The following is a 56956-nucleotide window of genomic DNA, read 5'->3' as shown; positions in this document are numbered from 1 at the left end:
ATTTCTTTCTTTGATCCCACTGGGAGCCGTGAAACTAATGGAGTTATTTGTGCAAGGGGAGGGAGGGAGGGTGGTGTGGGGGGTGATGAGTGCAGTGGTGGGAACAGAGCTTTGCTGACTGATACCTCCATGTTAACCCTGGAAAGACTTGAGAACATTTCCCAGCTTTCATTTTCATCTTCGTTCCCATTTGTGAAGCCTAAGATTCACTCTGTAATTTTAACTTTCTTCACCAGATGCAGAGGGTTTTTGTTTTTTGAAATTAGTTTTGTCATGCCGCTCTCTCCCTTTAAAAAAAAAAAAACATTCGAAAAACAAAAAGAAGCACCACGAGATTCAGAGGTTCGGTAGACCTTGTACCGAGACATACTCAGTATGTGGGTTAGGAGAACAACGGATAAAAATTGGGGGAAATTGGATAAAAAGGATAAAAAAAATAACACTCACATACTGAAAATGCACAACATAGTGGTAAAAGTCTCAGACAAATAGGGTTTAAAATGACATCTTCCGCCAACACCTCAGATTATTGTTGTCATATATTATAGTAAGTGATTTGCAAGCTTGTGAGGAATTTACAATAAACAAAAAAATACCTTAAAAAGGATTGCATCACTTAAGAGTTTTTCCATAAATATAAGACTACCTGCTGAAAAGTGCAGGCTCAAACAAGCCCTCTAATGTGAAAAAAGTAATGCTGGATTCATGTCAAAGACGCAGGGAACATTGCTGAGTTCTAGCCAAATGCCCCAGGGTAACTACTGAATGGGAAACTTGTCATTTTCTCTTCCCCCCTTCTTTTTTCCCATTCCTTTCTTGGCTTGGTGTGTCACTTAACACTGCTGTGGTCAAATTTATTTTGCCATCATCACACTTGGTACTGTGCAGCCACCCTTGCAAGACATTTAAACGCATTAACTTTGGAAACAAGGCTTAGCTCGGCACTTCTAGCTTACGGGTGGTGATATTTTATGCCTGTCTGTCAGCAAGACAAACTACCAAGTCAAGCTTGGTGGACAGGTGAAGCGAATCCAGATCACTTTTATTTTAAATTCAAAAACAGATCGTTGGCTTTAGTGGAGAATGGAGTCTCTGGCCAACTTTCTAGTTTACTTATTACCTAGTTGAATCAGTTTTTAAAAAATGGTCATCCAGCCTTTATTTTAATAATATTACTTATAAAAATTCTCATTTTGGAGCATATTCCCTTTTAAACCTGTCTGACTGAACTCACGGACCAAAGTTTCAGCATTCTGGTACTTCATCTGCTTTATTGTCCCAGCTGGTTACTGCTCTATCTGCCAGCCACCGGTGAACAACAGAACACCATGACTACTGCAGTAAACAAGCTTTAAGAAGCTCTTTGTATAAGCGGGCACACAAACACTCACAGTGCAGAGAAATATAGGAAGTAGAGGGTAACACGGCAGAAAGCTTATGTGTTTTTTTAAAGGAAGGTAAGCATTACAGTCACAATGCCCTCCATTTTAAATTTCATAGTTATTATTCTTGGATTTGGTAGTTTTTTTTTAAATTAAATTCTGATAGTTTTTTTGTCTTACTTTTTAATGCATCTTTTCTAAAACTTTTTTAGGAGCAGACACCAAAGATTTAGAACATCGGGTGATGCCAGTGATCCAGGAACCAGCAGACAAAATGTTCTTTGAAAATGCCAGCCTGCAGCAACCACGTTGCCACCACGAATTCTTTCTGCGCAGTAGGCCCTACAGGGGCGAACCACCAACAGTGGCAGGTAAAGTCCTGCTGCTCCTTCATACCAGCAACAGATAAAGTTACTTATGCTCTCAAATCCTCCACTGTCAGCTTTAATCATCTAAATTAGTGTTTGCAAAAAAAGCTCAGTGGCAAAGGAAAAAAAGAAAGAAAGTTCAAACACTGAAAAGAGTAAAACAGAAATAGAAACAATGTCCTAGTCAAGAAATAACAAAAGGATTCAAAATTACCGTCATTATTTCTGATCTCGCTTTAATCTCGGTGCACATCACTAAATAAACAGACAGAAATAAAACTTTGTTTTGTTGTCACAAAAATCAGGTCTGTGTGAATGATTAATTGTCACTGTCATTAAGCATATTTTATAGAATTTATATGCAAAGTAAACAAGCTGTGAAAAAGAGACCTAACTGGAAAGATTTCAGAAACTGTGAAACTTATAAAATATGTGTACACACACACACACACACACACACACACACACACACACACACACACACACACACACACACACACACACACACACACGTAGGAAAATATTTAGTATACACATCCAGAAATGCATATACTATTATATATTGTACATATATTTATTAGTTTCAGATGTAGCCATTCTTGTGTTTTGCTTGTTTACATTATTGTATTTTGCACAACTCTGTTGCTTGTGAAGCTCGCACACAAGAATTTCACTCACATGTGCTGTACCAATGTACCTGCACATGTGATGTGACAATAAAAGTGATTTGATTTGATTTGATTTGATTTAACTGGAATCACTCCAAAGTAGTGGGTTAAAAAAGGGGAACAAGAGTCAACAGTCTACGTTTCACCCTTTTTAGGATTCCTCCTCTACCCGGACACACCTGCTAAGATGGAGACCACATCACGTGAGGCTTTCTGCTTCAGGCCTATCCCAGACCAAGATCCAGGCAAAGGTCAACAGACTTGGCTCACCCTAGAGAGTAAACTCATCATGTCTGTATAAAGATAAGACTCATTTATGATGGCACGCAAGGCTGTGGCTTTCTGTTCAGTGCATGTGTGTGTCTTGGAAATGGTTTGGGCAGTGTGCTATGAGTGAGAAGGCAGAGATGGTAGAGATTATAAAGGTGATTTTGTGATTAAAGCTTAGATTTAAAAAAACCCTACACTGCCATTAAACTGAAAAACACTGTAATAAAGTATTTAATACCTCAAATAGAACATAAGAAAGACCATATAAGGTTAAATGTGAAAATGCTGTTATAGACACAGAGCATCTGGAGGAGTGATATTGTTTTCTCTGCTGTGCAGTGAAATTCCTGCCACTCTTACTCACAGACACAGGATTGGATTGCCCTCAGCAGTAATTATTTGTGTATGTGTTCCCGTGTCCTTCACACAGCTCTGCGACATCCAAAGCAAATGATTTATATTCATAAGAACATTTCATCTCATTTATGTATAAAGTATTATTCTCTCAAGATTAAAATGAAAAAAGCAAATAGTGTAATACATGTAGTATGATCAAGAAAGTAAGAAAGTTTATTTATGGAAAGTGTGATTACTGTTGATGAAATTCTGCCTTTAGCAAAGTTCTGATTACCCTTCAGCAGGCTGTAACACACAACAGGAATCTCACCATTCTCCTCCTGCATCCTCATGATAAACAGGAAGAGGAAACAGACGCGAGGACAGAGAAGTGAGAGGGAATGAGCAAGAAGGCAACCGTGATCACATGTCAGCAGCAGCAAAAAACAAACAGGAAACAGCCCAGATGCAGTCTCAGTATCAGAAAGACTTCCCTCCCCCATCCTCCTGCCACAGGAGGCGGACACCTGCTTTCCCGCAGCCTGACAACATTGGCATCAACCCTGCGTTCAGGTGAGAGCAGGTTTATCATCATCACAGTGTCCTTCATGTAGGGAGCAGCTACTCTGTGTCTGCGTGCTCTGATTCTTCTGATTCACAGGATCAACTTCAGCACGGTCCAAAGAGAGACTTACCCAGGCTGGCCCATCGTGAATGTCGGGTACGGTGGAAGGCAAAGACCAGCTAAGCATGACTTCTAAGTGGCAGTGGAAATCATCTTGCATGTTTGCATACATGCATGATTAATATTAAATGTCAAAGTCATATTTAACAAATGCTTGAAATTTGTCTTGTCCCAGCATGTATTCCCAATAATCATACAGTAATAAACACAAACCAGTGGAAAAAAGCCTCAGTTTTCAGTGTGTTTGACGTATATGTGTTTGCACTAACTTCATTGTCTCTTCGTATAAATAACACTACAATTGACAGCTTACTACTCAGAACATACTTGGAAATAAAAGTTGGTTCTACCTCTTGTTTTTTTCTGGTACATTAGAGAATTACCTTTTAATGAAATAAGAGATTCATTTCCCGTCATCTTTCATATTGATGACTTCAGAAATACTTGTGCACAGTTTAAGAATCCACCCAGTGACCCATAACCGAAAGCTGATTGACCTCACTGGGCAGGACCGAGGATCAGATGGCTGAGTAAGAGCTGAGTAGCTGGTCAGGGACTTCATCTGCTCTGCACTACCCGACTCACTGGACCCTCTACAGTTTGCATACCGCCACAACAGGTCCACTGATGATGCCATAGCCCTGACACTACACACTGCCCTGTCACACCTGGAGAAGAGAGACACGTATGTGAGGATGCTGTTTGTAGATTACAGCTCAGCATTCAATACCATCGTTCCCTCGAAGCTGGACAGGAAACTGCAGGATCTAGGACTGAGCAGCTCCCTCTGCAGCTGGATCCTTAGCTTCCTGTCTGACAGACAGGGGTGTGTACGGAGCCCTCTCCTGTACTCACTCTACACCTACGACTGCACAGCCACTAACAGCTCCAACATCATTGTGAAGTTTGCGGACGACACTACAGTGGTGGGTCTTATCACCAACGGTGATGAGACGGCTTACAGGGAGGAGGTCAGCGCCCTGACCCACTGGTGTCAAGACAACCATCTCACCCTCAACGTCGCAAAGACAAAGGAGTTGATAGTGGACTTCCGGAGGTGCAGAGAAGTACACACCCCCATCACCATCAACGGCGCTGCTGTGGAGAGAGTGAGCAGCTTCCGGTTCCTTGGAGTACATCTGGCTGAGGATCTTACGTGGTCAGTACACACAAACAAAACAGTGAAGAAGGCGCAGCAGCGCCTCTTCTTTCTCAGGAGACTGAAAAGATTCGGCATGAGCCCCCGCATCCTCAGGACCTTCTATCACTGTGCCATTGAGAGCATCCTCACTGGATGCATCACCACCTGGTATGGCAACAGCACCGCCTACAACTGCAAAGCTCTCCAGCGAGTAGTGCGGTGCTCTGAACGGATAATTGGAGGTGAGCTTCCCTCCCTCCAAGACATCTACAGGAAGCGCTGCCTGAGGAAAGCGGGGAGGATCATCAAGGACTCCAGTCACCCCAGCCATAAACTGTTCAGACTACTTCCATCAGGAAGGAGGTTCTGCAGCATCCGGTCCCGTACCAGCAGACTGAGAGACAGCTTCTTCCACCAGGCCATCAGACTGCTGAACACGTCATAGACACCTCAGCTTCACTACTGGAACTTCAACATTATGCACTCCACACTGTATATAAATGCCACTTGTTTTGCACATATTCAACTCTGTATATTTTATATATTTTATTATTATTATTATTATTATTATTTTATTTTATTTTTTTACTATTTAATTTGTAAAAATGTGTATACACACACACACACACACACACACACACACACACACACACGTAGGAAAATATTTAGTATACACATCCAGAAATGCATACACTATTATATATTGTACATATATTTATTAGTTTCAGGTTGGCCATTCTTGTATTTTGCTCGTTTGTGTTGTTGTGTTTGCACATCTCTGTTGCTTGTGGGGCTCGCACACAAGAATTTCACTCGCATGTGCTGTGCCAGTGTGCCTGCACATGTGATGTGACAATAAAAGTGATTTGATTTGATTTTGATTTGATTTGAGTAAGCATTTGATTCAAATTCCTGAGTTGCATGTATATGGAAAAAGGAGTAAATGTGTTTGAATACTGAGTTTTCTTCCCTCAAGTATAAATCTTGCACAACACATCATTACCAACTCTGAAAACAGGGGTCACATGAGGCTACACTGGAAAACTACCCAACTTGGGAAATCTTAAACATGTTGCAACACTTTGACAAACAGTAACACCTTAGATTTCAAAACAATGACGAATTTTATTGTTTATGATATAATCTGATTTACTTTTTTTTTTTTAAAGAAATGGGGCTGACAATGTGCTCTTAAACTTATGCTTTTTTAAAAACAAAACAAAACTGCAAACTCATTTTACATTGCGAGTCACATATAGCCTTTGACCTTGAGTGGGCCGGACCAGCGAAACTTCCCTTTCTGTCAGTGAAAAGAAGTTTAACTATGCATTTAATCCCTGGAATATCTTAATATCAGAAAAAGAAATGCAGTTTTGTTTGTCTCAGTTTATCTACATGATAAACAACATTCTGTAGTAAATGGGGAAAAAAGTCTGTTGGGACTTAAATTGCAAGAAATAAAATTTGAATTGTATATGTGGGGTAATAATATTTATGATAACTGTATAAAAGTACAGTTCCGATTTCCCAAAGCAATCCAATTGGACTCTTAAGCAGTGATTCTGGCTGCTGGCGCTCATGTTTGACATCCGGGATGTAAGCCTCATTTGGCTGGACACCACCCGTATTGTAATTTTTTCGCTAGAATAAAGACTTGTAAAAAAAAAAAAACCCCAACAAAACACAACAACCCTACTTTGTCATTCCTGAGACTTCCCTGAGAAGAACTGAATATGACAGCCACAGGCAGAGTCCTGATTACCATACAGTACAATCTGAAGAATATCAGCATACAAAAAAGTAACCTTTCACACAAACAGTTATCCAAGTCACACACTCATTCACTGTCCTCCTTTGAAAGCCTTCAGCTGTGCTTTGAACCATCCGTCAGTCTTGCAGTACCGCTGAAGTGCAGCCACATGCTTCATCTCCGGTCCCGGTGCCTGCTCCTGTCTCCGTGCCTGCGGTCATCCCACTCTCGGCCTCTGTCCCGGTCATCTCTCCTTCCTCTGTTGCCCCACTCTTCTGTTCTGTGTCGGTCCCGATCGTCTCTGGCTCTCCCGCTTGGTCTGCCCCACTCCCTCCCTCCACCACCACCACCACCACCTCGTTCCTGCACCGGGTCTACCCCGAGATTGATGGGTTTACGGAAAGGCCTGTCCCTGCCGCCGAACCGCAGCTGTCCGGATTCCTTTTTCCCTCCAAGCCCGCCGCCGAGCCGCCGCGGCACCCATCCTTTAAGAGTCCTCTCTTGCTCAAAATCCACGAACACTTCATGCTGGTCGACCACCAGCTTGTTGGCGTCCCGGCGGGCCCGGACCACAGATCGCTCCTCTTTGTACTCAATGAAGGCATATCTTTTGGAGAAACCCGTGACAATGTCCCGGACCAGCCGGAGCCGCTGGATGTCTCCGTACTTAGAGAACACTTTGTGTAGTTTATCTTCGGTGGTCTGTGGGTTCAAGCGGGACACAAAAAGCGTGAGCAGTGGGTCTCCAACGACGCCTTTGTTGGGCTTGTACCGGGCACCCATGGCCCTCCAGACCGCTCGATCATGGGGTTCCACGTCTGTGCCGTCGATGCTACCAGCTTTCAGCGGGTCGTACACCTTCGCTATCGGACTCCAGTCAGCCATTTTAAACTAGAACGATGGCACAGGAGACTGGCGGGCTTTACAAACAGTTTTCAGGGCTAATATTTCTCTGCATTAGTCGCCAATTACGCGTTAAACCACACCAGTACCGCTGAATCTATTCACTCTTCCAAGTGCATCAACAAAAACATTCCGTAATGAAACGGGGTCCAGTGTGTCACATTTTAAAGTCCCCCTACTCGCCCGACTAAGGATACTAGAGTTCCGCTGTGCTAAGATACTTAGACCAACTTAAAACTTAAATTAAAAATAGATAACGTAGATTAGTTATAGCATCAGTCGACAAATTTGCAAGTATGAAGTAAGGTTAATTATTATTAATAATAAATAATACTTTTTATAAAAATAAAAAGTTTATAAATAAAACTTTTTATTCATTGCACAATACTGTCACTTTTTTTTAAAAAAAATAATAATTTTATATAATTACACCATAATCAATAGCATAGATAGTGACAGATTAAAGGCAATAGCATTGTTGTGTTATTAAGCCATTGGTCCAGCATGTGCAACCAGGACACCGATTCCTTGATTCTACAAATCATTCTTCCATAATTCTTTTTGACAGTGCTGGTGGAAAGTGCCTTAAAACTTTTACAGATGTTAGACTGAATCGGACATTGCTAGAAAAAATATTAGAGCCCAACCTGATTCCCTCACTGTGAGAGTCACAGCATCCTGTCAGTGTATGTACTCCCTGATTAATATGGCAAGGAATGACTTATTTGAATGCCGCTTTTTTCACATCTCTGTAGGCCAGTCTTTTTTAGCTACACCACAGAACTCTCAAATGTGCATTTATCTTGTACACAAACGCCTCACAGCTATACCATACCATCGACAGTCAGCTGTGGACACTCTCTTTCAGCATTTGGTTGCTGTGCACTACGTTTCATTTGGAGTCATGAGGGACATGTCTCTATTTCTATGTCCAGGACCAAAATATGTTGGTTGTAACAAGCGGTTATTTGAGTTACTGTTGCCTAATAAAATGGGTGGTAAGTGTATAAAATTATCTAAAAAGACTGAATGTCAAATGCTATCCAAGTTACAGGTGCCTGAACACTCTTGGGACAATGCATTACAAAAACATTCTTTAATAAAACACTGAAACCACAACAGCTTCTGCTCCACGGTGAATAACTTCTTACAAAAATTGTGAACATGCTTCACTTCATTTTTCTGTACAGTTCCATCTGATACACATGGTACAGTATCAAAAGGGTTTGGAAAGGTGAAACAAATTCTTCTATGTAGTTTATTTAAAAAAGAACTTTTGCTGCGTAGATGCATCTAGTCTTGTTGTTCTAACAGCATAACAATTATACATAAAGGTTGAGAAGGTGTGCTCTTTAGCTCTGCTCCAGATTCATCATTTTCTGAAAGCCTTTACATATCCTCCACACTCCATTTATAGGCCGCTTCCTGCACAGCCTTTTTATCTGCCATCCTCTGGTAGCGTTTCTGTTCAAAACCATTTGACCTGCAAGACACAAATAAAATAACCCTATTAATTATGATACAACAAGCTAAAAGGCCAAAGACAATCCATTCAATTAGGCGCAAATTTAATATAGACGTGGAAAAAAATGATCACAATTTCTTTACCATTAATGTGCAAAATGACAAACTGATGTGTGTATTAAAAACATTCAATATTAAACTACAGTTCTGTCCTCAACAGTTTTCCTCTGTCACCGATGCACAAACTCTACCTGTCAACTCCGTCCCAGCGGTACCCCGGTGGAATATTGAACCGGTTTGGAGGTGGAGCAGGGCCTTTATATCGAGGTTTCTCTACAAAAAATCAAAACAAACATACAAATAAATAAAAATACAAACAGTAGCAAAAGCAAAACTGCTGCTATTTAAAAGCTTCTTACAAGGATTGACCTGGTGAAATAAAATAAAGTCATAAATAAAATAAAACATATGTAATGTTAAACATCTTGTGTTTTTGTGCCACGGTCCTTTTTACGCCTGCGCATTGCAGCCATAGGATCGCCTTCTCTTTCCTGTTCTCTCAACATGCGGTCAAGATCCTCAAGTGGCTTAAGGGCTTCGCGCAGCGCTTCCTTAAGTTTCTGCTGATGCATCTGGATCTGTGCCAACCTATACATACATTTTAACATAAACCATTGAACCACTTTTATAATTTTTTATGTGGATATAATCACATAAACTGTGATATTTGAAATGATCATGCACATTTACCCTTTTCCCCACTGAGCGTATTTCTCGTCTCTTGCCGCTTTTTCACCAGCTTTCTTTTTCTGTTCATTTCTCTCTGAATCCAGATCCCTCCTTTTGCCACTTTTGTCTCTGAAAATCGTCTGAGCCTTACGCGATTCATCTGGTCAAAGGGGATGAATGGGTAAGTATGTAGAAACTTCATTATTTAATTTTAGGACTAAATAAAATACGACAATATAGATGATAAGCTGAAATGAGATGCAAAGCTGTATGAAGCTCTTCAATCAATGGGTGTAAAAAAATCTTAAGAGAGAAAAGTTGATGAAACCTTCAAGTGGCTGATTGTGTTTTTCTCTGCGTCTGTTCTCCTTTTGCTCTTTCCTTAAAATGTCCACAGAAACCAGGCCTGCCTTTCCACCAGATAGCATCCTTTGGCACTGGTTATAAAAAAAAAAAAAGACAATTGAAAAATATAACATTTGAGTGAAATCGGATTTGACATTAATCTTTGTTCCAACACAGTCTGCTTACCTGTGACTGGCCTGGCCTACGAGGTGGTGACAAATCTCCATCCGAGTCCCTTCCACTCGGTGGCTGCCCCCTGGGTGGAGACTGGTCAGAGTCTGAGCCCCGTTTAGTTTTTGAGGGCCTCCTTGGGGGAGATTGGTCGGAGTCTGAGGCGTTTCCCTTCAGGGGCCTTTTCCTCGGGGGAGACGGATCCGAGTCTGAATCATGTCTATTCTGACCCTTCTTAGCCACCGCTGACCGATGAGGATCCGGTGAGCGTTTTTTACTTAACAAGGATGAGCTGAGCTTGCTTTTGTTGGAGGCTGAATCTGACAAAGACACAGTTAATTTGTTAATTTTCATTTTGTAATGCCTTTTGGACAAAAATTAAAGATTTATTATTAGATCAAGCTATGTCTTTAAAATAAATTTCAATTCAAAACTCATGTTAAATGGGTCTCTGCTTTTTACTTTTATTCATATGCCACACCAGATTCCACTTTACAATTTAAATGGATCACTCACCTTTACTTTGCATTTTTTCTGACTTTCCTGAACACTGTCTTGGTGGTGACAAGTCTGGGGAGTCATGGCATCTTCTCCTGGGAGGAGAGACATCTGGAGAGTCGTGACGTCTTCTCTTGGGAGGAGAGACATCTGGAGAGTCATGACGTCTTCTCCTGGGAGGAGAGACATCAGGAGAGTCGTGACGTCTTCTCTTGGGAGGAGAGACATCTGGAGAGTTGTGATGTCTAGTCCTGGGAGGAGAGACATCTGGAGAGTCATGACGTCTTCTCCTGGGAGGAGAGACATCTGGAGAGTCGTGAGGTCTAGTCCTGTGAGGAGAGACATCAGGAGAGTCGTGACGTCTTCTCCTGGGAGGAGAGACATCTGGAGAGTCGTGAGGTCTAGTCCTGTGAGGAGAGACATCTGGAGAGTCATGACGTCTTCTCTTGGGAGGAGAGACAACAGGAGAGTCGTGACGTCTTCTCTTGGGAGGAGAGACATCTGGAGAGTCATGAGGTCTAGTCCTGGGAGGAGAGACATCTGGAGAGTCATGACGTCTTCTCCTGGGAGGAGAGACATCTGGAGAGTCGTGCGGTCTAGTCCTGGGAGGAGAGACATCTGGAGAGTCATGACGTCTTCTCCTGGGAGGAGAGACATCTGGAGAGTCGTGAGGTCTAGTCCTGGGAGGAGAGACATCAGGAGAGTCATGACGTCTTCTCCTGGGAGGAGAGACATCTGGAGAGTCGTGAGGTCTAGTCCTGGGAGGAGAGACATCTGGAGAGTCATGACGTCTTCTCCTGGGAGGAGAGACATCTGGAGAGTCGTGAGGTCTAGTCCTGGGAGGAGAGACATCAGGAGAGTCGTGACGTCTTGTCCTGTGAGGAGAGACATCCGGAGAGTACTTCCGACTTCTCTTTGGTGGAGAGATGTCTGGAGAGTCATGCCGGGTCTTTTTGACAGGAGAATCCTGTCCTCTTCTCTTTGAGTTAAATATCTTGTGTTTTTGTGCCACGGTCCTTTTTACGCCTGCGCATTGCAGCCATAGGATCGCCTTCTCTTTCCTGTTCTCTCAACATGCGGTCAAGATCCTCAAGTGGCTTAAGGGCTTCGCGCAGCGCTTCCTTAAGTTTCTGGTGATGCATCTGGATCTGTGCCAACCTATACATACATTTTAACATAAACCATTGAACCACTTTTATAATTTTTTATGTGGATATAATCACATAAACTGTGATATTTGAAATGATCATGCACATTTACCGTTTTCCCCACTGAGCGTATTTCTCGTCTCTTGCCGCTTTTTCACCAGCTTTCTTTTTCTGTTCATTTCTCTCTGAATCCAGATCCCTCCTTTTGCCACTTTTGTCTCTGAAAATCGTCTGAGCCTTACGCGATTCATCTGGTCAAAGGGGATGAATGGGTAAGTATGTAGAAACTTCATTATTTAATTTTAGGACTAAATAAAATACGACAATATAGATGATAAGCTGAAATGAGATGCAAAGCTGTATGAAGCTCTTCAATCAATGGGTGTAAAAAAATCTTAAGAGAGAAAAGTTGATGAAATCTTCAAGTGGCTGATTGTGTTTTTCTCTGCGTCTGTTCTCCTTTTGCTCTTTCCTTAAAATGTCCACAGAAACCAGGCCTGCCTTTCCACCAGATAGCATCCTTTGGCCCTGGTTATAAAAAAAAAAAAGACAATTGAAAAATATAACATTTGAGTGAAATCAGATTTGACATTAATCTTTGTTCCAACACAGTCTGCTTACCTGTGACTGGCCTGGCCTACGAGGTGGTGACAAATCTCCATCCGAGTCCCTTCCATTCGGTGGCTGCCCCCTGGGTGGAGACTGGTCAGAGTCTGAGCCCCGTTTAGTTTTTGAGGGCCTCCTTGGGGGAGATTGGTCGGAGTCTGAGGCGTTTCCCTTCAGGGGCCTTTTCCTCGGGGGAGACGGATCCGAGTCTGAATCATGTCTATTCTGACCCTTCTTAGCCACCGCTGACCGATGAGGATCCGGTGAGCGTTTTTTACTTAACAAGGATGAGCTGAGCTTGCTTTTGTTGGAGGCTGAATCTGACAAAGACACAGTTAATTTGTTAATTTTCATTTTGTAATGCCTTTTGGACAAAAATTAAAGATTTATTATTAGATCAAGCTATGTCTTTAAAATAAATTTCAATTCAAAACTCATGTTAAATGGGTCTCTGCTTTTTACTTTTATTCATATGCCACACCAGATTCCACTTTACAATTTAAATGGATCACTCACCTTTACTTTGCATTTTTTCTGACTTTCCTGAACACTGTCTTGGTGGTGACAAGTCTGGGGAGTCATGGCGTCTTCTCCTGGGAGGAGAGACATCTGGAGAGTCGTGACGTCTTCTCTTGGGAGGAGAGACATCTGGAGAGTCATGACGTCTTCTCCTGGGAGGAGAGACATCAGGAGAGTCGTGACGTCTTCTCTTGGGAGGAGAGACATCTGGAGAGTTGTGATGTCTAGTCCTGGGAGGAGAGACATCTGGAGAGTCATGACGTCTTCTCCTGGGAGGAGAGACATCTGGAGAGTCGTGAGGTCTAGTCCTGTGAGGAGAGACATCAGGAGAGTCGTGACGTCTTCTCCTGGGAGGAGAGACATCTGGAGAGTCGTGAGGTCTAGTCCTGGGAGGAGAGACATCTGGAGAGTCATGACGTCTTCTCCTGGGAGGAGAGACATCTGGAGAGTCGTGAGGTCTAGTCCTGGGAGGAGAGACATCAGGAGAGTCATGACGTCTTCTCCTGGGAGGAGAGACATCTGGAGAGTCGTGAGGTCTAGTCCTGGGAGGAGAGACATCTGGAGAGTCATGACGTCTTCTCCTGGGAGGAGAGACATCTGGAGAGTCGTGAGGTCTAGTCCTGGGAGGAGAGACATCAGGAGAGTCGTGACGTCTTGTCCTGTGAGGAGAGACATCTGGAGAGTACTTCCGACTTCTCTTTGGTGGAGAGATGTCTGGAGAGTCATGCCGGGTCTTTTTGACAGGAGAATCCTGTCCTCTTCTCTTTGAGTTAAATATCTTGTGTTTTTGTGCCACGGTCCTTTTTACGCCTGCGCATTGCAGCCATAGGATCGCCTTCTCTTTCCTGTTCTCTCAACATGCGGTCAAGATCCTCAAGTGGCTTAAGGGCTTCGCGCAGCGCTTCCTTAAGTTTCTGGTGATGCATCTGGATCTGTGCCAACCTATACATACATTTTAACATAAACCATTGAACCACTTTTATAATTTTTTATGTGGATATAATCACATAAACTGTGATATTTGAAATGATCATGCACATTTACCGTTTTCCCCACTGAGCGTATTTCTCGTCTCTTGCCGCTTTTTCACCAGCTTTCTTTTTCTGTTCATTTCTCTCTGAATCCAGATCCCTCCTTTTGCCACTTTTGTCTCTGAAAATCGTCTGAGCCTTACGCGATTCATCTGGTCAAAGGGGATGAATGGGTAAGTATGTAGAAACTTCATTATTTAATTTTAGGACTAAATAAAATACGACAATATAGATGATAAGCTGAAATGAGATGCAAAGCTGTATGAAGCTCTTCAATCAATGGGTGTAAAAAAATCTTAAGAGAGAAAAGTTGATGAAACCTTCAAGTGGCTGATTGTGTTTTTCTCTGCGTCTGTTCTCCTTTTGCTCTTTCCTTAAAATGTCCACAGAAACCAGGCCTGCCTTTCCACCAGATAGCATCCTTTGGCCCTGGTTATAAAAAAAAAAAAGACAATTGAAAAATATAACATTTGAGTGAAATCGGATTTGACATTAATCTTTGTTCCAACACAGTCTGCTTACCTGTGACTGGCCTGGCCTACGAGGTGGTGACAAATCTCCATCCGAGTCCCTTCCATTCGGTGGCTGCCCCCTGGGTGGAGACTGGTCAGAGTCTGAGCCCCGTTTAGTTTTTGAGGGCCTCCTTGGGGGAGATTGGTCGGAGTCTGAGGCGTTTCCCTTCAGGGGCCTTTTCCTCGGGGGAGACGGATCCGAGTCTGAATCATGTCTATTCTGACCCTTCTTAGCCACCGCTGACCGATGAGGATCCGGTGAGCGTTTTTTACTTAACAAGGATGAGCTGAGCTTGCTTTTGTTGGAGGCTGAATCTGACAAAGACACAGTTAATTTGTTAATTTTCATTTTGTAATGCCTTTTGGACAAAAATTAAAGATTTATTATTAGATCAAGCTATGTCTTTAAAATAAATTTCAATTCAAAACTCATGTTAAATGGGTCTCTGCTTTTTACTTTTATTCATATGCCACACCAGATTCCACTTTACAATTTAAATGGATCACTCACCTTTACTTTGCATTTTTTCTGACTTTCCTGAACACTGTCTTGGTGGTGACAAGTCTGGGGAGTCATGGCGTCTTCTCCTGGGAGGAGAGACATCTGGAGAGTCGTGACGTCTTCTCTTGGGAGGAGAGACATCTGGAGAGTCATGACGTCTTCTCCTGGGAGGAGAGACATCAGGAGAGTCGTGACGTCTTCTCTTGGGAGGAGAGACATCTGGAGAGTTGTGATGTCTAGTCCTGGGAGGAGAGACATCTGGAGAGTCATGACGTCTTCTCCTGGGAGGAGAGACATCTGGAGAGTCGTGAGGTCTAGTCCTGTGAGGAGAGACATCAGGAGAGTCGTGACGTCTTCTCCTGGGAGGAGAGACATCTGGAGAGTCGTGAGGTCTAGTCCTGTGAGGAGAGACATCTGGAGAGTCATGACGTCTTCTCTTGGGAGGAGAGACAACAGGAGAGTCGTGACGTCTTCTCTTGGGAGGAGAGACATCTGGAGAGTCATGAGGTCTAGTCCTGGGAGGAGAGACATCTGGAGAGTCATGACGTCTTCTCCTGGGAGGAGAGACATCTGGAGAGTCGTGAGGTCTAGTCCTGGGAGGAGAGACATCTGGAGAGTCATGACGTCTTCTCCTGGGAGGAGAGACATCTGGAGAGTCGTGAGGTCTAGTCCTGGGAGGAGAGACATCAGGAGAGTCATGACGTCTTCTCCTGGGAGGAGAGACATCTGGAGAGTCGTGAGGTCTAGTCCTGGGAGGAGAGACATCTGGAGAGTCATGACGTCTTCTCCTGGGAGGAGAGACATCTGGAGAGTCGTGAGGTCTAGTCCTGGGAGGAGAGACATCAGGAGAGTCGTGACGTCTTGTCCTGTGAGGAGAGACATCCGGAGAGTACTTCCGACTTCTCTTTGGTGGAGAGATGTCTGGAGAGTCATGCCGGGTCTTTTTGACAGGAGAATCCTGTCCTCTTCTCTTTGAGTTAAATATCTTGTGTTTTTGTGCCACGGTCCTTTTTACGCCTGCGCATTGCAGCCATAGGATCGCCTTCTCTTTCCTGTTCTCTCAACATGCGGTCAAGATCCTCAAGTGGCTTAAGGGCTTCGCGCAGCGCTTCCTTAAGTTTCTGGTGATGCATCTGGATCTGTGCCAACCTATACATACATTTTAACATAAACCATTGAACCACTTTTATAATTTTTTATGTGGATATAATCACATAAACTGTGATATTTGAAATGATCATGCACATTTACCCTTTTCCCCACTGAGCGTATTTCTCGTCTCTTGCCGCTTTTTCACCAGCTTTCTTTTTCTGTTCATTTCTCTCTGAATTCAGATCCCTCCTTTTGCCACTTTTGTCTCTGAAAATCGTCTGAGCCTTACGCGATTCATCTGGTCAAAGGGGATGAATGGGTAAGTATGTAGAAACTTCATTATTTAATTTTAGGACTAAATAAAATACGACAATATAGATGATAAGCTGAAATGAGATGCAAAGCTGTATGAAGCTCTTCAATCAATGGGTGTAAAAAAATCTTAAGAGAGAAAAGTTGATGAAACCTTCAAGTGGCTGATTGTGTTTTTCTCTGCGTCTGTTCTCCTTTTGCTCTTTCCTTAAAATGTCCACAGAAACCAGGCCTGCCTTTCCACCAGATAGCATCCTTTGGCCCTGGTTATAAAAAAAAAAAAGACAATTGAAAAATATAACATTTGAGTGAAATCAGATTTGACATTAATCTTTGTTCCAACACAGTCTGCTTACCTGTGACTGGCCTGGCCTACGAGGTGGTGACAAATCTCCATCCGAGTCCCTTCCACTCGGTGGCTGCCCCCTGGGTGGAGACTGGTCAGAGTCTGAGCCCCGTTTAGTTTTTGAGGGCCTCCTTGGGGGAGATTGGTCGGAGTCTGAGGCGTTTCCCTTCAGGGGCCTTTTCCTCGGGGGAGACGGATCCGAGTCTGAATCATGTCTATTCTGACCCTTCTTAGCCACCGCTGACCGATGAGGATCCGGTGAGCGTTTTTTACTTAACAAGGATGAGCTGAGCTTGCTTTTGTTGGAGGCTGAATCTGACAAAGACACAGTTAATTTGTTAATTTTCATTTTGTAATGCCTTTTGAACAAAAATTAAAGATTTATTATTAGATCAAGCTATGTCTTTAAAATAAATTTCAATTCAAAACTCATGTTAAATGGGTCTCTGCTTTTTACTTTTATTCATATGCCACACCAGATTCCACTTTACAATTTAAATGGATCACTGACCTTTACTTTGCATTTTTTCTGACTTTCCTGAACACTGTCTTGGTGGTGACAAGTCTGGGGAGTCATGGCGTCTTCTCCTGGGAGGAGAGACATCTGGAGAGTCGTGACGTCTTCTCTTGGGAGGAGAGACATCTGGAGAGTCATGACGTCTTCTCCTGGGAGGAGAGACATCAGGAGAGTCGTGACGTCTTCTCTTGGGAGGAGAGACATCTGGAGAGTTGTGATGTCTAGTCCTGGGAGGAGAGACATCTGGAGAGTCATGACGTCTTCTCCTGGGAGGAGAGACATCTGGAGAGTCGTGAGGTCTAGTCCTGTGAGGAGAGACATCAGGAGAGTCGTGACGTCTTCTCCTGGGAGGAGAGACATCTGGAGAGTCGTGAGGTCTAGTCCTGGGAGGAGAGACATCTGGAGAGTCATGACGTCTTCTCTTGGGAGGAGAGACAACAGGAGAGTCGTGACGTCTTCTCTTGGGAGGAGAGACATCTGGAGAGTCATGAGGTCTAGTCCTGGGAGGAGAGACATCTGGAGAGTCATGATGTCTTCTCCTGGGAGAAGAGACATCTGGAGAGTCGTGAGGTCTAGTCCTGGGAGGAGAGACATCTGGAGAGTCATGACGTCTTCTCCTGGGAGGAGAGACATCTGGAGAGTCGTGAGGTCTAGTCCTGGGAGGAGAGACATCTGGAGAGTCGTGGCGTCTTCTCTTGGGAGGAGAGACATCTGGAGAGTCGTGAGGTCTAGTCCTGGGAGGAGAGACATCTGGAGAGTCATGACGTCTTCTCCTGGGAGGAGAGACATCCGGAGAGTCGTGAGGTCTAGTCCTGGGAGGAGAGACATCTGGAGAGTCATGACGTCTTCTCCTGGGAGGAGAGACATCTGGAGAGTCGTGAGGTCTAGTCCTGGGAGGAGAGACATCTGGAGAGTCATGACGTCTTCTCCTGGGAGGAGAGACATCTGGAGAGTCGTGAGGTCTAGTCCTGGGAGGAGAGACATCTGGAGAGTCATGACGTCTTCTCCTGGGAGGAGAGACATCTGGAGAGTCGTGAGGTCTAGTCCTGGGAGGAGAGACATCTGGAGAGTCGTGGCGTCTTCTCTTGGGAGGAGAGACATCTGGAGAGTCGTGAGGTCTAGTCCTGGGAGGAGAGACATCAGGAGAGTCGTGACGTCTTGTCCTGTGAGGAGAGACATCCGGAGAGTACTTCCGACTTCTCTTTGGTGGAGAGATGTCTGGAGAGTCATGCCGGGTCTTTTTGACAGGAGAATCCTGTCCTCTTCTCTTTGAAGACAACTCGGGTGAGTCATGTCGACCTCTGCTTAATGAGCCAGCCTCTGTATTTTGATGTTCTTTTCCATTTCCTTCCTCTGTGTCATCATTTTGATCCACTTTTAGGAGAGGAAGTAAAACTATAGTAAACAACAGTCTTAACTTAATATTGCACAAATCCCCCCCTACTTCTGTGACTTCTTATTTACCTCCAATTGCTTTCCATCTGTTGCTGGTCCTAAAAACTTCCATCTGTTTCACTTCCTCAGGTCGATCATCAATCACCTCAGCAATCTGAACAGTTAACAAGAGATTAAGTTTTAAAACAGAACTTGTTGACATAACAAAATTACCCAAACTACAAGCATACCCATTTAATACAATAGATTAGATTTCAGCATTAAGTAAATGGCCTGTATTTGTATAGCGCTTTACTTAGTCCCTAAGGACCCCAAAGCGCTTTACACGTTCAGTCATCCACCCATTCACACACACTGGTGATGGCAAGCTAAATTGTAGCCACAGCCGCCCTGAGGCGCACTGACAGAGGCGAGGCTGCCGGTGTTCCAGATCTACTGGCGTTTAGATCAACTGGCGTTAGTCGAACAGATGTGTGGCAGACTTCCGTTTCAGGAGCTGCTACCTACAGACTAGCAAAAAAACGCCAAATGTGTCATCTGTGACACTTGTGAGGTTATCTCAAACACACTCCGTCAGTCTTGATGCTGTTGAACAACAAAATGTTTAAAAATGTGGCGAGTTTACCTAGGGTTATCCTCATGCGCGACGCGATCGCGAAAACAGCAAACAATTAACACCATGCCGATGTTGTTCACAGGACAACAAGAGTAAACGATCGGGAGACTCTTGTTGTCGTTATCGTTCCCCTCACACGGTTTGTTTCTCCGAATTCAGCGTTTTTGCTTCACAACTAAAGCGAGCAGTTTACTTTGTGTGCACTAACATGGACTCGAGTCAACCAGTGCCACCACTGGCCAAGTGCCACAGCCTACAGCCAGATCAACTTGTGACACACATCTGCAGCACGTCTGAATTCGTTTCATGCACAAACATTTTAGAGTTGGTTGTTATATACAGTCTGTATAAGTGTGGTTAATCTAATAAACATTTGTAAGGAGATGGCAGTTACTGTGAATGTACAGCAGTTACACAGTGATTAGTAATAAACAGTCAGACAATGACCCTGACTTTCTCATTCAGTCTTGTAGATTGAATGCACCTTCTGTGGAAAGTGGTACCACACAGTGTGTGTGGACTTCCCCTGTGCCGAAGGCGACTACAAATGTTGTGCATGTTAAATAAACAGAAAAAAGTGATCCCTGTTGTCTTTGCTTACTGATTGTTTTCAGTGTTGACAAGCCACATTGCTGCCATTGCATCTTTCAACATGTTTGTGGGTAGATTTGGATGTACCAGGGGTAAGTGCAGCCACTCAGCCTCTACTCAATGTCATCATAGCAAGTTAATCTAGTAGTGGGCTATGGTATTTGGCCACAGGTGGCAGCAGTGGACTGACCTCCATTTGAAACTGCTCCAGCTGCTGTGTGATAGTGGATCTGCTACAAATTGAAGATCATATGGAAGTTTTGGAAATTAACCCTTGTATTATGTTGAAAAACAAAAAAGTGACATTGATTTTGTTGCGGGTCATTTTGACCCATACTGTGTAAATCCACTCAGAATTGTCAAGAAACTGCAATAAAACAATAGCACCTTTATTTTCCATCAGATAAACATGTAGAACACAGACATACAACAGTGACTTTCCATAACTATTTTAGGAACAATTTGGTTTTTCGTTCTTACAAACACGTATTTTGAACTTGCCCAACGTTCTCAGTTTTTCAATGCTCAACATTTTCGATTTTGTCCACATGATGGACAGAATGTAACTGTGTGCTTTCTGCAGATGTACTTCTTGTATTTCTCACAAAAAGTGCTTGTTTTCAAACAGGAATCTTCCTAACTAAGATTTAAAACAAAAGATTTCTACGTCTCCTCCAGTCTCACAAACAGAACCAATCGACACACCTGAGTCACTGACTTTCTTATATCCACTCACTCTCACTGGCTCTGTTTATTACTAATCACTGTGTAACTGCTGTAAATTCACAGTAACTGCCATCTCCTTACAAATCTTCATTGGATTAACCACACTTATACAGACTGCATATAACTACCAACTCTCCAGCCATGTTGATGGATTGCCTATATTGGCTGGAAATATTAATTTCCAGAGAAAGGACACAGACAGACGATGCTTACAGGATGTGATGTGACAACACTAATGAAATATTGACGTGTCATATTTGTCCAAGGCGTATTTCATTGTTATGGAAAAAGAGAATATTAAAATCATGATGACCAATTGGAGCAGTGATTTCTATGACTTTGTGTATATAATTTGGAATTTTGTACAAATGTAGGCCAATAAGGAATATATGATATCATTTCATTCTTTTCAAACAGACACAATTGAAAGGTACAAATGTATTTTGCATGAAACACTGGGTTTAACAAAAACAACAACATTATCAGTACCCTCAGGTGAGGAAGTACCTTGTTCATGTGTGGTGGCAGCTGGGGACCTATGAAGCCAACACTGTTGTGAGGCATGGTGGCGATGGTGCCTGGGCTCACCACCGGCTGGGGAGATGCCTGACCAGATATGCCAGCGTTATGGTTCAAGTGGCTGTAGTCCCCAGTTTTTCCCACATCTGTGCACCTGATGACATGGAAAAAAGAATATTAACCATGACAAAGCATCAACATTATAACATTAGGTTATAATAATACATTTTCTACAAGAAAAGTGAGAATAAACATGTCTACATTATTAAATAATGATGGGAAAAGTTCTACTGAAGGAATAAGCCTAGAATGTTTAAAAATACCGATGTTTACTCACTTGATGTAGAAGAGGACATAGGCCTGCTGGTTGAGAACAGTGCTAATGTCACTGACTGACACGGACGAGTCATTCATCTGAAACCACTGCTCATTGCTGGCCTGTGAGACAGAATGAGAGAGATGTGACACAGCAGATTCAGTTTCTGAATTGAATTTGAGCTAAAAAGAAGAATCTTATGGTTATATAGGGGTCTTTTTTTTCTTTCTTTCAATGCATACAAAGTAGTTTTCTGCTGAAATGTGTTGTTTATGGTGTTTGTTTGTTTGTACTACGCAACAGCAGCATTCAAACAGATTCGGGCACAGCCAGTACCTTAATATAGCAGAAATAGTGTCCAGTATGACAACTCAATCCAGAGTGAACCAGCACAGCATACAGCCTGTAGAGCTGGGGCTCCCCGTGGGACTGCGACATGAAGGGCCGCAGATCCAGATGCTCCAAATACTTCACATCCTGATGACCACCAAACAAAAAAATTCAAACATTACATGCAAATATCCTGTTTTATAATAAAACAAAGCATCTGTCATGTATCTTTATGACTTAAGCAGACACTATTGGCCATTTGCCTTTGTGATTTTGCCTCCACTGAAGTCTGCAAAGCGTTTGAGTGAGATGGTGAGCACATTGGCGCTGCGATGGATTGTAAATCTTTTTGAGGCCGTTACCATTTTGTTGCACCTGAAGGAAACAAACATTCAGCTTGTTGACAAAAATCACACCTAAACACTAAAACTCATCATGGTTTGGCATCTCTTTGACTTACTTGGTGCATTTATAAGCATTTTCACCACCCAGCTGTTCTGGCTTGACAAACTGCTCCAGAGCTTTGGAGACATTTGGAGCAGTCTATATGAACAGAGAGAGAGAGGAAAAACCTCACACTCCATAATGCAGAGAATACATAGTAGCAACGTCACTTTGAATGTTGTCCAATTACCTTAATTTCCAGAGTGACATCCAGAAAAGGGTCAAATGTATCTGAGACAGCTTTGCAGTTTAAACATTTAACTGAAACAGAAATCAGTGCTATGAGTATCACACAAGCTGTAAGACATAAAAAGACAAATAAAAGAAAAATAAATCAAACCTTAAAAAACAGTGACTTACCTCTGGATCTTAGGTACCCGCCAAACACTTGATGGATGAAAGAGGTTGCCTGCGTTTGCCTGTCCAATCTATAATAAAAAGATAAAGCACAAAAGTTAACTAATAAGGACAGTGCAACAGTTAACTGACTGACCATTTATTTTTTAGCATTTTGGAACCAGACAATCACTTTACAGTATTCAAGTAGCAGAAAAGACAATAGGAGGAATTGGAGCACGATTAATTACTTAAGAGGCCATCTGCTGCTACACGGGAAGAATTGATTTGATGAGAATTGACACTTTAGGTTCTTAAAAAAATAAATGAATTAATAAATTATTTTTAGGAGTCTAACAAGAAGCACAACACTCAGCCCAGTGCATCTGTTAAACGTGTAGTTTTGGTTAAATGTGCACATAGACTTCGAAGCTCTATAGTAACACATAGAAAAACCTGGATTTTCTGAATTTTGCTGCTGCAATAATAGCACTAATGCCATTAGGGTGAATAAGAGATGACCTGAGGGGTTGAGTGCTCCTGCTCACACTGCTTACCCTGTTGCCTCAGAAGAAATCTATACTAGACACTAAGTCTGGCAGCTCTCTGCCATAATCCCAGACACCTGTTTTACTACACGTTTAAGCCGCTTCTGATCTTTTCAAGCCCTGTTACCAAAACAAGCTACCACACCCAGTGTAAGAATACTTTCTGTGTTGGAGCAGTCAAGTTCATTAAAAAACTTGATATAATAATGAGGTATTATATCAAGTGGCTTGCCTAGTATGTAAACTGAGGTGTCAGTCAGGCAAGAGACTGAGGAATCTGCATTTCTGAAAAATACTCTCAGCAATTGAAGCATTAATAGTTAAAAGGAACTAGTATAAACTGCACTTCCTGAAAAACAGGATAAAGGATTTATTTCATATTCTCCTACTGTCACGGTGTTACCTCTACGTAGCTAATTATGGATCTTACTACATAATAAAGTGCAAACACTGTCAAGCCCAAGTAAAAATATTTTTGTGTGTTTAACTTGTTTAGAATGCATGCAATGTAAAATGACACTCACTTGGTTCCAGGTAAGCAGGACCTTTGCATAGCATCCACTGTGCACCGCAGGAATTCATGAGCATCTTCCTGGCTTCCATAGCTGAAGTGGTTTGCAATCCCTGTGTGAGGGGAACGAGGAAAAACAGAACCAAAAAACAAAGCAGGAGGTGAATTATTGTAAAGGATACCACAGTTAAATGCAAGTTTACACTTATTTAAAAACAGAATTCAAAATCCCTCCAGATTATTTCCCTCCAAAATTACAAAAGGTAAACAGTCACACAGCGCCTCCTATCATTAAAATATAGGTAAACACTTTGCACAGAGCACAGCAACAACAGTCATCCACTTACACCCAAGCTCATTGAGTACACCAATGGGCTTAATGACATTCCCAGAGTTGGTAAAAACCTGAATGATGTGGTTTTGCATGGTACACATCATACAGAACCCTGGCTCATGACCTGCAGCAGAGACAGAGACAAAATACTGAGTGAGTAAGGAGTGATACAATGTGAGAATCAGCGCAGGACTGCGTAACACCACTGTTGGTGAAATAAACTTACATGTTTTGGAGTGCTCCCGCGTCAGCATGTAGTTTGCTAAAGGAGGGGTGTAGCTGAGACACTGCAGGGCTGAGTTGAGGAAGCAGGTGTTCCCCATGTTCTGGAGGCCTGCACCAATGAGGTGAACCTGGGCCCAATTTAGGCTGAGCCGATCTGGTGAGAACAGCACCTTCTGGGGCAAGTCAATTCCATCGCCACTGCTGATCACTGACACACAGAGCCACAATTATTACTAAAAATCTGTTTCAATACATTTTAAAAAGGAGATAATTTAATGCCACCTTACTTATACAACCACACACTGGCACATGGCAAAGTCATGTCAGGACATCACAGTAATAGCTACAACTATTAACAGTTATATAATGTGATTCTGGCCACTGTGAAAAACTCCTAAACAGCCTCAGGAAGAAAGATAGGACAATTTGCCTTCTCCTTTGTTTCTGCTAAACAAGTTGGGCTGCCGGTCTTTATATAAAAACAGCAATTGCATCACGAGCTGAAGTGACTGATCATGCAAAGCTGGATGCATTACATAACTGGATGAATGAACGGAGAAGGGAAGCAGCAACACAACACCCACAAAAGCAGTTGTCAAACTTGTGTGAAAGCAGAAGCAAAAAGATTAGCTGTACGTTACTAAAACCAATTCTGACAAATATGGGTAAATAATGGCTAAAAAGTGTGGTTCCATATTTGCTAAAACTGGTTGGAAAACTATTCTGTCTGACAATAAAAATCTTCAAACAGCTTAAAAAGACATTTTGAAAAAAAGCCAGGCTTTGCTCTGACCTTGGTCCTTGGGCTGGTCCTCAGAGGAGGGTGTACTCTGAGGACCAGCCCCTTGGTCCTTGGGCTGGTCCTCAGAGGAGGGTGTACTCTGAGGACCAGCCCCTTGGTCCTTGGGCTGGTCCTCAGAGGAGGGTGTACTGTTGTACACAGCAGCTCCAGGTCCGAGTCCGGCTGACTCGTAGTCAGACTTTTCTGAAGATCTGTCAACTATGGTCATTGTTCATAGCTGCATTAGGAACATAGACACATACGTTTATGAACTGAAAACAAAACAAAACAAAAAAAACAACAACAACTCATTGTTATTTTGGAAAAAGGGAAAGGGAAAGAAAACTTAAATACTACATCAATCCTACACTGGTTAGGTAGCAGTACAGTGAGTTTGGGCAACAACAACTAAATACAAAAGCCACATTAACAGATTATACCCAATTTCGATGTGCAAAAAACTGCACAATGACAATAAAAAGCTCTAAGTCTCTTATAGCTTATAGTTAAATAACGCTATATTAAACACTGCCCTCATACCATCGCCTAAACTTTCAGCAAACAAGTATCAGAAATTGTGTTAGATTGGATGATTTGTTTACATTCAAAAACAGACTAGCATAAGTGAGAGCCAAATATTAGTTTTTGACCGTTTGTTTTTATTTGAATCATCTTGTCAGATTCCTTTTAAATAACAAACACCAGTAGACAAGAGTAACTTTCGACATCTAATTTAACTCTGTCCAACTAACAAACTTAAAATATCGACAAAAATTAGTGTTTAGAAAACTCAAGAGGGGAAATGCCAGATAACCCACTCGACCGAGGAAATTTCCAAGTCGGAAGCACGTTTACAACAGAAGCAGCTGTTCCCTCCCACCTGCTCTTACAGAGTGGCTCACATTGGCTAAATGACGGCTGCTAGGCCTTTAACACGCAGCGTCGCAAAACCTCAAGAAAACACACAAAAAACCCTGATCATATCAGACGGAGAGCAAGTTGAGAGCTTACCAGTCTTGTCGAATTCCGAGATGGACTGACGCGCACTTAAAGAAGATGCAAAAACCATGGAAACCACATAAACATATTTGTACATTAACATAAAGCTGTTGTACACACACACACACACACATATGAAGAGAGAGAGAGAGAGTATGCATAGTATGCAAACGGCTACCAAACAGCCATCATAATTCGTCATACAATGAGAACAGAACAAATCAACAATTGACAATGACTAATTAATATTAAAATCTGTAATATAATGTATTGTTTGGAGTTTAGTCCGTTACTGTTACTATTTTTACCATTTCTTCTTGGAGCAACTGTAATCCACATAATTTCCTTAGGGATTAATAAAGTATTTTGATTCTGATTGTTTCAGGATGACCTGCCATTATCCAATGACACATCTGCTTACCTGTATCTTTTGCTCGTTTCTCCTCCTCTTCTTTTCTCTTTTTTCTAAACTGAAGACCTGATGGCTTTGAACTTTTCTTGTCCATCTTCCATTGGTTTTAATTTTGCACTGCAGTATGAACACCCATCCCTCAACCCAAGGATCACCACAACATGATCTAACACACCTTTCACAGATTCACTTTGTCTAGGGTGCATTTCTGAGATTTCACACAACCCAGGATTCAAATCATGAATACATAATGGGCTTGGATTTACAACATTATGAATGAAATGCGCTCTATTTGGAAGCAGCCGCCCCCTCCTCCCCTTTCGGTTGTGTGTGAGACTTTAAATCATCAAACTGTAAATTTTAAATTGTTATTGATCCCTTTATCCCTAGTCCTAAAGTGTATATTTATTTTCTTACTCTTCTTATATATATTGTTTGTTTACTTGCACTGATGTAACTGGAGCTTAGTCGTCTCCTTGTTCAGTCTGACGTCACTAGCCGTGTCTGGACCTAAACTCTGCTGCAGGTCCATATATCAAACGATAACTATGGCATTACTAAGCGTTGAAAAACTGTCTAAAGTCTTTCATCTTTAATAAAATGATCAGCGTTCTGCTCTACCAGGTGTAACAATTGAGTTTAACATCCAGGCATCCATGAAAACGGAATTTATGACATTTAACGGAGTTAGAAGTTAGCAGGGAGTTAGCTCGCTAGCTTCTATCTAAATACAATATAGCATGTCCTGACTGCCGGGTTTTGGAAACAAATGAAAACGTACAGCTCTGCTATCACTTCCAACATAAATGAAGACAGAAAGCTAAACAGCAGTGACGTTTGTAGGGTTACTGAAGTTGGGCTAGCTGGTATATAATGATCTGCTACATGACCGCTAGCAACACAGCTATGTTAGCATAATATAAACAAGCTAACTTTTTTCCCACTCGATAAAAGTTAACGTGAGTGTTCTCGGTGGTCAGGAACAAATGTAATCGCATGGCAGGACGCTGTAAAAGGACCAAACTTCAGCCAGGAGAACAACTGAGATAATCCATCCACAATACGAGGTTAGTCATTCATATACTGCTGCATGGGCTGGGCTGCAGTTACATTCTAAGGTTTTAAAAACTGAGCTTAAATAAATGATTAGCGGTAATAAAAGCCGAGGGAGGTCAACAGTGATCACTGACTGTTTTAGGAGCTTTTTGAGATTAAATAGAAGAAAATACAAAACATTAAACATGTTAACAACACAAAAGCCATATTAAACGCAGACTACTTTAGGCCCGGAAGTAGGATTTGTCACGTCATCACTTAACCATCGGATAGCATGTGAAATAGATGACACTTTCAACAGTTATGTCCAGATTAAGGGGGACTACAGAAGTGTGTATACTAAAAAAAAAGAGAGAGAAAGAAATTTAAATAAATACAGCATATTTGTGCTTCACAGTCAATTCAATTTTATTGATATACCGCCAGATCACAAGAACAACCTCCTCAAGGTGCTTTATACTGTAAGGTAAGAACCCTACAATAACACATAGAAAACCCCAACAATTAGCACTTGGCGACAGTGGGAAGGAAAAGCTCTCCTTTTACAGGAAGAAACCTCCAGCAGAACCAAGTTCACGGAGGGGCAGCCACTTGAACTGACCCTGTGTGTGTGTGTGAATGACTGGAGGGAGACAGGACAAAGACAGGCTGTGGGAGAGAGACAGAAAGTATTAATATTTAATGATGCAGAGTAGTGTACAAATACAAGGAGAGCGAAAAAAGATGAGTGAAGAAGAAACACTCTGTGTATCATGGAAAGCCCCCAGAACCATAAACCTATTGCAGGGTAACAAAATCTCCCGAATCCAAACTGGGAGCTGGTTCCATAGAAGAGAGGCTTGAAAGCCAAAGACTCTGCCTCCCTTTCTACTTTCAAATGCCCAAGGAACCATGAGTAAGCCAGCATTCTGAGACTGAAGTGGTCTGTTGGGGTTATATGGCGATACGGAGTGGTTGATTCTCAAGCTTTAGCTTACATATTGTGTGTGTGTTTGAGTCAGATATAGCACATTTTTAACCCATTGCTCAGTACGAGTAACATGTCCATGTCATTCTCCCTTATAGTCACTGCACTTTGTCCCACATTTATTTGGTCCTACGTTTATTTGGATCTGGTCACATTAGTTGTCATGCATTGGGGGTACTGAAATACAGTAGGACGTGTTCTCCTGGAGTCTACCACTGGGATGTTAACAGTGGATTGGTTTCTAGGTCCTGTTGGCTGCCTGGGACCTCCATAGATCAGGTGTGCTCTGGATTCTCAGTGGGCTTGTTTTGTTGGGGAAAGTAGCTTAATACCTTTGTTGAGCAGTTTTTGTGGTCTGGTTTTCATCCACTTGTAGAGGCTGCTGTTACTGGGGAGTGTAACTGCGATGGGATGCATGACTGGTCTGCAACAATGTCCAGGTGGGTTGGTAAGTGTCAAAACACCACCCAGTGCCAGCACCCAAAGTATCCCAGATGAACACTGCATTGTAACAGGCAATCAGTGTTAGTTACCCTGTAGTTATGTAGTTAATGAGGTGGCTCATCGATGTACAGTACATCTAGGCGTCTCTAGTTGTCTGTGAGGAAAACGGGGTTTAAAAAAAAGAGAAAAAAAGGGAAAAACGGCAGGGTACTTTTTAATCCTTTAACACATCAGCTGACATACTCAGTTCCTTGTAACGCTTTCACTTCACCCGGAATATACTGACAATTAGCGCTGAAATGAAACAGATTTTCAGGACTTTAATTTGAGCTGTTGTGTTATTTAAGTATTTATTCATAGGAAAATAATTTATTTAAAAATTTGCTCGAGTATTTTCTATTATTAAAATTATTGTTGTTGTTGCTGCCGCTGGTGTTCATATTGTTAAAAACCTGTGGATCACAGAGTTATCGGCCCATTTGTATTCTTTGCCAAGTTTTCCACCAATTTCAGCACGCGCCAGCAGGAGTCTCCCGTTCCCATAGTAACAAGACTAGGATCCGTCCGTAGACAAAGTTAGCCAGTCTTTGCCGACTTCTTTCTTTGGTGCGACCAACATTAAGCCCTGTTAGTTACTCTGCACGGCCGTACGTCCGCTTTGCTTCACCTAATAAGTAAATAAGAAGTCAGCGCGACGCCTTATATGAAAGTAGCGACAGTAAGAAGGCTGGAGAGAAGCTGCATGGAGCTCGTTGTATAGCTTAGCCAAGCCTTCTCTATCAGAGACTCTGTTGTGTTCTTGTGTCCGGAAGTTCTGCTGGGAAAAAAGTAAGAAAGGCATGAAAAAGAGTAGCTGGAGGAAATTTCTGAGAAATTTGCTCGGAGCACACTGAAACACCGTTTGGTGTCTCGCCGAGGAGGCAGAGAAGGCGTCGTGCTGTTGTTCTCTCGTAATTAGCGGCGTGTATTAATCTAGCGATGGGTCTGCCGACGCTGGAGTTCAGTGATTCTTTCCTGGACAGCCCGGATTTCAGAGAGCGGCTGCAGTGCCATGAAATAGAGTTGGACCGAACCAACAGGTTCATAAAAGACCTCATCAAAGATGGAAACATGCTCATATCTGCCCTTAAAAGTAAGTACGCGCTGATTAATAGCTGATTCTTGGGAGCGAATGTGCTTTACAGTTTGCAGTGATTTATGCAACCTGATCCAAAGGGAAGTCCTCTGGGTATCATTCCAAACAGAACCACTGTAGGGACTTGAACCTTGAGTGTCTCATTTTTCATTTGTGTGTGTAGTATGAGCAGGACAGTTTGGAAGGTAGTTACAGTGTTATGCACAGTGTAGGTCTGTGATATACACAGCAGCTATTGCGCGAGTTAATAATTAATAATATTTGTTCACCTTAATTTGTTGATGTAGGTCACCTTTACAATATTGTAGTCTGCTGTTACATACAGGTTTTAACTAGCAGAAAGCAGCAAACAGCTGACAACTGCCTTGAGGGCCCAAAACAGCAGGACCACCGCCTAACCTCCACCCACCAAGCTACTATTGGGTGTTACCTGATTTCGGCTAGATTACTGAAAATATATAAAAAGACCATGTCCACATTAACTATATCAGTGATGTTTTTGATTTTTTTTTTTCTATAAACAGTGGGTATTTTTTTTAAAAGTGGCAGAAGAATGTTAATTTAGCTTGTTTTGCTTGGGTATTAGTACTAAACCTAAAGGCACTAAACTCTCAATTTCTTTAAAACAGAGGAAAAGTGGAAATATTCACATTTTTGCACATATGAATCTTTATTATTATCACATTTGGGGTTTTTCCTGAATACAATTTTTTTTAAACGCCAGCCCCAGAATACCTTGTATTTATTAAATGGTTGGAAATAACTGGAACACGCAAATGCTATGCAAAGAAAGTCTTAAAGAAGGTTGCTCAGTCTCATGGCATTCACCATCAAATAACCTTACATAGTACAGGTCAGCCCCCAAAGATCGCGTTAATGACTGTGTGTTTATTAATTTTGACACCTTCATTTGACAGTATAAAGGCACATGGCTGGGTTACTGACTGGGTGCCATATTCTTGTCCTGATGACAGCTTTCAAACAGCATATACCTCCTTGTTGTTTGTAGTGTTTGATTAAGGTGGGGGGGTGGGGTTTTTGGCTCACCTGTTGGCTGAGGTCATCACCTGCCGCTGCCAGCTGTATACACACAAGGTCAAAACAAGGCAGAGGTTTGTCAGAAAACCTTACCTACTTCCGAACTGGATGAAGAAGAACATGAAGTCTAAAGAGGCTGAAGCTTCAATTTTATTGTTTGATCACCACATTTCAGCTTGCAGCTTTCACCAGGGTGAAGCAATAATACCACAAGTGTTGCTGGAGTTTTAACCTCTGTTAAAAGAAGCATGACCAGACTTCAAAAACAGTAAATATAGGACAAGAAGTATGCTTGTGAGGGACAATGTGGGACATATTACCAATGCTGAGAGTAAATCAGTGAAAGAGAGATATATTTTATTTGAATGTTTTCCAAATCTCTTGCTAAGTAAATATGTGTACTTTTTCGCATTAGATGTCTTACTCTCATGCATCCTCTCTCTCTTAAAAAAAAAAATCCCAGCAGCCTTTAAAACTGTTGTTAACTGTTCAGAGGATGATTTCTCTGATAATAATCTAGGTTTTAGTTCATCCATGAAATGGCACATCTCATTTTGAGCTGAAAAAAAAAACCTCTTGAGAATCACCTACCACTAGTTTTACACAGTTATTAAGGGTTTTCGAGTCTTTATTGTAGTTGTATATTTTATTGTGTTTATACTTCACAAAAGTCTCCAATGTTTGTGTTATTGTGGTGATTTCCACATGTTAACTTCAGGAGAACCTTGATGAAATGATGTCTTTTGGTGCAGCCTCTAAGTAAAAAGCCATACTTTGGAAAAAGTGTGTGCCTAACAGTGTTGAATTGTAAGATTGAGGGAACACGAGGGGGTCACCTTAAACACACAAGGTGTTTGACTGCTCTGTGACCACACAGATGTGAAATAACCTGAAAACCAGTCAAAAGCAAGTTATTTGACACCAAACAAACCCTCATCAGAATAAGCACATTAAGCACATTTTTCTGCACGAATGCAGTCTAGGACATAAACAGTCCTGGACACCAAATCGAGTGCAGAATGAAGTGGTTGTTTTGTTGTTTTCATACATTCAACCTGAACAAAGTTTTTGCAGTAATCTGGTGTACACTGATAGAAATATAAATGACAGTTTAATGGTTTTATTACCAGTTTGCAGTGGAGTGGTATGATTAAGATGTTTTCTCAGCGGCTGCCCTGCACAACAATCTCAGGGTGTGTTAATGACAGAATGCAGCCAAGTATTTTGTGTGCCTTAGAGAATAAACTGTGGTATTAAACTCTATTATTGGAGTGTTGTTTGGACACGTAAACACACAGGAGATTGTTGCAGGGTGTGGCACTTCATTTACATCACACTTGAAGAGACTTGTAGGAAAATATATTAATGGTTTATTACAGGATGGAATAAGTGATTTTTCCCTGCAACCTGTAGAACAAAGGGAGCATTTCAGGTGGCCGCTGATGGCAACTTGTGCAAAAAGCTAAACAGGCTAAGTTAAAGATGTTACCCGTAATCCAGCTGTTAACAATGCTTTAGTTGACGTAATGAACTTCTACCTGTCTTCCTCAGGTCTTTCTCTTGCTGTACAGCGATTCTCACAGTCTCTGCAGGAGTTTCAGTTTGAATGCATTGGAGATGCAGAGACTGATGATGAGGTCAATATAGGTGAGACAGAAATGCCACTTTTTACACAAGCTTGCACAATATTTAAGATATGCAAAGCCTTTTACAGCAGTGGGATGTGTTATTTATTTTGCAGCCCAGTCTTTAAAGGAGTTCTCTCAGCTCTTAAGCACCATGGAAGAGGAGAGAAAACGTCTGGTAAGAAAATGTGTGATTGTATTTGAGTGTGGGTGCGTAGAAATACAGACTTGGTAGCAGTTTGATACATTGATAACTAACTGTAGGATGTTTGTTCTTGTAGATATTTATACCTGTCATCTTTCTCTGGCTGACTATGCTCATCTCTTAAAAAAATTAACCAAACTGCTATCACCAAAGTCTAAACCAACCAGAAATGTGTTCGCACTCTATGTCTCCTGTTGAGCAGCAGAAAGCAGCAAGTGCATCCCATCTTTAAGCACCTGTAATTTTTTTTTTAATAGTAAGAATTTGAAAATACTGTGGCAGCATGAAAGGGAAAAAATACCACTTGAATCTGAGGCTTCCTTCAGGTCTGCAGAACTTTATCACGAGAGAACTGAAACTAGCCTGTTTTGGTTCCCTCTCAGTTCTTTCTCAGTGTCATTTTGGCCGAGCTGAAACCATCTCACTGTACATTACCTTACTAACTACTATACACTGACCAAAAAAGGAGTAAATATTAAAAATAGGATCACCAGGAGGCTAGAAAGCAATTTCAAATGAATGCTAATGATCAACCCAATATGTGACTGTAAATGTGTTCACAACTTTTTCACCAGCCCAAGTGGACAAAAAAAAAACATGTTTATTCACCATTACTGATTAAGATTTAAGTCATTAGTTACTAGGGCTGCTCGATTATGGCAAAAATGATAATCACGATTATTTTCACTGAAATTGAGATCTCGATTATTTGACGATATTTATTTAACCCTTTAAGACCTACCATAGAACTAAGTCCGCCAGAGCTTATATTATTTTTTTACATGTTGTAGTGCCATTTGTGGGAGCATTTCAAGTTGCTATACAACTGATATGGCCCATATTTTAATAATATGTATGCATTAAGTCCATAGTAACTACATTAATTGCAAAAAAGTGCAATAAACTACAAAAAAATTGAAAATAGTTTTTGTTTTGTTTTTTACATATATTTCTACTTGGAGAAATTTAAGAGGTTTATCCCTTAAAACTTTAAATACAAAAAAGTTGCAAAAAATAGTTTACAACAACAGGAAATTTATTTTGAGTGTCTTCATAGTTTTATTTTTGAGATACACCAATTTTTATATACACTGCAGAAAAAACAAAAAAACAATCCTATGATGCAAATTTGCAAAGAAAACAGCAGGTGCATCAAAATAAACTATTTCCAGCAGTGCAATTTGAGTTCTAAGCATCTCAGAAACTATTCAGAAAAGTCAAACATGACCAGTATAGGTTTTTAAGGCCTACAAGTAAAAAACTACATTTCCGCGAAAATGACGTCACTTCCAGTTTCGGCCAGGAAATGGCGGACATGCGATAGTTCGTGCTGATGTCTGTTTCACTGTGGGAAGTGTTACTAACAGCTGATCGGATCGACAAAGCATGTTTCTGGAATATTATGTTTTTGTTCCTGCAAGCGCTTTTTATGCAATTTTTGCAAAGCTATATGTGGAAGGAAACCGTGACCGAGGACAAGCTGATGGCATAAGATGTAAGTACAACTCCTCCGGTTTCATATACAAAACAAATTATTGCGCTAGCTTACACGGTTCAGGTTCTACAGGGATTTAAAAATCGTTACACAAAACGGAGCGTGCTGCTCTGACCGGATTTAAAGGGTTAACAATGACTTTAAAAAATAATATAAAATAGTGTGCAACACCACTGAAGTTTTTTTTAACCTCTCTTTTCAACCAACGGCAGTCACTCTCCTCTCCAAATAACTTCTGCTTAGCTTTCCGAGCTTCCCTCGGGTCCTCTTAATCAGCGGTCTCCAACCTTTTTTGCGCCACGGACCAGTTTATGCCCGACAATACTTTTTACGGACCGGCCTTTAAGGTGTCGCGGATAAATGAGGGAGGGGCTAATAATCGGCTCAGTCATTTTTAATGATCGTTGAAAGCCCAGATCGTAATCGTGATTAAAATTCGATTAATTGAGCAGCCCTATTAGTTACTATGTACAGGATTTCTGTTTAAAAGCTGAACTCATTCTTAGCCACTGTCACTTCCTCGAGCTCCTACTTCAGTCCAGTTCCCACAAGTCTGATTCACACCTTCTTCTTTTTTTAGTGAATACGTTTTACCGACAGCACTTTGTGCACCATGGCAATTTGGGAAATGTCTTTGACTCAGAGAACCTCCATCAGTCAGAGGTCTTTGTTTCAGGGTGACTCGAGTCTGGCACAGTCTGTGTGAAGGCAAACCTGTGCGCATGTGCAATGTATGTGCATAGTATGCAACCTCATGTGTGTGTCTTTGTGGTTGTGAGCACGGTCTGGTTACAGAGGCACCATGTGGAACCTATTCTGCCAATTCCCCTGTGAGCGTGAGCACAGCCCCAGTGCCTGGGAAAGTCCATATAAGGGTCCTGTGTGTGTGTGTTTGACTGCCCATTTCTCTTTGTGAGTGTGTATGTGTGTGCACGCATTTCGATTGCATGCTTTTCCACTTAATGTGGCACTACTCCAACCCTTCTAACAACATCATTATTATCATTATTATGTTTAAGGGAAATTCCAGCAAATGAGTTCCTCTGAAATACCTACCCGTCCAACCTGAAAAGACCATTATTGTGACCTGACAATGGACTTCAGTCTCTTAGATTTCACTTTCATCCAGCTGAATGTAATAAGAAACCAGATCTCTTTTGGGGTATTAGGGCAGCACGAAAGTCAAAGTGAAAGTGGAGTCATGATGTGGGAGTGGGGGTATATTTATAGTCTGATGCTTAAATCAACTGAGACAGAACAAAGTAAGATTTGACCGACATTTGCAATATATAGACTCCTGACTAAAGAGGGCAGAGACCTAATGTAAACACCAGAGTCCTCATTTCTGATAACCCCTCTGTACCACAGCCTCTCACTCACAAGTTTCTCATACATACTGCAGCAACTCAACCAGCAGAAATGTTACAGCAGTTTTACTGTAATTTTTCTGATGAAACAGGCCAGTGTTGGCCAATATTTTGTGAAATACTTTGCATCAGAGCTCTTTGGTTTGCAGTATTTCAATGACTACTGGCAAAAAAACAGTTTTATGTCTAGTGTTTTTAAATAGAGTGATGTGCAAAAGTCTTGAGCCACCCCTCATGTCTTTATCTTTTTCTAGGACAACAGGAATACATTGTATAAAGCAAAAAAAAAAAAAAAGGGCATTTCTGACAAACCTTATAGTCAAAATTGGATATCACCACCGAGCAACTTTATTCTTCAACAAGACCTGAACTCTCTTTGGCAAGCTTTCTTTCTTCAAGTAGTCTTCAGGAACAATTCTACAGGCTTCTCGAAGGACAATCAGATTTTTTCTTTTTATCCTTTGGATGTTGGCTGCCTTTTGTTCCATTCTAATCTCACACTGTTGTTGTTGATGTTGAAGTCCAGGTTCAACATTATTGTGGGGAGGCCAATCCATGACTAATAGTGTTTCATTGTGTGTTTTCTATCCAGGTATGCGGTTTGTTTGGGGTAATTGTCATTTTGCAAATGGTCAGATACAAAGACTGGATAGCAAATGTGTGAAAAAGGAGCCGATGTCAAAAGAAAAGCTTTAAAAGACCTTCAGAAAGTCTGGCTTTGGCACAATATAAAGGAATGTGAGATGGCTTGAGGCTTTGGCAGAGTACTGTATGTGCCAAGCATGACGAAATCATAACTAAATGTTTGTGCTGGGTGTTACTGTGATGTTTGAACAGCTCTTCAAGGTGATGAAGCTTAAGCTTTGTTTTTGTTTTGTTATGTCAGCAGCAGGTAAAGTGTAGGCATTAAAAGGTGTTTGATTATTCAGATCATTTGCTTTGCTCAAATTAGAGCTGGGCGATAGAACGATAACGATATGTATCGCGATATAACTTTTACTCGATAGAGAAATTAAGCTATCGCGATAGACCTCGCCGCTCTTGTTCTCTTAAAAAAAAAAAAAAAAAAAAAAAAGGTCAGCCGATCCAAATTCAGTAGCGCAGAGCCACGTCGCGTGACTTGTTACGTACAGCACAAGTGCCAAGCCGCACGTGTGTTTGTTTGGGAAGCAGCCAGCGGGTAATGGAGCCAGCGCGTAATGGAGGAAATGAGTGTGCCGACTAGAAAAATCAACCGAGCGTGACCGAAGAGAAAACAGATGATGGTTCCAATGCCGGAGAGATTGTCGAACGGAAGAGCCATAGAAGTTCCGTAGTGTGAAGGTATTTCGGCTATTTCAAGTCTGACAAAAAACAGAGTAGCGTGCACTGTAAATTGTGCCGAAAGCAAGTCTGGAAATACAATAAACTGGTGCATGCGTCACACTGTGCGCCACGTTATTGTTTCGGTGAAATGAATTTCTACAATACTGTTACTGTTAATTCTACTCTCTGCAGTGTTTAAATGCTTACATATACACACAGTTACTGTCCCTCCACACATACGACTCGGTTCTGCTTCTATGCCCCAGCTTTGTTTACTTTTTCCCACCGAGGCTTCTAGACTTCTGATTGGCCAACATTTCTGCACGGTTAGGAATCTAGCGCCACCTGCTGCTTTGGCATGTTCATAGCAGCGTTTTCCTTCATTTCTGCCTTTATGTGTGGACGGGATTATTTTTTAAAACGAAAACGGAAAATCTCAGTTTTCAAAAATACCCGTGTACGTGTGGACGTAGCCTCAGTCTCTGACTGGAAACGCTAATTCGTCATTCGGCTTTTGTCAGACTAAATTAACTGTTAAAACTGTTTGAAAAGCTCAGCTATACAACAAGGAGAGATTGAGAATTTTCTTTTAGTTCTCAGTTTATTTGATACTGACAAAAGTTAGTCAGTTTTGTCTGTTCTTCTGTAAAACAAACTAAGATTTATTTTTAGAATTAATATTTTGTTTCTAAGTGGAATTGACAATTTAGTCTGTTTCATTTGTTCTATTTTGAAACTTAAACGCTTTAGCGGCTGTCTTTTGTGTAGTTTGCAATATTTGCCTTTATTTATCTGAAAAAGTCTCATGTTCCTTAAGTACATCTACCCTGTTGAACTTATTATGGGAAATAAATATTTAAAAACAAGCTGCTGATTATTTCACATTTTACTTGTGAGCAACGGCACATTTAAATCTTACAAATATAGTTATTTGGCTTATATCGTGATAGATATCGTTATCGCCTGAAATGAAAAAAACATATCGTGATATGAAAAAATCTCATATCGCCCAGCTCTAGCTCAAATATACATACCTTGCTACCTCTGTTCTCAATAATTTCCATTTAAATAGTTTACAATTGACAAGGTAAATAGAGTAAATCTCAACCAGAAATTTGCTTTTATACAACAATTTGGTGAAGTTTTCGATAGATTGTCTTGTTAGCATATTGATTTGAAATATTTTGAATTAAATTTTCCTGTTTTAAGGTAAAACTCTCAGAATAATAAAAGGCAAGCCTCTGCTGACCAGTTGATAAAAGCTATTTTGAGTGAGACGCTAAAGCCCTCATGGGAGCTGTTGCTTTATTTATGTTGCTTGTCTCGATATTTACTCGATATGACACACTGAGCTGACTGCATTTTCTGTTTTCATCTCTTAGATCCAAAATGCTGATGATGTTTTGATCTCACCACTCGAGAAGTTTCGGAAGGAACAGATTGGAGCTGTAAAGGTATACCTCCTCTTCTTATAGTCGAAGGGTCACTGCTGAGTAGATTATGAACATGGATGTTGCTTTCATTTGGTATGCAGCACTCTGGGTGGTGATCAGACAGATCACTCTGCTTCTTTCTGGTCCCGCTCGGGTTGTTAGTCAGCGATCAGAGAATCCAATTTGTCGAGATAAATGATGGATCACAGTCCAGTGTCAGCAACAAGGTCATGGGAACGGACGCTGGGAGGGCAAGAAAAGGAGCACGTCACAGACAGAGGGATGGTTGAACTCAGACAGACAGTGTAAACAAAAAATGAGTTTGGTGTCTGGTTTCAGCAGCTGTCTCGAGTTGTATAATCCAGTTTTATCTATTTTTTGGTTTCCTCTTTTCTTTTTCAGTGAAAAATAAGGATGTAGATAGCAGCATCACGTGGTCGATTACTAGTCCTGAAAATGAAATCAAAGCTCACTTCTTTGTATTACTGGAAGTAACTCCTCAGCCTGAAATGTTGCAGGTGTTTGCGTGAGAAATGCCAGTAGTCACTTCTCAGAGAATAGAGATACACGTGTGGCATTGAGAGCTACAGCTGTTTTTGTAAAAGAGATGTTATCGTAACTATTTTTAGTGTGCCCACCGTAACCCTTTGTGTACGGTTTGTCAGAAAGTCCTTAATCCATAGACAGGTGGAATATGGGACTCCTAGGGTTAACAGCTTGCACACCAGCTGTGAGGAAGGATGGTGTTAAAGGCAGAGCTAAAGTCAATAAAGAGGAGGCGTGTGTAGCTCCCCTGGTGCTCCAGGTGCGACAGGGTAGCATGGAGAGATGTAGATGATGAGATATTTTAAAGCCTCGATTATACACGGACCACTGGAGACCCAACGACTGAGTAATCATTCCAGTTATACTTCTTTAAACTGCACTGCCTACGCGCATATGTAGTTGGTGCATTGTAATTGAAATTCACAGACACCCAAGAAGATTCGCAGATGTGGAAAGTATAAAACCCACTTAAGTCTGAACAACACTTAAGTCTGGTGAAAAAGCGGCAAGAGACGAGAAATACGCTCAGTGGGGAAAAGGGTAAATGTGCATGATCATTTCAAATATCACAGTTTATGTGATTATATCCACATAAAAAATTATAAAAGTGGTTCAATGGTTTATGTTAAAATGTATGTATAGGTTGGCACAGAGCCAGATGCATCAGCAGAAACTTGAGGACGCGCTGCACGAAGCCCAGAAGCCACTGGCACGTCACCGTGACGATGAGGATCTTGACCGCATGTTGAGAGAACAGGAAAGAGAAGGCGATCCTATGGCTGCAATGCTCAGGCGTAAAAAGGACCGTGGCACAAAAACACAAGGTGTTTAACATTATATATGTTTTATTTTATTTATGACTTTATTTTATTTCACCAGGTCAATCCTTGTAAGAAGCTTTTAAATAGCAGCAGTTTTGTTTTTGCTACTGTTTGTATTTTTATTTATTTGTATGTTTGTTTTGATTTTTTGTAGAGAAACCTCGATATAAAGGCCCTGCTCCACCTCCAAACCGGTTCAATATTCCACCAGGGTACCGCTGGGACGGAGTTGACAGGTAGAGTTTGTGCATCGGTGACAGAGGAAAACCGTTGAGGACAGAACTGTAGTTTAATATTGAATGTTTTTAATACACACATCAGTTTGTCATTTTGCACATTAATGGTAAAGAAATTGTGATCATTTTTTTCCACGTCTATATTAAATTTGCGCCTAATTGAATGGATTGTCTTTGGCCTTTTAGCTTGTCGTATCATAATTAATAGGGTTATTTTATTTGTGTCTTGCAGGTCAAATGGTTTTGAACAGAAACGCTACCAGAGGATGGCAGATAAAAAGGCTGTGCAGGAAGCGGCCTATAAATGGAGTGTGGAGGATATGTAAAGGCTTTCAGAAAATGATGAATCTGGAGCAGAGCTAAAGAGCACACCTGCTCAACCTTTATGTATAATTTTTATGCTGTTAGAACAACAAGACTAGATGCATCTACGCAGCAAAAGTTCTTTTTTAAATAAACTACATAGAAGAATTTGTTTCACCTTTCCAAACCCTTTTGATACTGTACCATGTGTATCAGATGGAACTGTACAGAAAAATGAAGTGAAGCATGTTCACAATTTTTGTAAGAAGTTATTCACCGTGGAGCAGAAGCTGTTGTGGTTTCAGTGTTTTATTAAAGAATGTTTTTGTAATGCATTGTCCCAAGAGTGTTCAGGCACCTGGATCTTGGATAGCATTTGACATTCAGTCTTTTTAGATAATTTTATACACTTACAAAATCTTATACTGTATATAATGTTTTATGTTTAATTCATGTCAATGTCAGCTCGTGTTTACTCGGGTGAGCAGTACCGGCGTTTATGTCGGATGAAGAAGATGAAGGGATGGTCGGCAAGAAACTCAGCGGGAATCGTTATAGAGCGGACTTCCATGTCAACCCCAGTGGCAGCAGCAGCCTCAGCTCCTTCTTCATTTACATCCACCAAAGCCTTGTGGACAACTTTGGACACTATCAGGTCATTTGCTGGAGACATTCCTAGTAGATGAAGAGCCCAGAAATCAGTTGTGTTTTTTTCTTTACCAGATGATGTTTTGCAGTTTTTGTGCTCTCAATATAACTGTATAATTGATTCAGTGTGTCTCATTGGTGCAATATTTCTCACCAGAGAAGTCTCTCTTGTAGATGTCAAAAGCGTTCTCCATTCCCATGTTGGTCAGGATTTTCTCCAAGTCATACTTCTCCTCCATCTTAAATCGAGGGAGCTTGACATCAACCTCGTTGGGGCTCATCATGTCTGGGCGAGTCCAGTCCACAAAGTTCTGATAGGTCAGCTCCTTCTCCAGCTGTGTGGATACAGTGTCACTAGCTTGTCTGATTGAAACTGGACATTAAAGTACTGGTAAGTGCATCTTACCTTTTCCAAGCCTGTGGTATCATCTTCTATGTCATTAGGCAGGAATATGAGCATGCTGAGGTCATTTCCTTTATACGGCATCTCAAGAATCTGTCCAGAAACATTGTTTTTATTTATTACTCCATCAAAGATGATCTGACTTTCTAATCTAGAAATTTAGGCTGATATTTGTAAAAGACAAGTTTTAGATCATGCTGGTGAAATCCTGTAATAAGCTGAAAGTGATGGATGTTACCTTGCAGTTGGCCTCAGGAATGGTCGCAAAAGGAAATTTACTTTTCTGCTGCATTATCTTCACCGGCTTAGTGTCGTTCTGAAAAATAGGGGAGACAAGAGAAATGTTTTTTGTGTTTAGTCTCAAAATGATCTCAAAAAGTTCTGTCATGGTTTTATTCCAGCCATTGAGTGGATTTCGATGTAGAGCACACGTCACAACACAACTTGTTCTTGTTAGTCGAAGTTTGTGATGTGCTGTTGTTTGATATTTATTTGAGAACTTATTGGATATTACATGAATAATAAACTGCATTGCATAACTGCATAAAGTTGGAAAGTGATCGTCCTAAAAGCACGATTTTATCCCCTCAGAGCTCCAGGCTTTATGTTCTCATTCAGCAAAGTCCACAGCTCGTTTGTAGTATGACAGATCAAAGTATAACTGCACCATCCTATGCTGCCTTTCTGCACTGTTACCTTGTTCAGTCGAAACTGCGCATCAGCAGTCTTCTCCTCCTTAAACTGCGTGTTCCAGCTGCCCTTGAAGTAAATGGCATTCACGAGAACCAGCTTCGTCAGGCTACCCACTGCATCCTGGCTTAGCAAGTCCTTGATTTTATCTGGTAAAAAGAATTTATGAAAACTATTAACTATTACCAAAGATGCACTAGTTACTGTACAACATCTTCAGCTATAAAATCAGAAAACAGGGCAACAGCAAGATGGTTTTTATTTTTAAAAAAGGGGGAAAAAGCTTTATGATCAGTATAACAGGGAACAAAAAACAAAAATTCAAGTGTAGGCTTGAACAAAATTCAAGCCTACGCTTGAAGCCACTGAGGCACAGCTGGCTGCCGGCAGAGCCGGCGGGCACGCCGGTGCAGCCCCCTCTAGCTTCTGCTCGGTGGCTACTGGGTGACGCCTCGTCTGGGGATCCTCAGCCCTTCCCATGAGGGTGGCACGGATGCCCCTCCGGTGGTCCTCCTTGGGCTCTCGCACTCTGGGGCCTCTGGATGTCTGGGGCCTGGATCTCCTCCATGCCTGCTTCATGGCCTGGGGGACGGGGCTATGGCTCGCTACATCCTCTTGCAGACCATTACATGTGGAAACCATTTGAATACAAGCGCGCTGATCCACACAGGTGTGCACACGGGTGTTCACTGCTCGTAGACTTAAATTACACCTTTCTTGGCTGCTACTTCAAAGCACATTGTGTGCTGTCTGTCCTGCGTGCTGCACAACAACATTGAATATTTAGTATTTACTGCTGTTTACACTTAGCTAGATTAATGCGATGGTGTTGTGTTTAGAAAGTTGCTTTGGTTTTTTTTGCTTGTCTTCTATTCTTTCTCTCTCAACAGGTGATCCAGGAGATTTTATTTATTTATTTATTTTCCCCCTTTCTCACTGTCCCTCTCCCCTTCTGTTTTTCTTTTCCTTCCTCTTTCTTTCTCCCTTTCCTGTCCCTCACTCATGTCTGTCCCGTCTGTAACAACTGAAAATGAAATAAAATAAATAATAAAAACAAAGGTCGATCAAATGGACCAATACGGCAATGCCGCGATGATCCATTTGGCAAAATAAATCCATTGGGTATCCTTGTTGGTCTTCAGACAAATATTCTGACGGCTAAAGAACCAAATGGGACAGGCAAAAAAAAAAAAGAAAGAAGCCACTGAGGTGGTTGTTAGCGGGGGTGACGCGATGCTTCTGGTATGCATGAATTAATTAAACAGTCCAATAACTCCAGCAGTACTTATCTTGTCCTTTTTGGTCTTTGTTCCAAACATTTTAAGATAAAAGCGCAGCGGTCACAAACGTTTTGCCTTCTTATGATTAACAACACACCTGACGCTGATTACGTGCGTCCACCTTAAATACCTTACATAAACCTACCATACAGGAACTTAAAAAGGTGGAATCCTCAGTGGTGCTTGGTGCCACACCCTCAGGGACTTTAATGTTATATAAAAACACTGACAGCTCAATATCTGCCTCAGTCACTCTCCCTGATCCAGCTGAGTCACCAATAGGAAAAATCTGCTTTTCACAGGAACTTGGTAACAGCAATAAGAGAATACGTAGTTTATTCCAAGAAGATATCGTCTCTCTCCCATATATAACATCTTATTGGAACCGATATGTTCCAGATATCAAGTGGAAGACAGTCTGGATGGTCCCCCATAAATATTTGATTGTAAATAAGGTGAAAGAAGTCTCATTTAAAATTCTACATAAATGTTATCCAGCCAGTCACTACATGGTCAAATGTAAAAGGGACATAAATACTAATTGTACTTTCTGTGGGGATCATCCAGAAACTGTGACACATCTTTTTTGGTACTGTTCTTTTACACAGAGATTCTGGAAGGAATTTAGCAGGTTTGTTATTGTCCATATTTTAAGGGAGTTTTCTTTACGATGGGAAAATGTTTTATTCTGTTTGTTTAAGTTCCCCAAGAAGTATGATAAATTTTTTTAATGATGAATTTGTTCATACTTTTAGCTACATTTTTTATCCATAAATGTAAGTTTACTAACAAAACACCATATTTCTGTCATTATTTTAAGGATGTGGAAATGTACATACAATCAATATCAGACTCCACCAACACAAAGGCTCTCAAAACAATACATGTATGTGTATTCTTATAATTGTTACCTTTTTCTTTTACTCTTGGCTTTTTGTGTTCATGTTCTGTTGTTTTGTATACTTCATCTGTTCGTATGTTGTATACTCATTGTTTATTAAATAAAGTTTAAAAAAAGAAAAAAAAAGAAACTTAAAAAGGTTACCTCTAGCGGCAACATGAGGTATCAACCCAAAAATGGCTCCTACAAAAATAATGTCTTCTTTCAACTGGGATTAAGATTGTCTCATTTCCAGCAGGTGGCACCACAGTCCTATAACCCTCATAGAAAGTCCTTGTATCCTATTATTATAGATGGTAGATTTATAAATGGCCTGTATTTGTATCGCGCTTTTATAAAAACAATGAATGAATTTCCTGCTGCACTTAAGATAATATAAAGATATAGAATCAATAGCAGCCAATCCTAAATGGGCCTGAAAAATAAAAATATGTTAAAGACACAAGTGATCAAAGTAGAAGTACCCATCACATAATATAATAAGAATAGAAGAATTGGCCTGCTATTTACAGCAACATACTGCTGTGATGGTTTTATTAATAGCATGAAACCAAACAGTAAAACCCAGAGATAGTGCTGCTTAATACTGAATAGAAATTAGACTGGAAGAACTGGAAACAGAAAATAATGTGGACGGTGGACAATCCGGTAATAATGTCTCAACTGAACACAACACAACTGATCCCCAAGGATTTACAGTGGAGATCATTTAAAGTTACATTATGCTTACCTTGTGTCTGCTTCTCCACCCAGCTGTTGATGTGGACCCTGGCCTCCTCTGCATTTCCTTTGAAGTCCACAGACTCGAGCTCAGCGTTGTAATGCTTTTTGGTGCCTTTTAAAAATTCCTGGAATTGTGAAAATAAGTCACTCGAAACAGATTCAACAAACTACGGAGACTTCAATCAAGTTCAGTCACTGTGTTAAAACATTTTCAGTCCTTTGGATGCAGTTGAAGCTTGAACTAACCAGTCAGCCTTTGTCTAATAAAAGATTAAAGCAAATAGCTTGTTGGATGCCAATTTAAGTAGCCAGCATAGAAAAATACACAGATTGTGGGTAAGCTGGTTTGTAACGTTTCGGTTCAGATGGCAGCAGTTTTTGCTGACAAATGTAAGTTTTAGTATTTCTAAGTATTAATAAATTACTGTTTTACTTCTTTATATATTTCTTTATACTATTTGCAAATATTTTAAAAGTTTAATCTGCTGTGATGACTGGAACACAAAGGAGAGAAATGGTGCCTTGTCTCTTGTTATGAACTGTAAATAGCTAAGTGCTTAGAGCAGCTGGTCCTAGCACACTTCAAATCCTGTCTCCCCCCCACCCTGGACCCCCACCAATTTGCATACCGCCAGAACAGGAGCACAGAGGATGCAGTCTCCATCGCACTGCACTCTGTCCTCTCACACCTGGACAACAACAACACCTACGCCAGAATGCTGTTTATAGACTTCAGTTCAGCATTCAATACAATCCACCCCTCACAACTCATCAGGAAACTGACAGACCTGGGCATCAGTTCCCTCATCTGCAAATGGTTACTGGACTTCCTGACCAACCGCCCCCAACATGTCCGGCTGGATAACCACTGCTCATCTACCATCACAATGAACACCGGTGTACCACAAGGCTGTGTGATGAGCCCTTTCCTCTACTCCCTCTTCACCCACGACTGCAGACCTGCTGATGGTTCCAACACCATCATTAAGTTTGCAGATGACACCACGGTGATTGGCCTCATCAGTGACAACGATGAGGCCGCCTACAGGGAGGAGGTGGATCGTCTGGCTGAGTGGTGCGACACAAACAACCTGCTGCTTAACACCGAGAAGACCAAGGAGCTCATCGTGGACTACAGGAGGAATGCTGACCCACATCCACCCATCCACATTAAGGGGACGGCTGTGGAGCGTGTGAGCAGCTTCAAGTTCCTGGGAGTCCACATCTCCGAGGATCTCACCTGGACGACCAACTGCTCCAAGCTGGTCAAGAAGGCTCACCAGCGCCTCTTCTTCTTGAGGACTCTGAGGAAGAACCACCTGTCCTCAGACATCCTGGTGAACTTCTATCGCTGCACCATCGAGAGCATCCTGACCAACTGTATAACAGTCTGGTACGGGAACTGCTCTGCCTCGGACCGGAAGGCGTTGCAGAGGGTCGTGAAAACTGCCCAGCGCATCGCCGGAGCACCACTTCCTGCCATAAAGGACATCTACAGGAAGCGGTGTCTGAAAAGGGCTGGGAAAATCATCAAAGACCCCAGTCACCCATCACATGGACTCTTCACCCTCCTGCCCTCTGGGAGGCGCCACAGGAGCCTCCGGACTAAGACCACCAGGTACCGGAACAGCTACTTCCCCACAGCTGTCAGACTCCTGAACTCTGCCTCCTGACATCTGACCCACGTTAAACTCATGCACTGAACATACACACCCCCACAATGGACAACTGTACCCTCAAACACACAATAATAACATGGAGTGAACCACCACTCACAACCACTAGCACTTTATATAGCCTCTGTAGAAACTATCTACACCCTCACTTATCTTAACTGAACTACTGTATAGCTCTGTGTAAATAATCATTCTGTACATTCAATAATCTTTAATCCTACAACTGTTTACAACTTGCATAGTTGCCGGGGATTCCCATGATGCATTGAGTTTTTCCTTTCCAGTCACCTTCCTCACTCACTATGCATTAATAGACCTCTCTGCATTGAATCATATCTGTTATTAACCTCTGTCTCTCTTCCACAGCATGTCTTTATCCTGTTTTCCTTCTCTCACCCCAACTGGTCGCAGCAGATGGTCCCGCCCCTCCCTGAGCCTGGTTCTGCTGGAGGTTTCTTCCTGTTAAAGGGGAGTTTTTACTTCCCACTGTCGCCAAAGTGCTTGCTCATAGGGGGTCATATGATTGTTGGGTTTTTCTCTGTATCTATGAAGCGCCTTGAGGTGACTTTTGTTGTGATTTGGCGCTATATAAATAAAATTGAATTGAATTGAATTATCTGAAGAAGAAGCAGAGTTGGTTTGTTTCCAGCTGAAATCATCCAGGCTCAGGAATTTGAATCGATCCACATCATTTCTGCTTGAACTAGAGAACATGAGTGTCGACTTACATTTGGTCTGTGAGACACATGTCATAGTGACAGTATTTGGGTTAATATGGCATTACTCACCCTGGTCGCATTTCTTCAATATCAGGCACCAAGTTCAGGAACTCGTTCTTTTGCAGCCCGCGCAAGGTAGGAGGTCTCCAGAGTGGGAACCATCGGGAAGTTTTCACAGTCTGAGCAGGAGGGACTGGAGGCACGTGAGCTGTTCTCAGGGGTCCTTTAACACAAATCACACCAAGTTAGAATCAAATAGATAACCTGTCAATAACCGTTTGCAGATCGAGGTCAATGTTCCTAAAAATATGTTTACTTCTGGCCCATGGAGCCACAGCGGGAGTCCGAGAGAGAGGGGCAGGTAGAGGAAGGGGTGAGGGTGGCACTGCTGAAGCTCGTCACGGATGGATCACGTCCGATCGGTGAGATGAGAGAAAGCTGAAGTGAAACAACAGCAGGATGAGGTAGACGTCAATATAGGAACTCCCTGATGTGACACAGAAAGGCTATTTTTTTATTTCTTTGTATTATTTCTCACCTTGCAGTCACTGATGCTGTTCACCAGCTGGTTGTATTCAGTATTGAAGGTGTGTGTCAGAAGGCGCAGGCACTACAACACAACAGGAACAAGACCGATCAGCTCCGAGCAGAGAAGGAAGAAGGCAGCAACAAGAACGCCCACTAAGCCCACGTTTTTCTCACCTTGGTGGCCAGCTCCTTCTCACGCTTTCAAAGGTGGTGCTGGAGATCTGCGAGGAGACGGAGGTGGATGTGGACAGAGTGCCGGAGCTCACGCTGGGGGACAGAGACTCACTCAGGGACTTGGTGGTGGGAGCTGTTCCCACGGGAGCCGCCTCTCCCAGAAGGTGACGGGTCTTTTCCACCTGGACGAAAGATGGGGGCGAATGTGAGGTGGGGAGAAGAGGGGAGGTTAGTCATGTAAAGTCTGTACTCTAAGAAAAAACTTTTTAGAATAGCACTTTGGTCTTTGAGCTGAAAAGTCATTTTTCCCTCTACGATATTAAACAGATTTATTTCTTTATGAATCTTTTAAGGCCCCACCTCCTGCAGCTGCTCCATCTTCTCCAGCTCCCACTGGTGCTCTAGGATGAGGCTATCTCCTCTGGGCCTCCAGCCGGCCAGGTTCTCCTCTCCACGCACATAAGCCACTGATGTGTCCAGGACCTTCCTCCTCCTCCTCTGCATCCCTGCTCAGGACATGAGCCCTCATTAGGATGAAGCTCTCCACAGAATTATGATAAAACAGCTGCCGTTCTTTAAACATGTTTCATGGCCGCTCACCTGGGCTTCCAGTGTCAGACATCTTACACAAGCTCAGCTCGTAGATCCCAGTCACTCGGTTGCTATAATGAAGCAGAAGTTTTGAACAAGGAAACTTTGTAACAGGGCAGATATCTTTGATTGTGAAACAGAGATGGCCACAGTGCAGCAGCCCAGATTTACCAGTCAGGAGTTTTGGAGTATCCAGTCCCAAAGAGGTTCTTGAGAGAACGGGGTGGGGAAATCTTGGCGTCTCGGGAGTAAAAGACCGTGCAGATGTCTTTGGTGATAATGGCAGGCTGGATGCAATGGTCCAGCTGCAGAGAGGAGATAAAGGGTGTGTGTTAGACACGATGACATCAAGAGACTTAAAAACACGTACAAACAGGTACAACACGGCGGAGCAGCGGCTGACCTCCAGATACGCAGATAAGGTCATGTAGATCTTCTCTCCGTAGGGAGTGACGCGGTTGAGCAGGAGGGAACCTTTTAAGGGTGTTTTTATTTGTGCTCCCTGGCCTGGAAATAAACGGTTTCCGATCAGACCTGCTTCATCTTTGTGCCCTTGGTATCTGACTCGCTTGCTCCCCCATGCATTTTAAAAGAATCCTTCTCTTCAGCATGAAGTTCTGGCTCAGCTTTAGTGTCTGCGTTACATGTACACAAAGACAGAAACATTCAATGATAAAAACACACAGTGGAATAAAATTGTAAGACGTCATCAGTTGATGCAGTTTAAGGACACTTGTTGTTCTGTGCAGTCTCACCTGGAGCTCACGCTTCTAGTTCATGCCATCATGACCAAAGATTCTTCAATTAATAGTTTAAAGATGTCCATGAATGCACTGCTAACTGCTCTTCACCCTGATAAAAATCAACATGCATTTAGAATAAGAAACACTTTTACAAAACCAAAAGCTTCACTGTACTTAGTGATTTATACGTCTACAAAACAGGTTCAGTTTGTAACTGAGAGAGCGGCTCAGTGGCGCTGAATTATATTTCCAATAGAAACACAATTTCAGTATGTTGTAGTAACAACACACTGCCACAAGATGGCAGCCTAGGCCTACTTTACCATGCTGTTCCAGTCAAAAAGAAAAAGTGACAGAGCCTTGAAAGAGTGACAGAGACACTTTTTATGAACTCATCTGTAATGTGTCACCTTTTCTGTAGGATGAAGAAGTGCTTCCCTTCTTTTAAAGTAAATACAGGCTTACAAAGATCCTCTAAACATGTTTCTGAAATAATCCTAAACACAATCATTAAATCAAAAATGCAAGAAACTATTTATTTAATCACTCTTCTTAACTTAATTCCTTAACTTAGTAAAAAAAAAAAAAAAATAGACAAGAACTTTTCTGCTGTCTCACCTCTGTCAGTTTTCATGCTGTTGCAAGAACAGGTGGAGGTGCAGGTGGAACTTTGACTTCAGTGTGGTTTGTATGTGCAGGCAGGAGTCTGACATCTCAGGACAGCAGAGGATTGTCGAGCACGGTGACTCCTGCTGCGACGCCCCCGTCTGACTGTCCTGAGCTCTTGGTCCTCAGCAGACGGCCCACACACTCATTCATCACCATGTCTTTACCCTGCCTGTAAGAAAACCAAGAAAAGGCTAACATTAGAAACAGCCACCAACCAATCCCTTTTACTCCACCACCCAAAAACCAGTGAGAAACACTAGCTAGTATTAACTTGGAATCAAAGTGCACTAATCCCCAGGCTCCCAGCATAACATACAGTCCAACACAAACTCCACAAACTGTCTTGCTTCAGCTGACTTTCCTTCACCTTCTCTCCAGACAATCTGTTGTGCTCTTTTCAGCACAAAGCCACACTCCTGCTCACTGATCCTCACCTCTTTTTAACCTAGTCTCAGCAACTTTGTCCCATAGCTTGCACATCCTTTCCACCTCCATCTTTCTTCCCAGCCAACTGATACATACCTTTTCTCCTTCCTTAAAAGCCAGCCTAAGAAATACCATTTTATAAACGCCCCATAAATGAAACTGCCATTTTCAAAAATCGTATCATCCAAATTCATGCAGCGTGGCTAAATTAAGAATGAATTACAAACCCGAGCTTCCTTGCTAACATGAGTAACAGCTAAACACTATCATAGTGGAGTGTAAAATTACTGCTAAAATAGCTCATATGAACCCTGATACTGGACTTTGTATTTATCAAAACAAATGATCTGATATTACAAAGAAAACTAATGATTGCTTTTTACAGTATTAGCCCAGAGTGATGTAAGGCAGGGTGGTTAGTCAGCCATAACCTGCTGACAACTTGTATCTGGTAGCTTTTTCACATCCTGATCAATGTTGTTGTCAAGTGTGTCTCATATACACTATTATCTCAGTCACAGTACAGCATGCATGAATCACAGTAGATACACAGTAATGCAAAACAGCAGGCAGTCATGTATGTGTCGTCACTGTTTTGACTGAGGCTAGCTCATACATGGAATGCAAGAAAATACTGCATGTGTGCAGATCCACACATGCACTGCTTAAACTTCCCTAGTTTAACAAATGGTGAGCAATAAACAGAAGTTTTCAACATTTTTAAAGACGCTTCTATCCCCCCGCCCGCTGTACCTCCTCCTTCTCGCTGAGACTTCAAGACAAACCGTTCTGCTGCTGACAAGGCCACTGATACTGTTTTGTCCCTCTCTGGACCCTGTAGACCAGCGCAACCACAGAGAAATAAATCAGAGGAATAAAATGCAAATGATATTGCTTACACTGAACAGCAACACCCAGGTGAGGATTATCTAATGCCAAATTTTCCAAACAATGAACAAACCGTGCCCTTTGTCTCACCATGTCTAGAGTGTAGAGGTCAGCCAATGTCGCTCGGATCTGCTGCACAGCTTGAGGCTGGTCTGGGAAGAATCTGTCCAGGACTCCAGGTCTGGGGAGCACTTGCTGAACCTTCTTGGTACCAGCCAGGTGAGCGCTGATATCTGGACACTTCACAGCTCGAGAGCGCTCCATGAGGAGACGAGCATCCCAGCTCTGCAATGGAAAACAGACAATGAATTCTCTGCTTTTTATCATTAGATGTATTTCTGTATTAAAAAATTCCGTTTATTGGGCCACTTTGTGCTGGAAGAATTTTTCCAGCATAAAATAGCCTCTATCATTTCACTAACTAACTTATTTCACTGCTGCTAATGACGTTTCACAAACTGTCACAGGTTTTTTAGCTTCGTTCGTATAAACTTTCTTGTGGTTGAGATTCCCGAGAAAACAGCCAGCACACTGAGCAGCAGAGGGTGACAACAGTTGGTTTCAACAAAAAAACGGCATCAAAAAAGTCACGGTCATCAGAGCAACATCAGAGAAACAATAAAGTCTAACCATGGAAGGCTTTTTTAAGTATGTGCATAAAAACACAAACACAAAGAACATCAACAATGAGCACCTTTCTTTTTGCTGAAAGTGATATAGCTTTCTGTTACCATCAACTGAAACCGCCAACATTTCAGGTGTGCATGCTGGGCAGCTGAAGCTGACATCACAGCACAGCTGCTCTTCCTCATCCAGAAAGCTGTGCTGCAGTGCATCGCTTTTGGCACGCCCAGTCTGTATGTACAGAAACATAACAGAGGAGTAAATATTTGCATCTGCTTATTGAAAAACAATATCAAAGAAATACTTCACTCAGCCTTCCCCCACACTTGCAGTTGCTTGCAAAAGTATTCGCCCCCCTCAGATCTGTGGCAAGATCTGAAACTGCTGTTCACAAACGCTGTCCATCTAATCTGACTGAGCTGGAGCTGTTTTGCAAAGAAGAATGGGCAAAGATTTCAGTCTCTAGATGTGCAAAGCTGGTAGAGACAGACCCTAAAAGACTGGCAGCTGTAACTGCAGCAAAAGGTGCTTCTACAAAGTATTGACTCAGGGGGCTGAATAATTACGCACACCCCACTTTGCAGTTATTTATTTGTAAAAAATGTTTGGAATCATGTATGATTTTCCTTCCACTTCTCACGTGTGCACCACTTTGTGTTGGTCTTTCACGTGGAAGTCCAATAAAATTGATTCATGTTTGTGGCTGTAATGTGACAAAATGTGGAAAAGTTCAAGGGGGCCGAATACTTTTGCAAGCCACTGTAGTACCACGCTCCAACAGTTTTGCAAAAGCTTCCCTGGAGAATCATGGAGAAAATACTTTTAGTTCCAGGAAGGAGCTCAAGAGGTCTAAAGTGTAAAGAGTAGACATGTTGACAGATGCTGGCCAATATCCACTCCTAACCAGGTCCTTTAAATCAGGGCTGCACTGCTGCTGCCATGTTTGACATCTGTGTATCGCCTGGTGCACATCATAACGTCCTTGGACCAAAAAGAAGAAGAAACAACATGAATAATACACCACTGCCTTCACAGATGACTTCTGTTAAAGCAATACCATGTTCTGATTGTACAGCAAGGGCAGAAAACATGCTCCATCACACTATGTTCAAATCCATCACAGAAACCTAAATAGCAGGTTGCTGTTTACTATTAATGTCGATTAAAATCACGATTTTTCCTGCTGATACTGTGAAGTTTACGCAACCCACAGGAGCAGTTTCAAAGCTTTACTGTTGGCAGAATGCGAGCTACCAAGAAAGAGAAAACCACTTAAATAGATTCTTTCTAACTGGCTGTAGACACATATGAAAACCAAAATTGAGTGAATCTCATGAGGAAATATCTTGTATATTGGTGCAATTTTGACCGTCCACTCTAATAATACATGTGGTTGGAGGAAAGGCTTTAAAAACATCAATAACACTTTCTCTGTTGTGGAGTGGCTGATGTTCGTGATGTAGAACATCACAATCCCCACAGAACCATTCCTCTGGAAGACACTCTCTGCACATAGACAGGACTTTGAACAAATTCAGCAAAATTTGAATAACTGAAAGTAGTATGCACTCAGATCCAGCCACTCTTGACAAAGGTAGCAGCTTCTATTTTGATATTATAGCTCCGGGTGGCTCAGTGTGCTTCACTATGAGCTGACGGTTAAAAGGACATTTGTCAAACTCATGTGGTTTTATAATTATTAAACTTCTCACACGCTCAAAGACATAAATGTCAGCCAACAAGGCATCGCTCATCAAGCTTAGCTCCATAGAAATGTATGTTATTGACACTTAATAACAGCAGGGTGAAGACAGTGGCAACACAGAGGATGGCCAACAGCTTCTGTGTCAGTGAGACATTTCAGCTGGTGTGGCCGTGCTTCTTTCCAGCACTCAGCAGCTTTCTGCTGCCAAAAGGACCGTGACACTGCCCTACTTCTTTGAGCCTCCGGAGAACGACATCAATCCAAAACAGCAGACAGCCTTTTCAAATACTTTTCTCTAAAGAATGCAAATATCAAGTATTCTTGCTCCCCTTTCTTTCTGATAATGTCACTTTTACAAATCCTGTCCCATCAGCTCTCATGGCTGGTTTGGCTTTGAGGGTCGGGGAGGACAAAAAGCTATTAAGGACCTTTTGATCTGCAGTCCAGTTCTCCTCTAAAGTATTAAGGATGAAGCAACAGTGCTCCTCTTTGCTATTCTGAAATGTGTGTTAAACACAGTGTAGAAGGTAAGTAGAAGCTTACACAGCACCATCAGCCATCATGCTAAATTTGCATCTTCAAAAGTCAATGCAGCCAGACTCACACCTGATTATAAATGTTCAGGAGACACTGTTGAATGTTTAGTGTTAACTTAAATCACTCATCATTTACAGTATTACAGAGTTCAGGGTTATGGGTTAGCACTATCATGTTACCCGTAACTGGATTAACTATGGTAGTAACTTAACTAGCAGTGTTGGTCAAGTTACTTACTTCCCCCAAAAGTAATCCCCTTACTTTACTGATTACTTATTTTCAAAAGTAATTAATTACTTAGTTACTTTTTAAAAACATGATTTATGACCTGAATAGGTAATAACGCAATAGATCTTTCAGCCCAATTCTACTTTTTCTGCATCATCCATCATACAAAATGTAATCAAATGGAAAAGTCTGTTTTTAAAACTTGTTTTATTAGTTTGAATCTTTTTACTTTATGCATCAAGCAAAAATTAAATTATATGCAACATCCTGACTAGAAGAAATTTGTGGAAGAATCCGCGAGTCTCTCTGTGAATTTCCAATCCCGTAGTAGCATACTCGGTGCTTGCTCTGAAGTTAAGGGTTTTTTCGCTGTAAAAAGAAGTTTCTAAAAGTTTTTGTCACTTTTTACGGAATCAAACTCAAAGTAAGCTCAGTACTTCCACGCTTTAAACGCTGCACGGTCATACTCTCTCTGCACTCCTCCATAGATTATCCATTCTTGATCTGCACACAGCTGTTATTGTCATGAGGCACTCTGGCAAAAAAATTACGGTTTTAGTAACGCAGTAACGCAGCGTGCTTATGGGAAAGTAACAGTAATCTAATTACCTTTTTGCAATAGTAATCCCTTACATTACTCGTTACTTGAAAAAAGTAATTGGATTACAGTAACGCTTTACCCCGCGTTACTGCCCATCTCTGGCTGTGAAACACTAATGAAAAATGATTAACTCAAGTTTTTGCTGCTAAAGTTGGTTCCATCAGCTGCTGAATCACAGGATGTACTTGGTTATAGTCATTTGTGCATTTTGGGTTGCTTTAAATAAATAATGATGTGTTGTAATCATCCAGATCTAGAAGCTTAAACTGCTTTTTCACGTGTCTGTAAATGAATTTCTTTCTTATCATTGGTGTCGGCTTCTGATTTGTCTGTTGTCAAGGTCTCACCTCAGTGTGATTCGTTTTGTCATGATTAAAGGATGAATGTGAACACAGCTTCAGTGTAAATGTGAATGAAAAAAAAAAAAGCGGGAAAAAGGAGGAGCCCGGAGCTTCGTCTTTCGCTCGGCCTACCCCGCTATAGCAGACGGACCGTCAGAGACTCGAACTTGGCCGTTAAACTCTGGGGTCTGAATGCTGGCCTCTTAACGCTGCGCACCACACAGCCGGCCAGAAGAAAATAGAAAAAAAGGACATTTATCTTCTGTTGTTCAACAATTTTTTTCGTTTTTTTAAATCTATTTAGCTTGTTGTGCAGCATTGTTCCACACAAATGACACATGGAAACCTAGCTATTTTTTTATTGGCTTTCACAAAATGGGACTGCCAATGTTGGAGGTGTTACTGCGCCAAAGTCTTCCTGCTAGCCAGAAACCTGCTGGCGGCGCCACTATGTTCTCAGCACACTCTTCAGCGTCAGCTTTGTTGCCTGTTTTCGGCACACCTACCTAGTCCCACTCATCCACTTTATCTGCTCATGGCAGATTTACCCACACTGAACACTCCTTGGATTAAGGTAAATTGAAGCAGGTCATTATAAAAAAGACACACAGTTTATCATCTTATCCTTGTGCAACAGCTAAAAGCACTCTGTTCATTTGTTTGCTAGATTAGCCGCTAGCATACACACTGTGTTAGAGGCTTGTTGCTACCTAGTTAGCGATGCTACACACCTGTTACTGTGTATTTTTCAATGATTCAGCACTCCTTGGATTTTTAGACAGTAATGAGATCATGTGCACACTCCACAGAGGTCCAGAGTCCAAATGTGACCTCTAGCACCAAACGCTTGCTGCAGTTGTTGGTGTCAGAGGTGACACATAAGGTATCGGGTTTTCTGTGTGATTACTTTTTCATATAGGACCAAGTATGTTTGGATAGCGTTTTGCCCTTGAAAACTGCCGTTGAATATTAGACATTGTTGTCTAATGTTATAAATGTATTGATGTGAAAGGTGTAAGTGTGACAAATATGGAATAAGATAGGAAATCAGAAAGGAGGCAAATACTTGTTCACAGGGCTATAGTCTGTAAATGGTCTTCTTTTGGCTATAGTAGATCTTTTACTTGTTCATTTTTTAATTGTTTGTTAAAATAGTTTTTTTCCATCATATTGAGTATAGAGGAATGCAACTGTGAGCTTTAGCAATTATCCCGCTTCAACAGGACCGTGATCCCGATGTGTGAGACAGCAGGGTGCTGCCACTGGTGTTGTAATGTGTGATTTAGTTCCTCCTAACATTTCAGTTTTCTTCCAGTATCTATCCTCTGTGATTACTGGCTCTTTAGACAGATTTAATAGAAGTGTGTGAGCTATTGGCTCAGTATAAAGGGTCAGTAGTGTTTTCATGTCACCTATCCATCCTCCATTTAGTCACCCAAAGCATGTAGTAAATACTGCTCACTTTTATTCACCTTCTCTTAAATCCAGAAAAATTCCCACTTGTTAA

At 41.7% G+C, this 56956-nt stretch overlaps 8 protein-coding genes, 1 long non-coding RNA gene and 1 pseudogene across 12 annotated transcripts; 4 read left to right on the top strand and 6 right to left on the bottom strand.

Annotated features, from left to right (window-relative positions):
• Nucleotides 1–1344: 1344 nt before the first annotated feature.
• On the top strand, nucleotides 1345–4027 carry LOC146700148 (uncharacterized). 2 transcript variants are annotated; one of them, XM_085470221.1, is made up of 5 exons: nucleotides 1345–1457; nucleotides 1595–1753; nucleotides 2574–2696; nucleotides 3387–3597; nucleotides 3686–4027. In XM_085470221.1, exons 2-5 carry the CDS (start codon nucleotides 1627–1629, stop codon nucleotides 3783–3785), a joined length of 561 nt encoding a protein of 186 aa, XP_085326347.1. In that variant the 5' UTR covers nucleotides 1345–1457; nucleotides 1595–1626; the 3' UTR covers nucleotides 3786–4027. The 2 variants fall into 2 exon arrangements, with proteins under 2 accessions (XP_085326347.1, XP_085326348.1); XM_085470222.1 differs by having other exon boundaries at nucleotides 1349–1457; nucleotides 2574–2669; nucleotides 3686–4021.
• Nucleotides 4028–5950: 1923 nt separating this feature from the next.
• On the bottom strand, nucleotides 5951–7729 carry LOC146700147 (U11/U12 small nuclear ribonucleoprotein 35 kDa protein-like). The gene has a single exon (XM_085470220.1). It carries the CDS (start codon nucleotides 7483–7485, stop codon nucleotides 6775–6777), a length of 711 nt encoding a protein of 236 aa, XP_085326346.1. The 5' UTR covers nucleotides 7486–7729; the 3' UTR covers nucleotides 5951–6774.
• A 1333-nt stretch (nucleotides 7730–9062) lies between these two features.
• Nucleotides 9063–10497, top strand: LOC146700146 (uncharacterized). Its single transcript, XR_014922515.1, has 2 exons — nucleotides 9063–9877; nucleotides 10219–10497. It is a non-coding gene; the product is annotated as an uncharacterized LOC146700146 (long non-coding RNA).
• Nucleotides 10498–12042: 1545 nt separating this feature from the next.
• LOC146700145 (uncharacterized) lies at nucleotides 12043–14875 on the bottom strand. Its single transcript, XM_085471451.1, has 4 exons — nucleotides 14537–14875; nucleotides 12981–13836; nucleotides 12480–12784; nucleotides 12043–12386 (listed from the first exon to the last, which is right to left on the bottom strand). Exons 1-4 carry the CDS (start codon nucleotides 14873–14875, stop codon nucleotides 12234–12236), a joined length of 1653 nt encoding a protein of 550 aa, XP_085327577.1. The 3' UTR covers nucleotides 12043–12233.
• A 1108-nt stretch (nucleotides 14876–15983) lies between these two features.
• On the bottom strand, nucleotides 15984–27242 carry LOC146700144 (uncharacterized). Its single transcript, XM_085470223.1, has 19 exons — nucleotides 26388–27242; nucleotides 25979–26013; nucleotides 24980–25205; nucleotides 24188–24394; nucleotides 23975–24085; nucleotides 23641–23740; nucleotides 22593–22660; nucleotides 22423–22493; nucleotides 22249–22331; nucleotides 22052–22163; nucleotides 21795–21935; nucleotides 21480–21580; nucleotides 21131–21296; nucleotides 18760–18844; nucleotides 17290–18669; nucleotides 16789–17093; nucleotides 16587–16695; nucleotides 16280–16418; nucleotides 15984–16177 (listed from the first exon to the last, which is right to left on the bottom strand). The coding sequence occupies exons 3-19, from the start codon at nucleotides 25194–25196 to the stop codon at nucleotides 16006–16008; spliced, it is 3567 nt and encodes a 1188-aa protein (XP_085326349.1). The 5' UTR covers nucleotides 25197–25205; nucleotides 25979–26013; nucleotides 26388–27242; the 3' UTR covers nucleotides 15984–16005.
• Nucleotides 27243–29385: 2143 nt separating this feature from the next.
• On the top strand, nucleotides 29386–40689 carry LOC146700143 (rho GTPase-activating protein 42-like). 3 transcript variants are annotated; one of them, XM_085470229.1, is made up of 6 exons: nucleotides 29386–29977; nucleotides 32570–32665; nucleotides 32760–32821; nucleotides 38398–38469; nucleotides 39970–40051; nucleotides 40284–40689. In XM_085470229.1, the coding sequence occupies exons 1-6, from the start codon at nucleotides 29824–29826 to the stop codon at nucleotides 40412–40414; spliced, it is 597 nt and encodes a 198-aa protein (XP_085326355.1). In that variant the 5' UTR covers nucleotides 29386–29823; the 3' UTR covers nucleotides 40415–40689. The 3 variants fall into 3 exon arrangements, with proteins under 3 accessions (XP_085326355.1, XP_085326356.1, XP_085326357.1); XM_085470230.1 differs by lacking the exons at nucleotides 39970–40051; nucleotides 40284–40689 and adding exons at nucleotides 39421–39534; nucleotides 39637–39818; XM_085470231.1 differs by lacking the exons at nucleotides 39970–40051; nucleotides 40284–40689 and adding an exon at nucleotides 39637–39818.
• Nucleotides 40690–40823: 134 nt separating this feature from the next.
• LOC146700142 (leukocyte elastase inhibitor-like) lies at nucleotides 40824–45314 on the bottom strand. Its single transcript, XM_085471482.1, has 7 exons — nucleotides 45309–45314; nucleotides 45007–45166; nucleotides 42102–42244; nucleotides 41644–41721; nucleotides 41409–41498; nucleotides 41157–41337; nucleotides 40824–41029 (listed from the first exon to the last, which is right to left on the bottom strand). Exons 1-7 carry the CDS (start codon nucleotides 45312–45314, stop codon nucleotides 40827–40829), a joined length of 861 nt encoding a protein of 286 aa, XP_085327608.1. The 3' UTR covers nucleotides 40824–40826.
• Nucleotides 45315–47940: 2626 nt separating this feature from the next.
• Nucleotides 47941–49150, bottom strand: LOC146700141 (kinesin-like protein KIF1B). The gene is made up of 6 exons (XM_085470232.1): nucleotides 49091–49150; nucleotides 48859–48992; nucleotides 48697–48758; nucleotides 48457–48602; nucleotides 48097–48278; nucleotides 47941–48004 (listed from the first exon to the last, which is right to left on the bottom strand). The coding sequence occupies exons 1-6, from the start codon at nucleotides 49112–49114 to the stop codon at nucleotides 47989–47991; spliced, it is 564 nt and encodes a 187-aa protein (XP_085326358.1). The 5' UTR covers nucleotides 49115–49150; the 3' UTR covers nucleotides 47941–47988.
• Nucleotides 49151–49259: 109 nt separating this feature from the next.
• Nucleotides 49260–52567, bottom strand: LOC146700140 (glutathione synthetase-like). The gene is made up of 6 exons (XM_085470234.1): nucleotides 52145–52567; nucleotides 51504–51698; nucleotides 51279–51360; nucleotides 50049–50268; nucleotides 49443–49539; nucleotides 49260–49322 (listed from the first exon to the last, which is right to left on the bottom strand). Exons 1-4 carry the CDS (start codon nucleotides 52307–52309, stop codon nucleotides 50249–50251), a joined length of 462 nt encoding a protein of 153 aa, XP_085326360.1. The 5' UTR covers nucleotides 52310–52567; the 3' UTR covers nucleotides 49260–49322; nucleotides 49443–49539; nucleotides 50049–50248.
• A 4118-nt stretch (nucleotides 52568–56685) lies between these two features.
• LOC146700138 (kinesin-like protein KIF1B) overlaps nucleotides 56686–56956 on the top strand; it is an 8673-nt pseudogene continuing 8402 nt past the window's right edge.

The sequence above is a fragment of the Copadichromis virginalis genome, linkage group LG10 (assembly GCF_057382275.1).
Source record: "Copadichromis virginalis isolate Kocher_CV1m ecotype Utaka linkage group LG10, C_Virginalis_male_GT1.1, whole genome shotgun sequence".
Lineage (NCBI taxonomy): Eukaryota > Metazoa > Chordata > Actinopteri > Cichliformes > Cichlidae > Copadichromis > Copadichromis virginalis.
Note: the sequence above shows the minus strand (reverse complement) of the source record. Positions and strands in the feature narration are given on the sequence as shown.

What these genes read in the sequence shown, in the direction of transcription:
- LOC146700148 (XM_085470221.1), top strand. Translation starts at nt 1,627, where the DNA reads ATGCCAGTGATCCAGGAACCAGCAGACAAAATGTTCTTTGAAAATGCC. An exon ending in GACTTGGCTCACCCTAGAGA is followed by an intron (nt 2,697 to 3,386) that starts GTAAACTCATCA and finishes CATGATAAACAG; the next exon opens with GAAGAGGAAACAGACGCGAG. An exon ending in GGCATCAACCCTGCGTTCAG is followed by an intron (nt 3,598 to 3,685) that starts GTGAGAGCAGGT and finishes TCTGATTCACAG; the next exon opens with GATCAACTTCAGCACGGTCC.
- LOC146700147 (XM_085470220.1), bottom strand. Translation starts at nt 7,485, where the DNA reads ATGGCTGACTGGAGTCCGATAGCGAAGGTGTACGACCCGCTGAAAGCT.
- LOC146700145 (XM_085471451.1), bottom strand. Translation starts at nt 14,875, where the DNA reads ATGAAAATTAACAAATTAACTGTGTCTTTGTCAGATTCAGCCTCCAAC. An exon ending in GTAGGCCAGGCCAGTCACAG is followed by an intron (nt 13,837 to 14,536) that starts GTAAGCAGACTG and finishes ACCGCATGTTGA; the next exon opens with GAGAACAGGAAAGAGAAGGC. An exon ending in AGAAAAAATGCAAAGTAAAG is followed by an intron (nt 12,785 to 12,980) that starts GTGAGTGATCCA and finishes TGTCTTTGTCAG; the next exon opens with ATTCAGCCTCCAACAAAAGC.
- LOC146700144 (XM_085470223.1), bottom strand. Translation starts at nt 25,196, where the DNA reads ATGACCATAGTTGACAGATCTTCAGAAAAGTCTGACTACGAGTCAGCC. An exon ending in CGGGTACCTAAGATCCAGAG is followed by an intron (nt 22,494 to 22,592) that starts GTAAGTCACTGT and finishes TTTCTGTTTCAG; the next exon opens with TTAAATGTTTAAACTGCAAA. An exon ending in ATGTCACTCTGGAAATTAAG is followed by an intron (nt 22,332 to 22,422) that starts GTAATTGGACAA and finishes CTGTTCATATAG; the next exon opens with ACTGCTCCAAATGTCTCCAA.
- LOC146700143 (XM_085470229.1), top strand. Translation starts at nt 29,824, where the DNA reads ATGGGTCTGCCGACGCTGGAGTTCAGTGATTCTTTCCTGGACAGCCCG. An exon ending in GCTCATATCTGCCCTTAAAA is followed by an intron (nt 29,978 to 32,569) that starts GTAAGTACGCGC and finishes TGTCTTCCTCAG; the next exon opens with GTCTTTCTCTTGCTGTACAG. An exon ending in TGATGATGAGGTCAATATAG is followed by an intron (nt 32,666 to 32,759) that starts GTGAGACAGAAA and finishes TTTATTTTGCAG; the next exon opens with CCCAGTCTTTAAAGGAGTTC.
- LOC146700142 (XM_085471482.1), bottom strand. An exon ending in CGCAGTTTCGACTGAACAAG is followed by an intron (nt 41,722 to 42,101) that starts GTAACAGTGCAG and finishes CCTATTTTTCAG; the next exon opens with AACGACACTAAGCCGGTGAA. An exon ending in ATACCACAGGCTTGGAAAAG is followed by an intron (nt 41,338 to 41,408) that starts GTAAGATGCACT and finishes GTATCCACACAG; the next exon opens with CTGGAGAAGGAGCTGACCTA.
- LOC146700141 (XM_085470232.1), bottom strand. Translation starts at nt 49,114, where the DNA reads ATGACCTTATCTGCGTATCTGGAG. An exon ending in CCTTATCTGCGTATCTGGAG is followed by an intron (nt 48,993 to 49,090) that starts GTCAGCCGCTGC and finishes TCCTCTCTGCAG; the next exon opens with CTGGACCATTGCATCCAGCC. An exon ending in TACTCCAAAACTCCTGACTG is followed by an intron (nt 48,759 to 48,858) that starts GTAAATCTGGGC and finishes GCTTCATTATAG; the next exon opens with CAACCGAGTGACTGGGATCT.
- LOC146700140 (XM_085470234.1), bottom strand. Translation starts at nt 52,309, where the DNA reads ATGCAAATATTTACTCCTCTGTTATGTTTCTGTACATACAGACTGGGC. An exon ending in GTTGGCGGTTTCAGTTGATG is followed by an intron (nt 51,699 to 52,144) that starts GTAACAGAAAGC and finishes TTTCCATTGCAG; the next exon opens with AGCTGGGATGCTCGTCTCCT. An exon ending in ACCTCTACACTCTAGACATG is followed by an intron (nt 51,361 to 51,503) that starts GTGAGACAAAGG and finishes GCTGGTCTACAG; the next exon opens with GGTCCAGAGAGGGACAAAAC.